The sequence below is a fragment of the Eretmochelys imbricata genome, chromosome 3 (genome assembly GCF_965152235.1).
Source record: "Eretmochelys imbricata isolate rEreImb1 chromosome 3, rEreImb1.hap1, whole genome shotgun sequence".
NCBI classification, from domain to species: Eukaryota; Metazoa; Chordata; order Testudines; family Cheloniidae; genus Eretmochelys; species Eretmochelys imbricata.
The window spans coordinates 92,216,804-92,288,892 of record NC_135574.1 but is presented as its reverse complement, the minus strand read 5'-3'; positions in this window follow the sequence as shown (position 1 = coordinate 92,288,892).

Sequence of the window (72,089 nt, the reverse complement as noted above, 5' to 3'; positions counted from 1 at the left end):
AACTCAGTGCAAAATGGAGATGATAAACTATAATAAGTTGCTCTTTTTTCCCAACCTCTTTCTTTGTTTTTAGTGTGACAATACAATTACTGTAGAACATAGGGAAATGAGAAACTTGAAAAGGTTCCAAAAGAAGGAGGAACAGATTTACAGTAAATGAAAGAACAGATTCTCCTCGCCTCCTTGCCTCCGTTAATGATGCACTAATGTTCCCATGGGTTCATGTGCTTTTAAAGTAAAAACAGAGGTCTTTTAAATCTCTCTCAGGGACTTTAAAAACAAAAACAAAAAAACAGGGAACTAGATCTTGTTTTCAAATTCCAGAATCCCACTTGCAAGTGCTGCAGTCACAAAAAGATGAACCATTTCAAACTAAACAATCAAGCCAGGAGCAACCTATCCCCCAAGCCAGACATTTCAGAAGGTTTGAAAATGGTTAATTAACTTTTAAATTTTATTTTTGAGAATGTCTGTACCTTCCTGCAAGGGGGACTGCTGAAACTATACAAGAGGGGCTGTTCTTGCGGGAATTTCAAGGCATTTCTTGAGACAGTAATACTTGAAATACCACAAGTCTCTTCTTGTGAAATTTCAAGCCCAGTTTTGGTATGCCACAAGGTTAAGATAGTGTTACCAGACTGGGTCTACAGTTTCTAGTTTCTGAGGAGAATGTATTTGCCAAGTAACTTGGGAGTGGCCTCATTTTCAGAAGTGCTGAGCACATGCAACTCTTGCTAACCCCAAATTATGAGCAACAAAAACAATGGGGTACAATGGAAACTATTATACAACCTTAACCTTAAAAGTTCTATGTGTGCCCACTAGAGTATTTCAAGTTCTATATAACAGAGCTTTGCAATACAGTCAGAATTTAGCATCTGTTTCATGTTGTTTTTTCCAGAGTTTTTCAACTTGGGTATTAAATATCAAAATTTGCTTTAGAACTCAACTTTTCAGTAAGGTTCAGAAAATAAAGAGTAAGATTTAAATAGTTGGTTTTCATCATAGCAAAAAAAAAAATTAAAAATTATCCCCAAAGTTCTCTACTAGATCTAGTGTTTAATAAATTAATTATCTGTAAAAGGGACTACTCATATACCTTACAAGATTCTAAAGTAATTGTGTCAACTCAGGAAAGGACTTCAGCATCACAGTAGGCAGTTCAATGAAGACCTCCATTCAATCTGCAGCTGCACTCCCCGCCCCGCCCAGCCCCCCCCCCCCAAAAAAAAAAAAAAAAAAGCAGCAAGAAGGCTGTTAGGTTGTGTAAAGAATGGGATGGAGAACAATTTGGAAAAAATTATGAAGTCATTAAATAAACCAGTGGTATGGCTTTATCTGGAATAGTACGGTGTAACACATTTCAAAAAGGATGTGGCATAATTAGAAGGAGTCAGAAAAGGGCAATGAGAATGACTCAAGAGCATGGGAAAATTTCCATGGGAAGAGAAATTGGAAAGATTAACAATGATTACCTTAGGATACAAATAATAGGGGACATGATAAAGTACATAAAAGTGAACTGTATAGAGAAGGTAGATTTGGAGCTTCTATTCTCGCTGTTTCATAAAACAAGAAAGGGATGTTCAATGACATTAAAAGGTGGCCAAGTTAAAACTGAGAAAAGGAAATACTTTTTTACACAGTGTGTATTTAGATGGTCAAACTCATTGCCACAGGAAGTTTTTGAAGTCAAGAACTAAGCAAGATTCAAAAGCAATTAAACATATATATGAATAATAAGAAAATCTACTGTTATAATTAATCATAAGAATTTGGAAAGAATATTAAACCTCAAGCTTCAAGGCTTAAACTAATCTCATAAGAATATCCAGACTGGGTCCATCTAGCCCAGTCTCCTGTCTTCTGATGGTGGCCAATGCCAGGTGCTTCAGAGGGAATGAATGGAACAGGCAATCATCAAGTGACCTTCTGGCAAACAGAGGCTAGGGACACTCAGACCATGGTTTTGCATCTCCATCTTTTAGAGACCAGAATAAGAGGTAATATGGGGGGGTAGATTATCCCACCTCTGCCTACTGATGGGTTCTTACACCTTCCTCTGAGGCATCTGGTGCTGGCCCCTGTAGGAGACAGGATAGTGGATTGGATGCACATTGGATCTAATCCAATATGGCAATTCCTATGTATGTAAATGAGCCTAGGAGACCATTTCCTTCCCCAGTTTTTTTTTTTTTTAATAAAGGGGCAGATGTAATTTTTTTTACAGAAAATTTTCATTTTGATTAACATTTTCTGTTCTTTTGAATAAACAATAATTCAAATCACTGTTCAAACACTAAGTGTTTAGTTTCCTTTTGCCAAACCAAAAAAAAAAAAAACAAAACAAAACCCAACAACTTGTCACAGGAAAGTTGTCTTTTTCCCAAATTTTCAACTAAAAATAATTGGCATTTTCATCAATCTACACTTTATAAGGGTGCCTCTGCTCTTCCTTACACCTACCTTTTTAATTTCCTTAATACATGTACAGGACAGAGAGAGAGACAGGGACCAAAAGAGAACAAATTATTAAAGGGAACAAACATACCGGCTGCCGCTTCCCACAGCTCCCATTGGCCTGGGGCGGCAAACCGCAGCCAGTGAGAGCCGCGATCGGCCGAACCTGCAGACGCGGCAGGCAAACAAACCGGTCTGGCCCACGAGGGGCTTTCCCTGAACAAGCTGCATCCCAAGTTTGGGAAACACTGCCCTAGAAGATATGCTCTGGTTCAAACAGGAATTAATTCAGAGAAATTCTATGGCCTTTGTTATAGATGAAGTCAAAGTAAATGACCACAATGGTCCCTTCTAGCTTTACAATCTATGAAACTACATGTCTTGCATTCTGTCTATTTCTTAACCTTTAAAAACTCTTAATATGAAGTTAAAGGTTTAAACAGCACTGAGTTATGATCTATAAATCCAATTGAGCTTTGGCACATGAATCCTGCTGACTACCCCAATTGTCATGCTGTCTGGAGTGGCTCACAAGTGAGAATACCAACCTCAGGGCAGACTGTTAAGCAGCAAAGCAGAAACCCCAAATGGGTTGTGATTTCTATAATTCTATTTCACCCAATAACAAGTGTAAACTCCTCAGACACTACACAGCTTTAACATGGAGTCACAGACAGTCCCTTTGGACATTCTGATCCATCCTGACACCCAGGCAATCTTGACTGTGTGATAGATGGTCACTTTACACCAACAATCACAAAATATTCAGATTACTCTCAGTCCCAAGGAACCAGTCACTTTACTGCATATTAATCTTACACCAAAGACAACTCTTGTAACCAATCCTCTAACAAACTAAGTAAAGGTTTATCAACTAGGAAAAAGAAATAAGAGTTATTTACAAAGGTTAAAATTTATAAACATACACACACAAATGAGTTGCAGTCTTAGGTTTCAGATGGTGACAGAGCTGTTGAAATATGCCAGCTCTGTATGTCCATTCGGGCTCACCCAAGTTAGTCCTGGGTATCTCTTGCTTATGTTTAGGAATCTTTGCCCCTTAAAGATTTTTTTATTCTGTTTGGACTCTGGTTCCTTTTGGTCAGGAATTTTTATCCTCATAGCCCTAGAGTCTTAAGCTGATGAGATCACCACTTCTGTACATAACTTCTTCATGGGTGGGTGCAGGGAGCAATCAGAGTTTCTGTTCTAGAATGGTCCATTTGGATTCAATAGTTCTTCCCAATGGGCAGGAGATAACACCTTCTGTAGGAATCCAGCATGTTGCATTAGGTGAGGTTTTTTTCCCAGTTTGGTGAGTTACAAGTTTTCAGAACAAACATTTTACATCTAGAGAACAAACACTTAAATATTACCTTATAGCATAGGATACAGATATTAAAAGTAGGATTAATACATGCAACATTCTACAAGCATTCCATCAAGTCTAAACACCAAACAAACACTAACATCTGTTTTAACTATATTAACCCACAGGTATGCCAGACTGGTTTACAGTTATGCTTTGTCAATGTTCAGTCAGGCCGAAATCCTTGGCATGAGCTGGCATCTGGTGTGCCAGCATCACAACTGGGTTAGTAATCTGTTCACTGGGATTAATTATTCTGTCTTCTTTGAAAGCCCTATTGTAACAGATGACTGAATTAAATATCTGTTTAATTCTTAGATACAATCTATTCCTTGAGGTAGTAGTTATTTCATGATAACACACTTCTAGAATCTCCATAATGCTACTGGCAAAAGTTTTAATTAATGCAAAACGCGCATTAATTGTGTAGAGATAAGAAAGGACGGCTCCTATAGATATGAGCAAAGGGTCGATGCCTTTATGTCTAATGTGTGTCTTTTTCCACTCTCTATATGGTGTGTATTTCTGTAAAACCTAGGTATCACTAGATCTGGGTGCAAATCACATGAATCTGGTTAATAAGCGGCATCAAGATTCATGTGTGTGTGGTTTTCCTCTTCCCCCCCCGCCCCCAAACACAAGTATGGATATTTCATGATATTCTGAAACAAGTACATTGATCCTATCACTGTATTCACTAGACAAATCTTGTCCAAATCACCACTAATCATATATAGGAAAGTACATAACATTAGAGCAAAACCTGGAAGTTTGGCCACTGTGTCACATTTAATTACCAAGAGTGCATTGCATCATAAGATATCAGTCAAGTACATCTTCATGCAGTCATACAAAATAAATTAAATAAATTAGTGCTTTAGTGGTGCTGATAGGTTAAAAATCTGAGCAATATATCAGCCATTCTGGAATTTTAGAAGAAATTATTTTCTTCTATCTACTCTATCTAGCTGTACTCCACTGAATCAGCCTCTAAAGGAGAAATGTCAAATTAAAATCCAATAAGGAAGAAAAACAAATTTGTGTACTGTTTTCATAGCAATATATTCAGTAGCATATTGCAAGACCTTATTACTTAAAGCAATGCTATAGAATGCAAGCAACAAAGAACTTGGAGCAGATTCCACGGGAACTCAATCATAAAGTAATCTTTGACAAGGATAATAAAAACACAGTTACAGTAAACAAACTTCATGCTCAGTAATGCAAGATAAATCAGAGGGAGAAAAACGGAAGTAATGATTGCAAGAGCACAATTCAGTCATCATTTGTACAGAATGTAGAGGAATTAGCAGACAGACAATGAGGTAATAGAAATGTCACAATGACAGAAATAGAGGTCATTAAGACCTTTCTCTCTACCACAAACATTTCTGAAACTTCTGAAACATATACAAACTTGATAGAGTTGCAGAAGGAAAGCAAAGAGTTCGTTCTTTATATTACATGGAAAACTTCTCAAGCAACTTGTACTTGACTAATGATAATGATACAGTACTCCTAGGCTTTGACAATTAAGGGCACATTGCTTTCTCTCATTACATTATGGAAGCTGTTGGCTGCAAATTCAGATTCCATGGAAGGTTCGATCTATCAGACCTTGCACATTGAAGCATTTTTAAAATGGTATTTACATCTAGGGAGTGTGACTAGGTAAATGTTAGAAAGGCAACAGAGTGACTTGTCCTTGGGCTGGAGAAACAATGGCCAAGCCAACCTTGATTACAGAATGAGCTTCACCAGAGGGGAATCAGACAATTTCTAATGAACAGTAGAAGGTGGCTGCTGTAATGGGGAAGCTCAGTAGGCTGTAGTGAGACATTTTAACCTTTTCTTACTGAAAATTTTGTCAAGATCGACATGTTCTTGTGAAACACTATGAATTCAATAAAACTGCAGTTTTAGTGGGAGACTGTTCTATTTTTGACCAGCTCTAGTTATTAACAATTGTATTTAATTCTTAATCCTATATTCACAAATTGACCTTATTCACTATTTACCATGACTTATAATGGCAGTAAAGCTACAGGATTCCCTCACTAAAGATGGCCAACGATTCACTGAAGTTTGATGTGAAAGTGGAGCTGTTTCTAGTAAAGAGAATCATCTCCTATTCTTTAGGAATGAAACAAATGAAGCCAGGCTATCCTTATGCTCTATAGTTAGAAACTACACACAAAACCTTACCACCACAAAATCTTAGTTGTGACCTCATACTTCCTGCATTTAATCTCCGTTCACATATCAATGCTGAATATTTGCTAATGTTAGTGAAATTGTCATTAAGATTTTACATTCTACTGTGAGAGAGATGGATGTGTGGTTTGTTTCCTTATCTGTTGGAGTCAGAAGGAAAATTCATGTGAAGATGTGGAGTAAGTGACTGTCAGAATACATGCTACATGGACATTAGGGTATGACTAAGGGTATGTCTACACTTACAGCAGCGTGTAGCATACATATCCTGCATGCTCCCCTAGCACAAGTATAAATAGTAGCATAGACTTAGGTGAGTAAAGACACACCAGAACCTTATGGTATGTACCCTACATGGCTCTCTACCTGTCAAGCAGTGCTTCCCCAATCTACACAGCTATTTTTAGCAGTGTACAGTCCCACTGACTCCCTGCTGTTGGAGCCTTTCCCCACCACAGTGAAAGATTTTGGTAGTGTGGAAAGACTCTGGCAGCAGGGAAAGACTCTGGTAGCTCTCTGATGCCAGAGCCTTTCTCCACTGACCCCCTCCCCACTCCCATCAGATCCTTTCCGGGTCACAGACAGCTTCACACCACAGTGTGGATGCAGCCTGTTTTTCACTGTGGTGTGTAGCTACATGTCACCATAAGTGTAGAGAAGGCCTAAGAGGGGTCCTATAATTCAGCATTTCGTTTCTTTTAAGGGTTTGCATTAGAGTGATGTCAGACTTAACTAACCTTAATTCCTTTTACAAGTAGTGTTTGTTTATAGAATATTTATTGGAATATGGAACATCTCAAGCCCTGCTACATCCTTTTCTTGAAGTTTCTTTGTTCTAATCTCATTTTATTTGTTTATTCACTTATTACGCAAAGCAAAAATGAGAGCAAGGTAAGCTTTAAAAAGCTGAGTTTGAATTTAAGTGTCTTCCACATTGTAACCAAGAGGTGTTTGAAACACCACAAAAGCATTTAAAATTGACAGTGAGGGGGGTCTGATGGCTACGTTCATTATATAATGTAAAAAGTGAAAAGCTAGTTAAGTGATGGATAAAAAGAATTGCTTACTATAAGGAAATGGTCAATAAGCTGGGAGTCTTTTCAAAGGCTATCAAGGGTCTCCCTATTAAAATAATCTTCTAATTCCATTCTGTAGATTAGTGGATATCTCATGGCACCCCTTGTGGCCTCAGGAAAGCCCTGCACGCAGCCTGTCAACTCAATTTTCCTTCTTGAATCCCCAAATAAACTCCACACAGGTTCTCTTTCCAGTTCAATCACAACAGACCTACTTAGGGTCTTATTTATTAACTTAACATTCAAAACTAAATACAAATGTCTTTCTTTCAGCCTTCAACTGTGGACATCCCAACCTTCCTTGGCCTTAGCAAGCTACCCCCAACCCTTCCTAGCTGGAGCAACTCTCCTGGTCTCAGGATCTTCTCTGCAGGAGACTTTCTCAGGCTATCAAAATTAGAGGCACCTGTGCTAAATTTGCATGGTCATAAATCACAAAGTTGCAAAGCAGGTTCTTTTTTTGGTTCTATAACAATTTCAAATCTGGGCACAAGTGAACAAAACAATCCATAAAGCATGGACATTTTGTCTTACGAGCATCAACAGTTTTCCCATCCAATACTTTTATTTTAGAAGTTATCTGCCAAGTTCCCTTCCAAATTGATCAATTTGCCACATTTTTTCAAAAATTACATTTTCTCCTGACATGATGTATTAAAAGCATGACACAGAAGTGTTGATGAAAGCCAGCTCTTTATTTTCTAGTCCATCACATGACATGGGAAGAGCTACAAAATGGTATCCCACTCATTCCAGTGAGCTATTGTAAAGTTTTAATGGCAAACATCACACAGATGAAAATTAAGTGGCTGACCCCTAGAAAATATAAGAGGCCTACAACAACTAGAAAGCGTGGGAGACAACCAGCAAACACAGACGATCTACCTTACCTGAAGTGAGAGAAGCCTCTGTTTGCGGAGCGGAAGAACTATAGAATTCTAGTCTCATGTCTGTAGCTATATAATATGTCTAGTTACTACGAGAGTAATTATTACATTGAGCAATTATGCTGTCATTCCATTACAGTATTTCTGAAAGAAAATGATAATTTACTAATTCACTGAATTAATATGAATTGTAATAGTGTACCTATCTGGTGCCATTAAATGGGCAACATTTTTCTATCTCTGTCCCCCCCACACACACACACACCACCCCTCAGTTAAGAAATCCCAAGTCCAAAGGATACATGATAGGGATGGGGAAAGTTCACTTTTGTGTACTTAGAGAAAGCACTGGTAGTTTTAAAATAGCAGAATTCACAATACAGAAAATGTATAAATAAACGTCTTGATGGCTTGGTTCATATACAGAACAATGAAACAAAGTAACAATATAGGCATCTGCCCTGCCCAGTGATTAAATGACCCTTCTCCCCTCTCCCCCAAAATTTGACCAGTATTAATCTTGGGGTTAGTGCAACATAATAGCTGCCAAGTGCAGTCACCCCATAACAACGAACAGTGGGGAAAAAAAAGAGTGGTTGAACTCCCTTCCTCACCCTAAACCAAATATTGATAAGGTGGTAAGAGGGATTCAGTGTCCTGATAACAGAGGTTTGTAAACAAATGTGAACATTTAAGACAAACGCATTGCACAATGACCATTACAACTCAGCTGCCACTCTCCACAGCATAAACCCAACCTTTGAATGTATTAACCTAGTGGAGGTGCCATGTTATAATAGTCCATAATGGGTGAATAGTCACAGGAACAAATAATTAAAGACCATCAGCTACGGGGAACAAAACAGTCACAAAGCCACAGAGCCCCACAAGTATGTACTGGTGTTCACTCATGTGCTTTTCCAGCAGCTGCACAGGATGTGAAGGTGCCCCTTGACATAGGCAGATGTCATCCTCTGCCTCCCTGCTGTTGCAAAATGTGTGTACATATTTCATCCCTGATTTCTCTTGTCCTCTGGGAACCAGGACCAGCGTGCACATTGGTGGAATCTGGCTGCCTGTAGAGTTTGCAAACCAGACTTTTCCTGTGCCCACTCTGGAGAGAAGTGTTCCCTTTTACCCTCCCAAATGTTACACAGTGTGCAGCAGGAAACGATTGTGTGGATGGCATAGGCAGCATCAATGAGATTTCAGCCCACCAAACACACACACTGACCATTCTGCAGCTACTGACTTTGTAATTGAATTCCTTTTTTCCAGGAACATTGATGTTGGGATATGGTTTCATCAGTCAAGTTAGAAGTGGGTATACAGGGTGCCTTTAAATAACAGTTGACACAGGCACACCATAGAATCACATCGTTTCTGAGGAATACAGTCTGTTCTTTCCCATTCAAGTACAATCCTGATCTCCTAAGAACCCTGGCATTATGAACCTTTCCAGTGTTTCCCACGTTGGTATTCATGAATCTGCCTTGTGGTCCATTAAGTCATGCAGAAGCAAAATGAGCAAATAGTAAACATTTCAGTTCACACACTTACTAACCCCTTTTGATGGGCACGTACTGGGATGTGGGTTTCTTCAATGGCCTCTGCACAGTTCAGTGACCCCATCCTCTGAAATCCAGCTATTACTTCTGCAACTTTGCTAATGTCAAACACCCATGGGTAGATCACTGTGTTAATTTCCTCACAAACCTGCACAGCCATGACCCCAACAGTGGACGTTCCAGCTCCAAAGTGGTTTGCAACTGATTCATAGCTGTCTGGTGTTGCCAGCTTCCATTGAGCAACAGTCACCTGCTTCTGCGTGGGTATAGAATCCTTGAATTGAGTGTTCTGATGCTGGAGGTGTGCTGCAAGGTCTTCACACAGCTTCATGAAGGTCTGTTTCCTCATTTGGAAGTTCTGAAGCCACTGCTGATCAACCCAGGTTGGTTTCCAAAATGATGTGATCCCACTCCACACCGTGCTTGTTTTCCTGCAACAGTAGGGATAGTTCACCCATGGGCACACCATGGGAATACCAGTATGTGCCATATCTGTTACATGGGACACAGACACCAACTTTCCAAAGTGCTAGGGGGTGCCTGACCCCCTGTACTCCTCCCCTTCCCCCAAAACTAATAATTTTCCCAAAAAAGTTTTGGTTTGAACATATTGACATTTTCTGATCAATATTTTGTCAAAGTTTCCCAACCAAGGCTAGTCATACAGTGCATTTTGTTCTGTAACCACTGAATTGCAAATACCACTTGTCTTTGTCTGCAGTTCTTCAGTACATTACATTCTAAGGTAGCAGTCCACTTTATGTTTATCACAGTCATATATACAGTAAAATATTTTGCTAGTGACAAATGTACCACATGAATCTTGTTAGAGTTTTAGAATAAATTATTTTCCCCCATCTATTGTATAGCTCTACAGCACTGAATCAGTTTTCTAATAGGACTTAAAATTCCACAGTTCATAAGATGAAGAGAAATATATTTGTGTGCTTGCAACTTAGCAGCATATTCAGAGCCATCTTGCAAAATATTATGATGCATTGTAATTTTACAAAAGGCAAGCTAGATCTTGCAGGATGGTTACTAAAATGCCTGACTTCATACTCACATTAAATCAATCCATCAGCCAGGGTAGAGAGGAAGAATAAACTGTGAAAACATTGCAGAGGTAATAAATCCATTTATAGAACATATTCAGCCCTTATTCATGGTGGTCATGCTTCACCACTCTTGTCGTGAATCTTTGAGCCCTTTGTAAACTTTCTTCTGTGATGCTTTTATCTACGTGGTCACTTGCTGAAATGTGTCTAAATTTTACAGATGAAGATACCAAGCCTGATTCTCCACAGCCTGGCACCTTGTGAAGTCATTTTTATTTGTGCAAAGTGAGTGGAAGAAAAAAAAATGATATTTTACACCTATTTTGGACAAATGTAAATCATTATATATGGTTGGGATTTTCAATGAAGCCAGTGGATTTGGGTACCTGTGGAAATCCCTGGCTATATTTATAATAGGCATGTAAAGGTCTACTTCGTGTGTACATTTGCTGCACTCTTGCAAAGGGACTGGAAGCCCTGAGAAAAATAATCATGATTGAGCAAATATGCCAGAAGATTCTTGGATAACTGCTACATTGCTGGTCCCTAAGGTTTTATCCAGATGGTCCTGGAAATAAACATATAGTTAAAACTCTCAAAACTGACAAAAAGAGCAAAGAAAACTATTGGGGGTTTGCTGCACAAGTTAGGGTGGTTCATGGAGCACATGCTTAAAACTTCTAAGAACTCTCCTTGGGCTTGTATATTTTGTAGAGTTAACTCAATATATAACTCAAGTGTTGCTCCTAACTTGATTCCCATCAACACACAAAAACCTTTAACTTGAATGTTATAATGCTTTTATCTCAAGTCGGTTGGACTGTCAGGAGGTATAGATGACAGGCTGAGCTAACAAACTCATCAGCTACTAACACAACCACTCTGTGTAGCTTGAGTGTTATTTCATAGTGAGCCTAACTACAGTGAAAGTGGCCAAACTCAAGAGCTATTAACTTTAGTGTCGATAATTTAACTCTACAGTGAGGAGAAACCCTCTGCATCTGCAGAGATTTCAGCTATTTGCCTGAGTTGCTGCAGACTGTTAGGAGACACACACATACACTGTGCTCTCAGGAAAAAATATGTTTTGTTCTTTTCTTGTTTTACTTATTCTAAAATACAGCCAAATGAAGACTGGACGTGTTAGAAAGTCCATTTTGCATTTTTTAGGCATGGAAATTTCATAATATGGAGAAACAACAACAGAGAGGCTAGTTCTGATGTTTAAGAAGGTCTGTAAAAAAGTACTAAATGATCGTCACCTTTAGGTTTCTGTTAGGACTGTCGATTAATCGCAGTTAACTGATGTGATTAACTCAAAAATTAATCACGATTAATCGCAGTTTTAATTACACTGTTAAACAAGAGAATACCAATTGAAATTTATGAAATATTTTGGATGTTTTTCTACATTTTCATATACATCTTGTATTCTGTGTTGTAATTGAAATCAAAGTGTATATTTTGGTTACAAATATTTGCACTGTAAAAATGATAAACAGACGAAATAGTATTTTTCAATTCACCTCATACAAGTACTGTAGTGCAATCTTTGTCCTGAAAGTGCAACTTACAAATGTAGATTTTTTTTGTTACACAGCTACACTAAAAAACAAAACAATGTAAAACGTCAGAGTCTACAAGTCCACTCAGTCCTACTTCTTGTTCAGCCAATCGCTAAGACAAACAAGTTTATTTACATTTACAGGAGATAATGCTGTCCTCTTTTTATTTACAATGTCACCAGAAAGTGAGAACAGGCATTTGCATGGCACTTTTGTAGGCAGCGTTGTAAGGTATTTACATGCCAGATACGCTAAACATTCGTATGCCCCTTCATGCTTCAACCACCATTCCAGAGGACATGCTTCCATGCGGATGATGTTCATTAAAAAAATGTGTTAATTAAATTTGTGACTGAACTCCAAGGGGGAGATGTACGTCCCCTGCTCTATTTTACCTGCATTCTGCCATATATTTCATGTTATGGCCATCTCGGATGATGACCCAGCACATGACGTTGTTTGTTTTAAGAGCACTTTCACTGCAGATTTGACAAAACACAAAGAAGGTACCAATGTGAGAATTGTAAAGATAGCTACAGCACTTGACCCAAGATTTAAGAATCCGAAGTGCCTTCCAAAATCTGAGAGGGACGTGGTATGGATCATGCTTTCAGAAGTCTTAAAAAAGCAACACTTTGATGCAAAAACTACAGAACCCGAACCACCAAAAAAGAAAAATCAAACCTTCTGCTGGTTGGCATCTGACTCAGAATATGAAAATGAACATGCGTTGGTCTACATTGCTTAGGATTGTTTTCGAGCAGCAGCAGCAGCATGGACGCATGTCCCCTGGAATAGTGGTTGAAGCATGAAAGGACATGAATCTTTAGCACACCTGGCACATAAATATCTTTTGACGCCAGCTACAACAGTCCCATTAGAACACCTGTTCTCAATTTCAGGTGACACTAAACAAGAAGCGGGCAGCATTGTCGCCTACAAATGTAAACAAACTTGTTTGTCTGAGCAATTGGCTGAATAAGAAGTAGAACTGAGTGGACTTGCAAGCTCTAAAATTTTACACTGTTCTATTTTTGAATGCATTTTTTGTACATAATTCTATATTTGTAAGTTCAACTTTCATGATAAAGAGACTGCACTACAGTACTTGAATTAGGTAAATTGAAAAATACTATTTCTTTTGTCTTTTTACAGTGCAAACATTTGTAATCAAAAATATGACGTGAGTACTGTACACTTTTTATTCTGTGTTGTAATTGAAATCTATATATTTTAAAATGTAGAAAAGATCAAAAAATATTTAAATAAATGGCATTCTACTGTTGCTTAACTGTGCGATTAATTTTTTTTAGTCACGCGATTAATTGTGATTAATTTTTTTTAGTCACTTGACAGTCCTAGTTTCTATATATGGAAAAAATGCTCCAACCTTATAAGTGGCATGGTATTGAAAAGAACGTAGACAGCAATTACTTGAATATGAATTGGTCGGTGCAAAAACTTATTAGCCATGATAGTTTCTGTTGAAACTCTGGTTAACTTTTAGCAAGTCTTGGAATTATTTTTGGATGCTCTGAACAGATCCAGATTTACACTTTCATTCAATTACAGGTTCTGTATACAATATGCTACAGACAGTTATCTGGCTTCTGCTCAACTTTCATTGCCTTTCCTGTGGAAACCAAAAACAAAACCAGCTAAACCAGATGATCATTAGCTAAAGAGCAATTCCACTTGGGGTCAGGAGATTGCCTGCTCACTTCTGACCTTATCTACCAAAAATATTTATGTCTACTGGAAGGAGTAGAATACATAGGGAAGGTAGAAAACATTGCTACAAAGAGAACTTCACCTATTGTTTGTTCTGCCATGAGGAGGAAGATCTTAAGAGGTCCTGCTCCTGAAGGAAGACCCAATAGTAAATCTGAACAGATAAAACATGAAAAGGGATCATATTGTTCACTGAGATTAAAGGCAGTAACAGGGACTGCCAGGATTTACAGAGAGTGTCAACTACAAATCAGTCCCTGGCAGGCCACTAATGGAAAGGGTACCTCAGAGAGACACTGTCATCACAGAGTAGGAGGGTTTCCAAGATTAAGTTGGAATCTGGCATTTAGCTAAAGGCCTCCCACAGGAGGATGGCGTTATTGCACATATTCTTCTGACCCCATAGACACAGACAGAAAAAAAATAACGGGTGCTTAGCACCCACTGGAAGCCAGTTCCCCTCCTCCCCACAGTGCCTCCCATCCACCGGCAGCCCCATTGATCAACTCCTCCTCCTCCCTCCCAGCACCTCCCGCCCACCGTGATCAGCTGTTCCATGGCATGCAGGAGGCGCTAGTGGAGGGAGAGGAGTGGAGATGGGGCACACTTGGGGAAGGGGGCAGAACTGGGCAGGAAGAGGCAGGGCAGGGGGTGGGGCCTTGGGAGAAGGGGCCAGGTGGGGGCAGGGCCTGGGGCGGAGCGGAGGGGTTGAGCTCAGAGGAAGCCGGTGCCTGTGCCTAACCCAGAGATTTGCATAGATTATTTCAGTCAAACTCTGGTTTATAATTTTTACTTCATGCCCTGAAGGTTTCAACCTGAATCAAATACACAAATGGTATCCAACCCACATATGTGCGAGGTTCTCCCCCCTTCCTCCAGATGTGGATTCTCCTCTACTAGTGTCAGTGAAAGGGGCTTGTGATACTAAGCACCCCTGTATTCATACCTCATGCACTTCTGTAATAATCTGTGCAGAATAAGTCTTGTGAGGCATCATTTGAAAATTAACTCACTGGTCACTGATATTATTGTGCGATATATGTACATGTTGGGTAATAAGAGTATGACTATGTGCTGGAATTATAACTAAATTGTGTTCAAACCAGGTATGTTGGAGGAGTTGTTAAACAGGTATATCTTAAACAAAGGCATGTGTGTTTACCTCTATTTACATATAAGCAGTAAACAGACCCATCAAGGAGTGGAGGCAAACCTCACACTAATAAGTTGGGGAGAAGACAGCATGGCAGCTACACCCAGCAGGGGAGAAAAGCTTGGACTGGGTTTTACTTTTCAGAAGAATTAATTTAAAAGGTTTACTGCTCTATAAAGACAGTGGGGGCTGAACCGCCAGTGATAAGCAACTGAATCAACTGATTGTATACAGTATTACTGCTTTATAAAAGCATATAGAGTGAGGCCTTTTCTGAAAGCTAATGACACACTGATGATTATATCATTGTGAGATGTATGTATCAACACCACATAAGGAATTATGGATGCTCATTGATATTAGGCTGTACAGTCTGCCCAATCAGGAGGGAATGTTACAGCCATCTACCTGTTTCCTATGTAATTAAGCATGGTGTAAAACAAACAATGGGGACCCCATTTACCTAGAACTCATGCTAGGAAATGGGAAGCCCACAGGAAGTGAAGAACAGCATCCTACCTCTTGAAACACAGTCATTGAAATTTGGGAGATTTGGGAGTCATTGAAATTTGGAAGCAAGGACAGAAGCCATCTTTGGCATCCATCACTAGACAGACAAGTGAACAGAGGCCTTGAGATCTGAGAAAGATGGGTCCTTCAACCAAGGAGAGGGGTTTGAAGTCCCTGGAACTGAATATAGATGAGAAACCTGCTTAGGTAAAAGATCTTTCACCTAAGACAACAAGGAAAGCCTTGTACCTTGTACTTTTGTGGAAGGCCCTGACTGAGGGAAAGTCAGCCATGGCTGGGAAAAGGAATGAGTGGTGAGAGAAACCATCTTCTTCAAAGCCTGTATCTTGTTAGATTATGCGTTAGACTATTAGATGTGCATTTTCACTTCTATATACTTGTAACCCTTTCTAACTTTATTCCTTTTACATCACCTAACCTATGTCCTATTGTTAATACATTTGTTTTATTTTACTATAAATCAACTTAGTGTGGGTGTTTAAAGGGAAGGGTGTATTCACCCTCAGTTAGGTTAATAAGATGTGATGTGGTTCTGTGTCATTAAAAGGAAGAAACAAACATTGTTATTTCTCTGAGCTGTCCAAGACAGGCTGGCCGCTTCAGGGCACACAGTTCTGGGGAAATTCAGAACTAGGAGTGTGTTGGGGTCACCCTGCAAGTAGTAACCCAGGCTAGTGGAAGCCAGTGATAATGTAGACAGGGTGCTGGGGTCAGAGCTGCTGAACCAGGCTGTCTAGCACACAGACACTGAAGGTGTAACCTGCACAGGGATGCTGGAACTAGGGAGCAGCAGCACCCCCTGGCTTTTAGTAGTTTCCATAATATACAGAGTTTACAGTTTTGTTCAATGGCTTTCAGCACCCCCACTATAAAAATTGTTCCAACACCACTGAACCTGCATGCTGGTACCAAGGTTATGAGCAGCCCAGGTTGGGACCTACAACAGCAAAGCTTTGTGAGGCACCCACAGTTACAGACCAGGCGGTGACACAACCTGGATTTGCCCCCTTGAAGCATGACATCTTGTCACCTGCTAGGAGCCCTCTTAGACTGCTCTCCCCTGGATTGCTACCTCAATTAGCTCTCCCTTCCTGCATTGTAATAGGAAGTAAGGGGCACTGTTGCCAAGAGAGTTGGGAAGGAGGAGGTGACTATACTGCACTTGCTCTGAAACTCTGCCAAACAAAGAAGGCACAGAACACACAGAGGGTCTCTATTAGGCAAAGGGGGAACTTCAGGCAGTTCAGGTGAAATTCCCAAGCAGCCTGTGGCTGCTCATGAGCTTATGTTCAGCCACCAAAATCAGCATCCACTTATTATAGTCACATTAACTTTGAGAATATTGGAAATTCTCCTATAGTTTATTTTTAGTACACGATACCAAGCAGCATCACCTGCTGCAGCCCAGAGAGCGCAGCCACACTGAGCCCACTTCTTTAAAATCTCACCTAGGAATTTAAATAAAAAGAGGATTGTTGATCCTCTTCTGACTAGAGCTGGGTGAATAACTGATTTTTCAGTTTGCAGATGGAAGATTTGAGTCCTCATCTCCCACGTCCCAGATGAGTACCTTAATCACTTTAAATCATCCTTTTGTCCAGGAAGAGAGTCTTTTGTCAAGGGAAATCATGCCTCACCAATCTATCAGAATTCTTTGAGGGTGTCAACAAACATGGACAAGGCTGATTCAGTAGATACAGTGTATTTGGACTTTCAGAAAGCACTCAACGGTTTTTAGCAAAGTAAGCGGCCATGGGATAAGAGGGAAAGTTCTCTCATGGATCAGTAACTGGTTAAAGATAGAAAACAACAGTCAGTTTTCAGAATGGAGAAAGGTAAATAGTGGTGTCCTCCCAGGGAGCTGTACTGGGGACCACTGCTGTTCAACATATTCATAAATAATCTGGAAATAATAAATAAATATTCATAATAATAATAAACAAACATATTCATAAATAATCTGGAGTGAGGTAACAACATTTGCAGATGATACAAAATTACTCAAGAAAATTATGTCCAAAGCAGACCGCAAGGAGTTACAAAGGGATCTCACTAAACTGAGTGACTGGGCAACAAAATGGCACATGTAATTAAATGTTGATAAATGCAAAGTAATGCACATTAGAAAACATAATCCCAACTATATATGCAAAATAATGGGGTCTAAATAGCTGGTACCACTCAAGATATCTTGGGGTCATCATGGATAGTTCTCTCAGAATATCCGCTCAGTGTGTTCCCATTAGAAAAGGGATAGATCAATGGTTCTCAAACTTTTTTTTTTTGGTGGACCACTTGAAAATTGCTGAGGGTCTCGGCAGACCACTTAATGATCTTTCCAAATGTTGTTTGTACCATTAGCTAACTATTGTAAAGCACTTTGAATAAAAACACTATATAAAAAAACCTTAATTAACTTTTTTGTTCTACAAATGAAAGCACACAACTCATGTTTTAATATCAGTACACTTACCTTTCTAATGCGATGGGTGTGCCCTCTCCCCCTCACTGCAGCAGCCCCAAGCTGGGCCTGGGAAGGAGCAGGATTTCTCCCCCACCATGGCAGCCCCCAAGCTGGGGCTGGGAAAAGTCATCTCTTTCTCTGGCCGCCACAGCCCTCCATGTTCCAAATTCCCCCTCCCACTTTTTTCACCCCACGGCCCCCTCCCACCTATCCCTTATTCCCCCCCAAGGCCACCACCTCACCTTACATGTGCGTCTTCTCCAGGGTCCAGGCACCTAATTAGTGGAGCCACGCTTGCACAGCTCTACTAAATAGGTGGGTGGCCCTTCATTCTTTTGTGCACAGCCGCTGAGGCGCATGCCTTAGAGGGAACTATCCATGGACCACCTGAATGGAGCTTGCAGACCACCAGTGGTCTGCAGACCAGTTTGAGAACCTCTGGGATAGATAATAAGACAGAAAATATCATAATGCTACTATATAAATCCATGGTATGCTAAAACCTTGAATGCTGTATGCTGTTCTGGTCATCCCATCTAAAAAAAGAAATTGGAATTCAAAAAGGTAAAGAGAAGGTCAACAAACATAATAAGGGATATGGAACAGCTTCCATATTAGGAGAGATTAAAAAGATTGGGATTTCTCAGCTTGGAAAAGAGACAACTAAGAGGAGATATGATCGAGGTCTATCAAATCATTCACTTTCTCCATACTATAAGGAAATCTTATTTACCCCCCTTCACATAACACAAGAACCAGGGGTCACCCAAGGAAATTAATAAGCAGCAGGTTTAAAACAAAAGGAAGTATTTCTTCACACCTTGTGGAACTTGTTGCCTGGGGATGTTGCGAAGGCCAAAACTATAAGTGAGTTCAAAAAAGAATTAGCTAAGTTCATGGAGGATAGGTCCATCAATGGCTATGTTACCTGTGATTTCTCAGAACCCAAAGCAGTGGAACTTAACTGTTTCTCTCCAGGTGCTGTCAGGAATAAATCAACAGGGACATAACTTGAACCATCTGATAAATAATTGTCACAAGCAGGAGTGCTTTCACCTAAAACTACTTTTTGTTATTAGACCTCAAGCACATGCACACACATATATTGTTGTAGTAGGATTTAGAGCATTTCAAAACAAGTATATTTTCCTAGAGTTAAGAAATGGTTTTGAGGACTCATCAACCAGCCTTCCGTGGGGGGAGGAGGGGCATGCCTTTCAGCTGGCTGCTAGGGAACTTAGCTGTCAGATCCTTGCTGAAAAGGAAGCTTCCTGGGACTGCTCCAAAGCATATTATTTTGCCTAATCTTTTATAGCTAGCTTCAAAGAAAGAACATAACCTATAGTGGGTCACCAATTCTCCTAATTTCAGCAGAAACTACTCATCTCATAAAAACATATCTAGTCATGACAATGTGTCGGGGCACTTAAAACCAAGGTCACTATTCTCTCATTCTCTTCCATACTAGTTAATTTTCTGCCCCATCCTCCCATTCTGATTAATAAATTGCAAGTATGCAGCTGTCCGACCTTGCCTCACAAAGGTCTAAGATTCTCCTAGCTATGTGATGTTTGGTTTTCAGCTCGCAGTGGCTGAACATACAAAATTGCTGACTGCAGTATTATCAAATTCTGGGGTACATGCAGGAATGTCAGATTCTGGGGTAACAACTATTATCCAAGATGATCAGGGATGCAACCCCACGCTCTGGGTGTCCTAAGCCTCTTACTGCCAGAAGATGGGAGTGGACAACAGGGGAGGGAATCACACCATGATTGCCTGTTCTGTTCATTCCCTCTGAAGTATCTGGCATTGGCCACTTTTGGAAGACAGGATAGTGGGTTAGATGAACTATGGATCTGACCCAGTGTGGCCATTTTTGGACTTATGTTCTTGTGTACTCTCTCTCTCTGGCCCAATGAATATTGAACTATTTTATACAAAGTGGAACAGTTTCAATAGGAGAAACGGAGAGACCCACTCCAGAATAGCATATTGCCTATTGGTTAGGATGTTCACATGCGAGGGGGTAGATCTAAGTTCAAGTCCCTGCTGCACAGTGGGGATTGAAACTTGGTCTCCCACATCTCAAGCAAGTGTTATAACCACTGCAATAAAGAGCTACAAAGTGGGACAGAAACACACACACAGTTTGTTAGCCTGGAAGAAGTTTTTCCCAGCCAAAACTAATCAGGTCAAATATGTGAATAGTTTCAGGTCAACAAACTGTATTTTTCAGCAAATAAACTAGTCATTCAAACAAATGTAATGCACTCTACCTCCATTTCCTTATATTTTTACATCTTTTCTAATTCTGAAAGAAAAATATGGAGATAAATCAACATACCTTCACAAAGGTATTCCTTAAACTAACATGCCTATTAAAAAAATACAACGACGACCATGCAGTCTGGTTTCACAGTCTGAATCAGGCAATCAGTGATGCACTTCCATTTACAGTTCATTGCAAAGGCTTTTAATTGATTTGGTGTTTTTATTAGTATACCCGATCCTGTTCTTACTGGCTTGTTTGTTTCTAGTTCAATAGGTATTGCAACATCAAATTCTTCTTACTTGAAGGTTGGTTTTCCCTGTGCTGTTTCTGTCCTGCTGTACTTAAAAAATAAAAAAAAGTGAATGGGTGGTATTTCCTTTCACTTCCAATTCCTGTATTCCAACATTCCCTTCCTGGGATATTTGAAATTGATGGCCATGTAATACACTTTACTATTCTTGGTGGGCTGTAAATGTCACTGGTTTCTCCATATAATTTGTCAATCTTAGTTTGTATTTCATCTGAGTGGTATTTTAGAGGTTGGAGAATTAACTTTTTCTATGTTCACCTACTGGTGGCATTCTTATGCTGTCATTTTAACTGAGTAGTGGGAACCCCTTGGCAAATCTAGTGCAGTTAAAAGTTTTGTCTGCTTTGATTCTTTCATATCTTTTTTTGGAAATTAGTGAATGGACCGAGTGTTAAAAGCTTGCTATGAACAGTAACAATGTTTTTGACTTTCTGCTCATCAGTATGTTGAATCCTTATGATGGTCTATTTTTAGGTATGGATCAACACCTGTGATTAAGGTGTTCTTCTCCAGTGAAAATTAAGTGGTATCTCTCCACCTTTGCTCATGGCTTCTTTCTCTGGTATCTCCTTTGTCTGGGATGATTTATTCTATATGTTTTCCCATACATGGACAGATGTCACACTGCTCTAGGTAGTGCCACAACTATGTGCTTTCTTACTACTTCATTCTCCAATAATGAGTGTCATCTGATACCAGGTAGTGCCTCAAGAATATGGCTTAACTTCTGTTGAAACCCCTCTGCAACTTGATGCATTTCCATAGGCATTCACATTACTGATTTATGGAACAACCATACCAGTTATTCCCTCTATTGGCAGAGGCTGCACCAAATACATTAAAAAACTCACAGATGCTCCTCCTTCCTCATGTTTTTTAAGATGATGCTGATACTCCTTAAACCAACAGCAGCCTTGTGTCTTATTCAGGGAGCATTTGCTGCTTTAGATATTTCTACTGCTCATGGTCCCACCCCTGCTTTTGACATCAGCAAATTCCTAAGTATCAGGTGGGTGCTGTACTGGCCACCATGAAAAACTCAAAATTTACAAAAAATTACTTACCATCCTATGGTATATGAGTTACAGTACTAGAGATTTTCACTATACTCAGAACAGTAATTAAATATCTGGCTTCTACTGCCAAATATATTCTTAATGGTAACCGCTCAACCTGTAAAAAGCAAAGTAGTAGAGAGGAGCAGCCAGGGCCTAAAAACACAAAAATAATTACACATATACTCTCTCTCCCTGGAATTGGCTGATTAGTCATTTTGTCCCACAGTTTTAGAAAAAAGCAACAACGAGTATAACACCAAAAACGTGAATATTAAGCAGGAGGAACTAGTTGTCACAGTAACAAAAGATACCTTTTGTGAATAATACTTTTGTGGTATTTTTGGTACTTGTAAAAATACATATACATGGATTATGATAAGCCTCTTACGTGAGCATCTCTCTCTCTCTCTCTACATAGGAGTTTTTGTGAGTTTCTATTTAGAAGGTAGAACAATGTAAACTCACTTTTACTATCTTAGAATTTTGCTATTCACATTATCTGTTATCCAAACATCCCCAGATTTTAACTCTCTCAATTCTGAGGGATTGGGGAGGTTGTTGTAGCTATTTTGCTTATCATCAACATTACTAAAACTCTTCAAAAATGAAATGATGAATGATTCCTGTTTAATTCTATCATGCAAGATTAATGGGCAACTGGTCAATAATCCATTCTTTCATTTTACTCTGCGTATTTTTAAGTGGAGGCAGCTGTGCTGGGGTTGGTTACAATGTGTTCCAACTTCAGTGAATCACTGATAATCTTTGCATAACCAGGGCCAAACTATTAATATATCTAATTAGAAATTCAGTCTGAACTAAGTCCCTTTGTAGAGAACATGGATTTTGAGCAGGAAAGCTACAGCCCTAACCTCAGTCTCAAAAATGAACAGGAAATAAGGAAATAAATCATTCCTGAAATGTTTACAGGGGTGATTTTAATCTAGAAAGTGTGACCACTAGATTTGCTCCATAATGCGGAGGTTAAAAAAACAAACAAACAAACAAAAAACACCAAGTTGTTTTTAAACTGATAATGTATGGAAATTCCAAATACATCGTTGGAGGATGATGAATAAATAACTATTTCACAAGATAAAGAGGTGGGAGATTGGTAATATGTATTCCAATACACCAGGCACGTTTCTTTTTTTAGGATTTTCTGCAGTACAGCATCTGATTCGTTTCACTTTTTTGGTTCATGATTACATGGTATGTGCTTTTCTTTTTAACAGGTTCATGACAACAATTCTGCTGTTTATTATGAATGAAGAGAGTTTCAGCACACAGATGACGATGTGAGAACAGTGAAAATGTGAAAATACTGTAGTTATGTAGGAAGCTGAATATTGTAGCAGAAATGACAATGGCCACCATAGGTAAGGTTTCATAACAGTTTCCATTGTAAATCCCTATTTTCTTTAAGAGTTACTTTTCAAAAACTTTTGCTTTCAAGGGTGAAATTTTCCAGGCTTGTCTCCCACTGTAGGTGCTTTTGTTTGGAAAGGCTGAGCAAATCAATTAAGCTGCTTTTGAAAAGGGGAAGAGTGAAAAATATTCTTGTGACCTTCTCTGAACAGCTTGAGTAGAAACTAGATTTCAGTGGACCTATGCTGGTTTACATCAGCTTTCCCTGGACAAACAGAAAGAAGTTGTAAAGAAATAAATTCAAAAAAGGTTGTTTCCAGACTTGTAAATTCCTCCAAATTCGAAGAAATGAAACAAGACATAAAAGAAAGATAAAGAGCCCTTTAAAACTGAGATTGTATACCCCAAGAATGCTAATATGCCACATTTAGTAGAAAAACTGGACTATAGTTCCTAGGCACAACAATAATACAAATAATAAGTATGATCACCTATCTCACTATGCTTGTATTTATAACTGAAAAATATTCAATATTCCAGTTCAAAATTGCCCTTCATTTTAAAAAGTCTCCAGGAATTTTCTCCAACAATCTCTCTCTAACTTCTGTTGGTGAAAGAATCTTCTCCATTACCAATCCGGCCATTCAAATAACTTTCCTGTATTTTTCTGCCTCATGCATCATTGATTATTTTCAAATCTTATTTGGAAAACCACCTCTCTCTCTTAGTCTATGTATTTACATAATTCCACCATCCCTCTACTTCATATTTTACAGATAACTCTGCAATTGTATTATTTAATCCTGTAGCATGTCATGACAAACAGCCTGAACCTACTGCTCTTAATTAAATAAGCACTTCCTGTTGACTTCAATAAACTATTCAATAAAACTATTAATGTCAGGGCTGCAGAAGTTTAGGATGCCAGAGCTTCTGTGAAAGACAATATGGAAAATGAAGCTGCATTGTATTGCTTAAACTGATTCCTTCAATAATATCACTTCCATCTTGAGGTACAGGGTCCAGTGTCCATTTTTCCTGTCACTTCTTTTAGGTTGAATCCCTACCCTGTTCTCAACAAAGCACACATTACTACCCCTCCTAAGAGTTTAGTGTATAGACTCACTCTCTGTCTGGGGTTTGATTTAACTGACAATTCATTAACACAACATAAACTTCAACCTAAAATTCCTCAGAGACTTTGGCTGTCTTTGTGATTTCCACTGAGTTCTTCTCTCACTTGGATCCCTAGTTCCATTTCCTGGGAGACCCACTCTCAGCTCCCTGAAATCCTGAATTAACAAGCTGCGCATGCCACAATTAGTCAACACAACTGCAGCACCATTAGACAAGGTTCTAACACTTGGCCTTCTCTACACGCAAAAGTTGCTCTCATTTATTTACGTCATTCTAGAACCTCTCAAATCAATGACTGTCCATACAAAGTCTTTACACTAGTTTAACTACAACAGCTTTTAAATCAATTGAGCTAAATCAGTACATCTTGTGTGGACAGACTGGGCCTTAATGACAGGTTAGTGCAAGAGTCCTGCCACTCTGTTACAGAATCCCTTCCTGTTATTTCCTTGTATAGCAGTTTGTACTTCCTTTGAGTAACCATTAATAATTTTCCCTGTGTGTGTTGAATTTTTTCCACAAAATATTTCAATAAAAATAAATGTAAAAAGGATTGGAGGTTGATTGATTAAGAAGCAGAATTTTCAGTGCCTCAGCATTGGGGACTTATTTCCATTTTTGGCCTCCTTTATACTTTTGTTGGTTATAGAAACAGATGGTCATGTTTTATGCCCAAAAGGTGGAAAAATCCTATTTCACTGATTGACTCAATTAAACTGTGTTAGTCACTGTCCAAAAGGGTACCACTGCTTTTTCATTGGCCACTTTCAGAAGGTCTAGGTACTTAAGGAGTAAGACTGGGATCCAGTGGATAGGAACAGATGGAAGAAACGAAACCTGGGGTCTAGACCAAGCTGAGACCTTGAAGCACAAGGAGATTAAAAGATGTATGCAGTTACCCAATCTGTAAAACAGAAATAATGCTTGCCATCTTTGAAAAATGCTTGGAAATCTATGTGTGAAAAGCACTATATCATGATTATATACTATTACTGCTTTAGAGGCCAGACAGCTGTTTCTTTCCAGTGCTATGATATATGCATTTTTCTCAGAAATACTTTAACAACCGTCAGGGTTCTAAAGCCATTTTGGACAAGAAAATGGAATCAATTCATGAGTCTGAAAGTGGTTGGTGCCCTCTCAAAAATATATATATATACTGTGTTGATTTAATTGCTCACATATTTACTGGATCATGATCATTTCCAATATTGTTGGTCTGTATTCAGAGCCTTCCCCATTGAAATCTGCTTCTCATCAGACCTCCCATAATGTATTTGGTTTAGTTGGTGTACAAACCCATATTGTTAAGAAACCACATTTTTTAACATCTAGAGTGCTTAATGTTCTAGAGTTCTAAAGACTGACTGTGCAGTGCCACAAGTCAATTGACATGTGAAGTCTTCAACACCAAAGGTGTGCATATGTTCACTGACAAACATGTCTGTATCATTGCCTTCACAGAAATCTCAGAGTAAATGAGAAATTATTAAATTTCATTAAACAAAAAAAATGGCCAGCTCTGCTTTGCAAAACATACACAATGCTAATTTAAATGAGCTCAACCAACAATGCTCAACCATGTAGTGCTCCATGCTGGTTATAGACTCCCCTGTGCCACAGAAATACTTAGGAGAGGAGTTTCATCTCCCTTCATATCACTGAAAGTATAAGAGGCAGTAAAGTGCGTGAGAATCTCGGTCTTAACATACACAATTATGTATACCGAGGTATGCATGCAATTGTTCACCTAATTTATATGCAGTTATGATCACAAAAGCAAATGTGGCAACTGCACACGCAGAAATCTAGATAGACATGGAATTGGACATTTTGCAAGCAGCTATCCAATTTTGTGTAGCTCTCATGGTAACTGTACATGCAAATTGGGTGGGCGATTACACATTTCCTCAGTTTTTTCCCCCTAGTCTTCTAAAACAGTCACAAAAGTCTACAGCCTCATACACATTCACAAGTATGGCCTCTTTGGCTTTCTTCAAGAGCATCCCATGATGAGTTTGATGACACAATTGTTTTAGATTCCTTCACAATCCATGGCCATTCTATTTCAAGGTGCTTTTTGGGGGTCGGAGGGAGGAGAAGGGGATAAAGGAATATTGAACATTCAGCGAATTCTAAAGCCAATGTTTTTCTCTTTAGAGCTTGTAAAAATACCCAAGAGAGGAGACATATGATACAACAGTTCCAAATAGACATGACTAAGGTGAAATATTGCCAGCTTTTCAGTGTTTTGCTTTAATTTGGGCAGTATATAATCCTTATCACTCCCTTTGAGTCACCAAAGCATATCTAGTTCTCAACATGACAGAGCACTGGGATTCAGCTAAGAAGAAAGAAAAGGAAAACAATAAAAACTTTTCCTGTCCATCTGAAGATAATGTTGGCAGAAAAGTGGCACTACTTTAGCAGATGAGATTCCCAGAAGATGCCATCTAGCAGAAAATGCTGAAGGAAACTGCCAAAAGAAATAAAGCACTGGACTATAAATTTAAAGTATCAACCAGACAGAAGAATCAAAAGGAATTGGAGAATTTATTAAGATTAACAAATATAAATGGAGAGACAGGAAGAGAACACCGTTTGCCTTCGATGGGAGAATGCCAACAACTCTTAAAAAAATAAGAGAACCTGCTTTTCCAACAATGTGATGATCCCGGGATTCAGAGTCAATGTAATAAGAGAAGAAAATGCTGGATCTTAGGGATACAACAAATCACTTAAAAGGGATGATTATATCACTGCTCTCACAAACCTGCAATATACATAGCAAGTTTTATAAAAGAAACCAAGAGTCAGGCATTGACTAGATCTATTACTGCAGTCTATATTGTTTTTCATCAACATACTCCAGAGAACAAAGATTTATCTACAAAGAAAGGTTGTAAGATACTCCTCTTTTGAAATCTCAGTCAAACTTTTGAAGGTGAAAACATAATCCAATTTTAAAAAGTTAATTCCACACTGCAGGAATCTAGGTTGGAAACTGCTAACTAGCAAAAATTTGGTAAAAAGGGAAGTCATTCAGTTTTTGTTGTGGTAGATAACTAGCTCAAATTCTCTCTAAACAGAAATACTCCAGAAAACAGCAGCCTGAGGATCCCTAGTACTTATTTTTCAGAATCCAAAGAGTTTTAATTTTTTTATGAGTACATATCTTTTGATGTTTAATATCAAGGCATTCATTCACTAGCGAAGAAGATAACCAAATATCTCCACCCAAATCCAAGATAAATATTTGGAAGATCTTAGACTATAACAATCACCTTGAATTCTGAAGGCCAACTGCACTGCCTCTAGGATGTCTCTGTTCATCACTGGTTCAGAGAGGCAAGTGACTCAAGACAATTTAAGAAATTAGATATCTAGTAGATTAGAAACCAATGATTTTATATCTTTTTCATACATCACACAGCACTTTCTAAATTATCAAATTCAATGGCTATGTATGCAAAGATCATAGCTCTTACATTCATCAAAATGGCACACAAGCAGTCCTGTTTTATTGAAAGAAGGAACACTGGCCAAGACAGCAGGTGTCTCCTTTGCTTTTTTCATAACGTTCCAGCGGCCAGATCCTCAACCTGTGTAAATAGAAACTTGCCTGTAATTACCTGAAAAGTTATTTTCTTCAAGTAATGAAGTCCACAGATCCATTACAATGGGTTCTTCAGCCTGCTTTCAGCTTGAGGGCAGAATCAGACCTGCCAGTCATTGGCAGCTGAGGAATGCCCTACCTCCTGCAATTATGTCCAGTCAAGACAACTTCCACAGCTAACATAATTCAATTCTACTTTCTTAAATTACAGTATTGTGTTAATATATTTTGAGGCAAAGCCACAACAATTTCTCCAACCTTAGAGCATGTGAAATTCTCCCTAATGAAAACAAACCCAATTCTTCAGATGTCCATTTCCATCTTTATTCTTGATGATCCACAGGGGCTGAATCTCTGAACCTTATTACACAAAAAAGGAATTTTTCAGGTAAGCAGACACATTTTTCTATTCTTCATCATGCTAAGGTCCATAGATCCATTACCGTGGGGATTTCATGGCTGTCTCTTTCCAAGGTGGAAAGCAGAATAACCATTTAAATATGGTAATTCAAAATGAAGCATATTGTGTATCTTCCCCTGGGCACTAAGGCATGGAGAATATTTCTGGAAGAAAAAAGATTGACTAAACATTAAATAAGCTTAATATAGAATTAGGTTAACATGTACTGATGGCCTTGGAACCTCTGAGCTGATTTCAATGTGGAAGACATGATTTCTCTAACCTATGATAGTCAGTGCTCCTAATGACTGACCTTTGATACTTAACAGAAGGAACAATATTTGTTGAATTTACTTTGGGAATGAATGCTATAATTATTGTGAGGACTATTTGTCTGAAGTAAACTTTCTATACTGGGTCTCAAAGAAAGCTCCCAACTTCAAAAACTTGTCTTAATGGAGATAGTAGCTATTGGAAGATCTACTTTAATAGACAAAGTAAAATAATACTTCCTTCTGGGGTTGTACCTTCATAGTTCTATATGGAATAGAATGGAGGTCATGCTGTATGACTTTGTTGGGCTGAAATAAGGGATGTTATCTTATACACCAACATCAAGGCCCTCCTGGTTCACTTGTCTAAAGCGGATTTTGCACCAGCCATAATTCTACTTGTTGACTTCTTTCTAGGGTCCATGACACTTCATCCAAGTATCCATTTTCAATCTGTCTAATCCTAGGGGAAAGTTTAGAGGGTTTTTTTTTTTTTGCTTTGCTTTGCAATATCAGACCCCTCTGTGCAGCATCAGTAGGTCTCATATGAACTCTGGTTCTTTGGAGCAAGTTTGTGTAGATCAGCATTCCGAATCAACAAGAATTGGATTTTTGTTTCTGTGACACCACTTGTTTTCCTTCATGTCCATATTCACCTTCTGTTAACATTCTTCTGAGATGAGACCTTGCACTTGATAGTATTCTTATGCTCACCCCAGATCTATGATGAACTTCCTTGGCACCATGTGTCTATGTTGATCATTAATCCAAGATACTCCAGGAACCATATCACTGTGTACTCTTTCAACTTTCTCTTTGTACAGACCCCAATCAGAAACACTGTCCAGGAAGAGATAAAAATGAATAAACAAGATAAAGTCAGAATTAATACCACCATGATCCTGGAAAAGACCCTGGTAGTAACCGTCAGATCAAACAGTAATGAACAAAGTTTAGAAAAGAAAAAAGTTGCCACCCATAAAAAGACAGAAGAATTGTCTATGGGGTAGTAAATGGAGATGTGAAGATAAGCCTCCTTTAGGAGCTAAATGTTTCTGACAGAGCCCTGCACTGTTTGTTTCCAGTTCTCTGAGGCTAGAAGTTGGATAGGGAGCAGTTGGTATTGCTCCTATCTGAAGTGAAATTATGGATGACTGAATTCATGTCCTGGTACTTCCATGGATTACTAGAGACTGAGAATGGGACAAAGCTCTTTCCTGTTTCTCTTGCACATCTTCACAGAGTACCCCCTGGACAATGTCCAATGACCTCAGATTGACCAGAGCTAGAGGTAGCCATTTACTTCCAAATTGAAAGAACCTAGCACTACTCAGGGTTCTAACTCCAGACTGGGCTGGTGGGGGTCTCCTGAATTTGTTCTAACTACCCCCTGCAAAGTGGTATTTTCTTCTGCTGTACTCCACAGACTGCTTCAACTTGCCATATATAACCTTTATTACTTTATATATTTCTGACAGGCCAAATTCCCTGACCACCAGTGAATTTCAACTAAGCATTTCAGCCATTTCCAAGAACCAGGCTAGGGAAAGATACATTATTTTGCCTATTGTTATTGGGTACCCCCATGCTTTGGAGCAGGGACTTGAAATTTAGTAGGAGATGGCCAATTAAAATCCACTCATATCTGGCCAAGTGTAAGTCTGAAAAACTGCAGTTTACACATGCTCAGAAGAGACTTAATAGAGCTTTACAGCTAAAATCTCTGAAGATTCTGTCCACACTGAGCATGCTCAGGCTTCTCAACTGCTTGTGCTGACTAAACTGTACATGTGCCGCCCCCACAGAACAGCTGAGCTGAATTTTCACTGTAGTTGCTTCTCCATGAAAGAGTGAGGCTGGGCACTGGAAATGAGAGCAGGGAGACTGTCTTTACTGTGCTCTCAATTACCCCACTTCTGGCATTCATGCACTGTGGAGGAGAAAGCTGTCTGATTTCAGTGCAGAGGGGACTAAGACATGACCAGGGGATTGGGCTGCCAACTTTCTAATGGCACAAACCAAAACACCCCTTCCCCAAGGCCCTGCCCCCACCCCTTCACCCCCCCTCCCTCCATCTATCACTCTCCCCCACCCTCACTCACTTTCACCGGGCTGGGGCAGGAGGCTGCGGTGTGGGAGGGGGTTTAGGGCCCAGCTGGGGGTGCAGGCTCCAGTTTGGGGCTGTGGATGAGGGGTTTGGGGTGCTGAGAAGGGTTCTGGGCTGGGACAGAGTGTGGGGGGAGGCCCTCTGGCTGGGGGTGCAGATGAGGGGTTTGGAGTATGGAGAAGGGCTCAGGGCTGGGGCAGAGTGTGGGGTGTGGGAGGGGCCTCTGGCTGGGGGTGCAGATGAGGGGTTTGGGGTGCAGGAGGGGGCTCAGGGCTGGGGCAGAGTGTGGGGTGTGGGAGGGGCCTCTGGCTGGGGATGCGGATGAGGGGTTTGGGGTGCAGGAGGGGGCTCAGGGCTGGGGCAGGGAGTTGGAGTAGGTGTGGGGTGCAGGCTCCAGGAGGGAGTTTGGATGTGGGAGGAGACTCTGGGCTGGGGCATGGAGTTGGGGTGCAGGGATACTAGTGGTGACTGCAGCTCCCAGGAAGTGGCTGCCCGGTCTCTGCAGCCCCTAGGCGCATAGGCGGCCAGGGAGGCTCCGCACACTGCCTTCACGCCTGCAGGCACCGACCCCACAGCTCCCATTGGTCATGGTTCCCGGCCAACACGAGCTGTGGAACCAGCACTTGGGGCAAGGGCAGTGCATGGAGCCTTCCTGGCCGCTCATGGGCCTAGGGGCCACAGGGACCTGGTGGCCACTTCCAGGAGCTGCATGGAGCCAGGGAGCCTGTCCTAGCCCCTGGTCCTCCACTGCACCACCAATCCCAGCTATTTGGACTGGAAGGTAATATGAAAAGTGACTGTAATGAAATAAATCAAGAAAAACATATTATGTAATGGCTCATAGCCTTTCTGGAAACACTGACCATGAAATATACTTGATTTTAAAATAATTGGCCTTAAGAATCTAGGACAGCCAATCTGTGTCTTTAGTGATACAACAATCACATATTCAGACTAAAATTCTGTATTTACTCAAGTACCTTTCTTTCTTAATTATTGTATGAAGCGGGGAAAGCACTAACAATTGTTATTAAATCAAAACAAATTACAAAGTACATATGACAAAGCCATATTTATAAAAAAATAAATGTGCACACTGTGTTTATTCTTGATATATCAAGAAAACTCAGATAAGCAACCTGAGCTAAGAAGAGAAACAAGCCATAGGAAATGGGACAAAAATTACATACTCGTTATATCATGAGACTGAAGAAGTACCATGTAAAGCCAGGCCATATCACATAAATAGTAATATTGGACTGTACCTATCCCCAGCACTGCTTCTCTATACCCTTTAATAGAGTACCATTACACCGTGCTAGTCCACATTATCTGTCAATTGAACTCTAAAAATAAAGAGCAAGTAACTCAGTCCTCGGCCCTGGACTGGCCCCTTTCCTCTGATGGACAAAGAGGGCAGAAAGCTGGCAACTCCTACCTTTGGATTCCCCTTGCATAATAGGATTCACTGGGCAATTAAACTGCCCAACACCACTCTCTCAGAACATGCCTGAGCAAGAAAGGATCAAAGCAGACTTCACTCTGACTATCCCCAGCTAGCCACTTGGGAGCCAAAGGAAGCAGGCTGACCCTAAACTACACTGAAATGGCCCCTAGCCATCCTCAAGGTCAGGAAGCCACAAATAGCTTCTCTTCAGATTCCTCCCCACATAATCATCAACTGCACCATGCAATTATGGGTACAACAGACAGTAATGAACTTGGGGTGTTTTTTCCCTCTCTCTTTCAAGAGCTACTATGTCTCATAACCCACTGTTCCAGTTCTCTAACCAGCACTGTAATATCAGACATCTTGCAGCAGTGAGGCTCACAGGAGCCAGTGCTCTTGTGAATCAGTAAGTGTAAGCTTTAATTTGATGAGTCATAAACATTTCTGGTTAGAATTGTTGGAACAAAAAAATAATTTCCTATTAAGTTAATTCTCTATGAAATAATAATATTCCACATACTGTAGCCAGTTTTCATATTAGTTTCCTCCTCTTCTGTACAACATATCTATAAAACATGAAGTATAATTATACTACATGCTGAAAACTGACTCACTGGCTACAAAAATGGCTTCTTGAATTCCCATGTTTTATTATCTCTCATGAGACTCCATATCCAATCCGCCCAGTTTAAGTATAGATTCCCCCCGTAACTGCCAGCCCTGCAAAATCATCTTGGGATCAGCAAGTCAAGCTTCATTTCTTTCTGGCTCAGATATCACCTGTAAAACATTTGTTTGTTTGAGCTGAAACTTCATAAAAAATCCTCAAACCAAAAAAAAAACCTAAATTATGTTAAATTGGAGTTAAGGCTCAGAGCACATGTCAGTATACAACATTACAAGAATCTTGTATTTATCCCCAAAATATGCATTACAAACCTAGAAATACAAAGGTTAGCTTAAACGTAAAAGAAACCCAAACGTATTAAGGTATGGAAATGTAGAGTTAGATGGCACCCAAAAAAACCTTAAATCTGCCTCTCAGGGACACGGTGAGAGAAAAATGTTAAAACCACCACTAATGCTTCTTCAAAAAAATCAGTTTAATATAGTTTGGGACCACAAACACTAGTTGCCTTAATCGCAATCATCCAGTTATTGCACCCTGCAGTACATTATTGGCCTTGCATGAACAATGAAAGAAATCAGAAGTAAGGGAACAGAGGTTAACAGACAAAGACAATAGACAAAGCATGAATTCACAAGTGGCCTTGTAAAGAATATGTAGCTAGCAGATAAAGAAATAGTACGAAGAAGAGTAATGTGTGATAAGCGTGCAGCTGCAGCTTTGCATACTAGCACAATTGGTAGTGCATAGTTAGCTCGTGATCTATACAGGGATTGATTCACAAAATTAGTAAGCCAATCAAAGTGTGTGATACAATTTACAGTGCAATGTACATGTGTTAGTCTGCTTTACAATATGTATATAATCGGATTTATAATTATGTACTTTGGAGTTTGTGGACAAAACCCACGCCCCCTACACATGAGCCCAATCACCCCATGTGTAGTTTTATGAAATGCCGATAAAGAAACCGCACTGATGAGACCAGATTCAAACTGAGTTTTTGGATTCCAGAGAATTGGATATGGTGTTCTCCCAGAGCTGGATGAGGTGTTCTGGATAAACTGAGTGGAGAAAGTCTTGGAGGGAATCTCAGTATACATCAGCCAAACTACAGAGCGATAACATCACTGAAAAAGATTAGCCCCATGTGCGCCTGCTGTTGTAAGACCCATTTCTTTTCACAGACCTTCCTTCAATTCTGAAGTCTGAAAGTAGTCAAATGTCATTTCTCTTGGAAGACATTCACACAGGCTTATTTACTTCAGGAAGGAGGCTAAAATGAGGGATGGGAGATGCAATTTGATCTCTTATTGAGATCAATTCTATTTTCTTATTATATAGAGTACCTAGATACCACAGTAATGCATGTGCTAAAAATGCTTAGACAGACAGAAATACAAGTGGCTTCATGTTGCAAATGAGTTATGCATACAAACTTCATATTGCTTTTTTAAAAGACCATACATTTCAAGCCAAGAAATAGAAATCTTATCTAAAATCCAGAAGATAAGGGTATCTGTGGACAAAATGGATAAAAGAAAAACTAGAAAACTAAAACTATTTCTTTCTGAGTTCCCAGGCCAACAGTCACTGAGTTCTGTGGAAATGCACTGCTTTTCTCCTAGCAGAAAGAGCATTACCCTGCAGTGACTGAGTGATCTAGGAGTGGCCTCCAAAGAAAATTCAGTTCAATTCTCCACAACATTTTAATATCAAGGATATTAATATACAAGATAAGAATATTAATACACCGGACACCTGGCATATTTTTGCTAAGCAGCAGTGTATGCAGCACCAGACAAACATAACAGAAGAGACAGATGAAGTCACCTTGGTCAACAAAATCAGAACAGGTAAACCTTGTATCAGATAGACCGAATGTAAATCCTTCAGAAAAGTATTTTTCCCTCCTTTGACTTATGGTGCCGTATTAGTAAATGAAGAATGTCAGATTGGTCTAAAACCTATTATCCACTATATTATATTTTACCACATTATTAAAACAAATGCATCATAAAGGTGATATATTTCTGCTAAATCTACAAGGGCAGACAAAAATAAAGTTCTTCAGCCCAAAGTATTCACGGAAATAGCATCAACAAAACTCCATTTGTAGATATATCCATCTTTATTTTAGCAGCTAATCTCCCTCTTGGACATAACCACCCCTTCTTAAGTTAAAATAAAACAGCAGCAGCACTGAGTGAAGATTTACCAAGGTTTCTTTTCAAAGGGTTGCTTTTTTTTATTATAATCATAGCAGACTACTTTGCATTTCATTGTAGGTTATTATGCCATGGGAGTGAAACTAGTCAGTTGTCACCCTCACAATGTCAGCAGAGTCTGGAAATGTTCAGGCTGTTATCTAGCAATTTTTCACATCATTGTTAGAGCTCAGTGAGCACAGACATTTTTGTGAAGGCTTCAGAACTCCAATTTAAATTTCTGGTGCAAGGCACTCATGACAAACTAGAAATCATGGTCTTCACTGATTTTTCAAACGTATGTGATTCATTCTCCTAAATATTACATATTGTGGGAGATTTCCGTTCATTTTACTATAGCCCCGGTCAAGGAACTTGGGGATGTGTTGATTTAGTTGGGATCCTGCTAGCATCTCTGAGACACCAGATGGTAAACTTGGCCAACACTGAAGCAAAATGTAGTTTTGAGAAAAGAAGAAAATATTGTGCACTGTACCAGTGCTCAGAAAGACTATTACTTTTATAAAATATTTATATGTCAGACCCTTTGTTACTAATAACTATTTACCATTTAACTCAACTAAAACTAAAATTGCCAAGGGTTGTTTTCTCCCAAGGAACATGCCTCACAGGTGAAGATTACTTTTTTTTAATAAGTTTTCAAATATATTGGGAGAAACAGATTCTAAACTATCACATGGTGGCATAAAACTGCAAGAGCTTTGCTGTCATATACCATATTTGTACACTTCCATATACATATTTGTACACTTACTACTTCTATATTCTGTAACAAATCTTTTTTATATTGCTCCTTTATTAGGCATCCCTTTCCTCTCCCCCCGCCCCAATAGCTGACTGATAAAAACCATTGAGTGGTTGGGACATCACCATTGTTTAGCTGACTGAAAATGCTGTAACAAAATACACATCTACTTTCACGTATTTTTAGATCAGTGTCATGGGGTTTCTATGGTAGCATGCAAAATTATGTGACGTTAAATAAACAGTATTCTTTATAAGAGAATAAATTTGTTGCAGTTCATGCAATTGTTATTTATTTTAAGAAAGCATATTATACACATACAATACACATTTTTAAAGGATATAATTTTTTTCTTCCCCCAAAATGCTAAAAAATCGTAAATATTTTGACTTAGTCACCATGCCCCTATAGTTCCAGGCATTTTACATATCTAAGCGACTTCTCCCCCAATATAGGCCGTTCCTCCTAAAAATGGACTACACAAAGCATTTGAAATTATACTACAGGAGACAGTCCATTATATTACTCTCTCTCTAATTTCTGATTGTATTCTTTCTTCCACCTCTGGAAGCTCATGGGAGGCTGACCAACAGAGGTTTACACTTCGTTGACCTGTTCATCACAATCTCAGGTAGATTAGAGGAACATTATTATTTCAGAAAATCTGCAGTACACAAAGATTTGTGGAGGCTACTAACCTTAAATCGGTTTCAGAGTAACAGCCATGTTAGTCTGTATTCGCAAAAAGAAAAGGAGTACTTGTGGCACCTTAGAGACTAACCAATTTATTTGACAGGTTTCAGTTGATTATCATACACATTGTAAGGAGAGTGATCACTTTAGATAAGCTATTACCAGCAGGAGAGTGGGGTGGGAGGAGGTATTGTTTCATGGTCTCTGTGTATATAATGTCTTCTGCAGTTTCCACAGTATGCATCCGATGAAGTGATCTGTAGCTCACGAAAGCTTATGCTCAAATAAATTGGTTAGTCTCTAAGGTGCCACAAGTACTCCTTTTCTTTTAACCTTAAACCGCTAATGTTCAGAGCAGCATAATACACTATAATCTCAGCTCCAGAACAATACACTATAATATCCAGATCAAGCCAGCAATTCAGTTTATACTGCTGCAATTGCACTGTTTTAAACATTAATTCAAATTCAAATTGTACTTGACAATGGCATATTATACTGGAGAAGCGTCGCTATAGTTAAAGTTGCATCATGACTTGTGCTTAAAAGTCAACCCTGCTAAATCCTCTAAAATCAAAATGCTTAATTAAATTGCTTTGAAATTTGGCGTGCCTCAGGATAGTACAGGACAGGGTTAGTGACCCGAATTTGGGGCCATTTGAGCTGGGGTTGTGGAAATATAAGCCCTGAAAAAGTATCTATTTTGCAAAAAGTTTCTAGGTATTTTTTGTTTTGTTTTTTCTCAGAGCTAGAGATTACACTATTCATGTGATACAGGTCAAAAAAATAACTGTTAACACAAAGTTAAAGTTGCATGGTGGTATGTCATCCCCTGGCAGAATGTGGAGTTGAACAAAATTTCTGAAAACCAGGAAATGCAGTTAAGATTGTCCATGCAACATTAACTCTGCCTTCTTTCAGACATGCCCCGATGCATCCCTTTACAGTGCCATCCCAAAGATGCTGAAATATTATGCTGAAATAATATGCTGAAAACCTTAACCGTGTGTTTCCTGGTTCTAAGAAGTTGGAATTTTGCTCAGCTCAGTATTCTGCAAGAGGACAACATACCACCAAACATCCTTAATTGCACATTGGCATTTTTTTCCACCATTTAATCTTCACAGGCATGTCAGACTTGGACAGAATCATTTGCACATTCTTGGCCGAGAATCCTGTCTTTAATATTCACGATTTAGAAACGTATGGGCTCCCTTGGCACCTTACACCCAGGCCCATCTGTTCAGATAGCATGAAGTCTGCTCACAAGTTGGTCAGATGGTTGCTCTAGGGCAGTATTTCTCAATGATCGGTCCATGGACCGGCACCAGTACCTGAGAGCTCCCTGACAGAGTTTAGGAAGGAAGCTGCTGGTCCCCGGTATCAAAAAAGTTGAGAAACTCTGTGTTAGAGTATGCGTGGCATGCAGTGCTAGGTTTAGATGAGCAGCCTGCATAATACTGCAAGTGCCTTATTTGCAGCAGGAAGCCTTCCATCTGTACCAGCACCGAAGCATTAGCACCACAAGCCTCCTTATTCTTGATAGAAGCTGCCTGCATGTAGGTGCCATAAAAAAAGGAACATTAGATGCCTCTTCTTGAAGATGGGAGGAAAGGGGGCAACCAAGAAATGGAGAAGAGTTTGACAAAACACAGAATCTCAGTTCCATAAAATATCCATTCCTTGGCTGCCTGGGTAAATCTCAGGGTATAAAGCAGGGGTCGGCAACTGACGGCACACGAGCCGATTTTTAATGGCACTCTGCTGCCTGCTGGGTCCCAGTCGCCGGCCCTGCTCAGTCCACTGCCGAACCTAGGCCAGGACCCCGGCAGGCAGGAGCGTGCCATTAAAAATCCTGCCTGCCCTGGCCCGCTTTTCTCTGCACGCCCCCCGGGGCAGGGTGAAGAAGCTTGGTCCTGCTGGAGGCTGCTGCAGGGCAGGCAAGGTCCCCCCTCCCCCGCCTCTTCCCCCAGCATGCTGGGTGCTGCCCCTCCTCCTCTCCCTCCCTGCTGCCGATCAGCTGATGGCCCTTGCGAGAGAGGGGGAGAAGCAGAGCCGCAGCGCACTCGCTGCTCCGGGCAAAAGACGGAGAAGAGGTGGGGACGGGGGGTGGAATCAGGGCATATCCCCTCCAGCCCCATGCCGTGAGCTGCTCAGCGCACCCCCACAACTCCAGCCCACGCCCCCAGGCCCCTGCCCTGACTCCTGCACCCTCCTCACACGCCCCCAGCCCCCCCACACACACCCCACGTCCTGACTCTTGCACCCCCCACATTCCCACCCCCACCCTGAGCAGGAAACGGGAGCTCCTGCACCCCCCCCCCACCCACACATTCCCACCTGCACCCCTCGTACCAAATGGGAGCTGTCCAGGTAAGCACTCCACCCCAAAACCTCCTGCCCCAACCTTGAGCCCCCTCCCTCATTCTAGCTCCTAGCCAGACCCTACACTGCAACTCCCAGCCTGCTCCTTCACCCCTAGCCCTGTGCTCAGTGCACTCCCACCCCCAGCTCAGTGCAGAGAGAGAGGAAGAGATTGGGCTAGAACCAGGGAGAAGGTAGGTACCCACTCTCTGTGGGCAGGGCCGGGATCCCAGACTGGCAGCGGGCTGAGCAGGGACAGCAGCCGGAACCCTGGCTGGCAGGAGCCGGCGGACTGAACCCCAGACCGACACCGGGCTGAGTGGCAGCGGGCTGAGCCGCTCAACCCACTGCCAGTCTGGGGTCCCAGGCCTGCTCAGCCCACTGCCAGTCTGGGGTTCTGGCTGCCAGCCCCTTGCCAGCCAGGGTCCCGGCCACAGGCCCTGCTCAGCCTGCTCCGGCCTAGGTGAACGGAACCCCAGGCTGGCAGCGGGCTGAGCGGGCTGGCGGCGTAAGATCAGCATTTTAATTTAATTTTAAATGAAGCTTCTTAAACGTTTTGAAAACCTTGTTTACTTTCCATACGACAATAGTTTAGTTATAGAATATATAGACTTATAGAGAGAGACCTTCTAAAAAACGTTAAAATGTATTACTGGCACGCAAAACCTTAAATTAAAGTGAATAAATGAAGACTCGGCACACCACTTCTGAAAGGTTGCCGACCCCTAGTATAAAGTGACACAAAGGAAGGTTCAGAACCACGACTCAGTTAATTTAAACAAAGCTCATGGCCAAAACACTGTAATACCTAGAAAGGTCGAGTTAAGTTAATACAATGGAAGGCAATGCCCTTTCATATTGGCCAAAGGAAATTGAGATTTTACTTCTGGTCACTGTAGCTAGGAAGTTGCATGGAGGGGAGTCTAAGGGTATATTCACACGGCAATCAGTTTGCAATTCTGGTAGACATACATGCAATAATGTTACCTATGCTACAATGTCTAAAAATAGCATTGTAGGTGCAGCAGTGTAGGCTTCAGCAATGTAAGTAGGTACCCAGGGTCTCCATCATGCTTGTATAGCCACGTGGCCATCCCATGCCACCACCACATCCACACACTGCTATTTTTAGCCATGCTATCACTGGTAAAAATCACGTATGTAATCTACCCAAGCTGCAATCAGGCCTCAAACTGCAGCATAGACATATGCTAAGTGACAGTAACAGCTCAGAAGAGAGATCATCTTTCTTGTAGCTACAGTCAGTCCCTGGACAGAGGTAGAGCAACATAGCAGTGCACTACAACATTCAGAGTTTAGATATTTAAACGCTTTTTAACACTGTCTGGTTCATAGAACAGGATGAACTATCCACAAGAGTTACTCCCTGGAAGCACCCTTCAAGCATATTAGCTGAATGACAGGGTCACATAGTGAGGTTAGCTCAGACGATTTAGATTCTCTAGAAAAAAGACTTATGTCCTCCAATGTATTGTATGCACAATTGGATAAGGTCAGATTTCAACATCCCCATAATAGTGCCATGCTGAAGAAAGGGTTTATTCTCTCCTCAGTCTGATCAGGTGCTTTGGCAGACAGATAGGTAAGACTGGTGAAGGGACAATTTGTTTTTCTATCTGTCTCGGTTTAGCATCCCTTCTGATGCTACCAGAAAAGTTGTATAGGAAAGACTACTATCTGTATGCATTAAGACAGCATGCATCTCTGATTGGTCCTAGCCTGTGAACAGGAGTAAGAGACACTTGTTAGCTTTTACTGTTGCCGTTACTTTTCTATTGATTGAAATATGATGGCTGAGGAGTATCAGACTATTCATACCACCCTGTTCTTTATTTTTTTAAGAATCTAATCCACTAATATTTTCACAAAGAAAGACAACAAGTTCAGATACTGTGATTCATTGCACCATATTATTCATTTCTCACAAGTATTTAGACACCCACCCCCAGTCATGAAAATGTTTGTTAATCCCAGAAGAATGCACTAATTTCACCACCGATGATTATTAGTCCAATAATACCTAAATGGAGATAACTAACCATACAAAATAAGCCCTTAGTAGCAAATAAGTGGAAGCAGACACTTGACAGATTTTCTTTAGTTTGAAGATTATTCATCCTAACTATTTGGGGAATAAAAATAAACAAACAACAACAACGTTTTGGGGGTTCACAGACAATTTGCTAACCAAAAATGTGCTAAATGTAAAGGTAATATAATTTGGAATGAATACTTTGACATTCTCGAATATACAGCTTTTTTATATATACAAATTAGCTACTCAATTATATTTTAGAAGGCATAAAATTAGGAGACAAGGTTTTATAATGAAAGTCAACTAACAGGCCCAGCCAAAATTATAATGGGTCCAAGGAAGGTCAGTTCTTAGTGAAACCTGGTGATCTGTCAAAGTCTGATAGAACGACTGCTGCTCGCATAATAGAAAATATTTCCTACAATAATTTGTTTAAATTCTTTAAGTCCGTGGTCCCCAAACTGAGGGGCACAGAGATAGGTTCAGGAAGCCCCAACGGGACCCAACCCAGCCCCCAAGAGAGGGCAGGGAGGGAGTGTCATCCAGCCCCGCTCTGCCCCCAGCTCTGCTCCAGCCCCAGCTCCCAGCCAAGGCTCCACTCCCAGCCCCGACCCCAGCCTTAGCCCTTTGCTCCTGGCTTGGCTGCAGTTCTGCTTCCGGTCCTGTCCCTGCCCAGCTGTGACTCCGGCCCCAGCCTTGACCCGATCCCTGACTTTGGCCCTGCTCCCAACCATGGCTGGGGGAGAGGGTACACACAGATGGTAAGGGAGAGGCATAAATTAAAAAGTTTGAGGACCACTGCTTTAAGTAGTTCATGTTTGCAGGGTGTTTGTAGCCATGTTGGTCCCAGGACAATAGAGAGACAAGGTGGCGGAGATATCATCTTTTATTGGACCAACTTCTGTTGGTGAAAGAAGCAAGCTTCTTACTCAGAGCTCTTCTTCAGGCCTGGGAAAGATACTCAGTGCCACAGCTAAATAAAGGTGGGAAGATAACATACGTTGCAAGAGAGAATTAAAGTGAAGTGAGTAGTGAACAGCTGTAGTCATAGGACAAAGGAGGATTAGTAGGTTACAGATTGTTATAATGATCCATAAATCCAGTATCTTTATTAAGTCCATGATTTTTGGTGTTTATCAAAGTTATGAATTTAAGCTCCCAGGCTCATCTTTTGAAGATGTTGTGCTGGTGTGAGTGTGTTCTAGAGAGAGTCTGATGGATGGGTGGTGATGGATGAAGTTGTGTTGGAAATCTCTGAGGTAGTTTAGGTTGTCTTTCCAGAGGATAAAAATATCACTGATGTATCTCAGGAATCCACTTATTTCATCGTGCATTTGTCCAGAAATTCTTCCCCAAGGTGGGCCATGAAGTGGTTGCCATATTGGGGAGCTATCCTAATATGCCCCTAATGTCCAGTTATCTGTAGGGTTCCATTGCTAAAGATATATACAAGAAACCCACGTATCACCATACTTACCTTCACAGATACAGACCACCCCATACGCACCCCCAGATCATATTATTCATTGTTCACAAGTACTTGGACACAAAATAAATGAGTCTTTATCCCAGCTAGGCTAAGCTCTCAGTCCCTCAGAGGTTATTCGCCCACCTGCCCTCTAGGTTCAGCACTCAGACTCTACCTTCCACTCAGGTGTGGGAGACACCCTGCCATGGCCTGGCTTAAGCATTAGCTGGTCTCCAATGAACCCAAATAGTCCAGTGTTGGGCCTGCCTTCTATCCAGGGAGGGCCCAACTGGTCACAGTCCTACTCATTTGCTGGCTCCAGCCAGGCATGTCTCCCCAAATAACATCTAGTAGTTTGCCTTCCTTCCTGGCCAGCCTCAGCTGAGCCAGCTCTCCCCTTTTCAGCCGTTCAGGCAGATGGCTATCACTACAGTTCATTAATCCTTTCCAGATTAGTGTGGGATTGATATGCCCCTATAAGAGAAGTTTTTGAAAGAACATCCAGTCTGAGAATTGAAACAAGGCTATGATTTATCTGTAGGGTTGCCAACTTTCTAGTTGCACAAAACCAGATACCCTAGCCCCAGCCTTGCCCCAAGGCTCTTCCCCACCTACTACATTGCCCCTCCCTTGGTGGCTCGCTCTCCCACACCCTCACTCACTTTCACTGGGCTGGAGCAGGGGTTTGGGATGTGGGCTCTCACTGGGGGCGTGGGCTCCAGGTGGGGCCAGAAATGAGGGGTTAAGGGTGCAGCAGGGGACTCCTGGCTGGGGCGTGAGGGGGTGAGGACTATGGTTGGGGGTGCAGGTTCTGTGGTTGGAGATGTAGGAGGGGGCTCCAGGCTGGGGCCAAGGGATTTACAGTTTTGAAGGGGCTGCAGGTTGAGGCAGGGCGTTGGGGTGTGGGAGAGGGTGAGGACTCTAACTAGGGGTGTGGGCTCCAGGGTGGGGCCAGAAATGAGGGGTTCAGGATGCAGAAGGGGGTTCTGGGCTGGGGCAGGGAGTTGGGGTGCCAGAGGCAGTGAGGCTGGGGGTGCAGGGTTTGGGGTGCAGGAGGAGGCTCCAGGCTGTGGGGTGGGTCTGAGGGATTTGGAGTGCAGGAGGGGGCTGCAGGTTGAGGCAGGGGGTTGGAGTGCAGGAGGGGGTGAGGGCTCTGAGGCGGGGTGCTGGCTCTGAAGTGGGGCCGGAGGGGGCTCCAGACTGGGGGGGTGGGGCCTAGGGATTTGGAGTGCAGGAGGGGGCTATGGGTTGAGACAGGAGGTTGGGGTGCAGGAGGGGGTGAGGGCTCTGGGTGGGGCCGGAGATGAGGCGTTTGGGGTGCAGGAGGGTGCTCTGGGTTTGTGGGGGCTCAGGGCTGGGGCAGGGGGTGGGGACTCGGGTTTACCTCGGGCAGCTCGCAGTCAGTGGTGCAGCAGGGAGACTAAGGTCAGCTGCCTGCCTATCCTAGCAGCATGCTGAATGCACCCCGGAAGCAGCCAGCAGGTCCGGGTCCTAGTGGGGGGGGGCCAGGAGTCTCCATGCACCGCTCTTGCCCACAGGTACGCCCCCCACCCCCCGTCCCCCAGCTCCCATTGGCTGGTTCCTGCACGTAATATTACTTATTTACTAAGTATGGTGTGTTCAGTACTATAAAATAGAGAAATACTGTCCCTGCTGCAAAGAACTGACTTTCTAAATTGGGCAAACAGTTAATTGCAGACACACAAGATACAGTTTGCAACATTAAGATGTCAGCATGTACCTACACTCCAGATAGCAATATCTGAAACACCATAATTTTTCACATTATTTAAAAATACAAATTAACTGCATCATGGCAGATGTGGAGCAGCTGTGTAATAACGTTATGAATAGTACATATAACCTCATTATTGAGATAGACTATCTAACTATATTGTGTTAGTAGAATGTTTGTTATATGCCTGTGTTGTTTTAATTCAGTGGGAGCTGTTGCCAGGAAGAAACAATAAGAACACGTCAGCAAAGACCTGAAAAACATTCAGAAAGCACTTAGCATCTGAGGTTTCCATATCTTATTTCCAACAAAGGTGCAAGACTTGTTTTCCAAGTGCTGAGAGCCAACAGATCAAAAGGCTATAAACAGTTAAGAAGTGGCTTGGTCCTCGGGTAACCAGATAGCAAGTGTGAAAAAATCGGGGCCATTTTTTTTTTTGGGGGGGGGGGGAAGAGAAGGGTGAGATGAATATAGTTGTGTATATAAGATAAAGCCCCTAATATCAGGACGTGTCTGGTCACCCTTCTTCGTCCCTTTGATGGGTCTGATCAAAAGACTGAGCAGGATTTAAAGATATACTCCCTGAAGTAGAGTATGAGAACTAGTTAATGAGTTAAGGGAAAAGAAGACCATGTAGACCCTGGAGGCTTTGAAGTGTCTGTAGGAAGGGCTTGTCTGCACAGTAGGATAATGTGCTTTTTAGGGCATGATTTCGAAAGCACATGAGCACATTGTGAATTAATTAGTCCATGCAGGTCCTGCTGGTGTGCTCTAACAGTTCCCTAGTACACTTAGTATCGTTTCAAACAGCACAACATTAAAGTGCATCAGTAGAGTCTCTATGGAACAATTAATACACAAAGTTAGTAGGCTTTAGAAAGCACACCCCCACAGAGCTCATTACCCCCTAGTGTAGACAACCCCTAAGACCTGCCAGGATCCCCTTGGGGAAGATAGACACCTTGTAAGACATGATTGATAGACATGTGGCAAGGTGGGACTCACCCCTGCGGCGCCTCCTGCTGGTCATCCAGGGAATTAGCATTTCCTGCCTCCGGAGTGCCCTCTGCAGGCTGGTGTCCCGCTTGCCACTGGGCCCCGAGTCCCTCCCAGACCCCAGTGCCCCTTTCACGCTGGGGTGCTTCTCCCTGGCAGTACCCCCACAGATCTGGGTCTCCCCCCTCCCGGGGAACCCCACCCTCTATCCCCACCTCGCCTCAGTCTTTGGCTACTGCCAGTCACCATCTAGGCCCCACTCCCTGGGGCGGACCGCAGTATAATTGCCACTCACCATCGGCAAGGAGGTTCTGGACCTCCTACTTCTGCCTACCCTTGGGCTGCCCTCTGCAACCCCAGTACCCCTTTCCTAGGCCTTCATCAAGGCCTGCAGCCTGGGGGTTTCTCAGGCCAGACCTCCCCAGGTCCTCTGGCGTTTCCCCAGCCCTGCTCTACTTTAGGTACCCTGCTCAGCTCCCAGCAGTCAGGTCCCACCCTCTCAACATCTAGAGAGAGAAACACTGTGTCCTCCTGGTCCACTGCCCTCTTATAAAGGCCAGCTGGGCCCTTATTGGGGCATGGCCACAGCTATGGTGGTTTCCCCAATCAGCCAAGGCTTGCTGCTTTCCCTAGCAGCAGCCCTCTTGCAGCCTCAGCCCTCTCCCAGGGCTGATTTCAAGCCCTTCAGGGCAGGAGCAGGGGACCACCCCGCTACAACATTCTTACAGTTTATTTATTGTTTTAAAAATCTTTCTCTGAAAGGCTTTGGCTCTAAGTAAGCAATCCTTTGTTTTAAGAAGGCTGGTGAGTGGATACTACTGGTCACAGCTCCGGGGGGCAGGGGAGAGATAATTGTGGGTACTGGACTTAAGTGAGGCTAGGAAGTACACCAGGGAACTACAGCCCAAGGCACAGCCTGAGAGTGGGAGAATCATGTGATTCCACTCAAAAAAAAAAAAAAAAAAAAGAGGTGACAGCTTGAAGCCTGACACCGGAAAGGGGCCAAGGAGGGGTTAGAAGTGCTGTTAGCCTGGTAACTCTGACAGCCATAACCTTCTGTTCTATTTAGAGTCGTATATTGTGTCCGTCACTGTAATATTTGACTGCCAGCAATTAAATGTGACTTTTAAAAAGGCAATTACTGTACCTGAAGAACAGATACTGGAAAGTGGAAGGGTTTTGTTTTTTTCAGAGGAGAATTATTCTTCAAAGGCTTTGCTGAAGAAAAGAAGATCTGCTTGAGACATTTCAGTGAAGACAGGGTTGTCCATTAAGTATACACTCAGAAGGGAGTGTTCCCAGAATAGGAACCACATGGGAAAAAGCATGAAGATGAATATGGAAGAGTGACAGGGCCATGCTCTGTCCCTGTCCTCCGATTCCCCAGAAACTGCTCTGACCCACTTTCTTCTTGCGTGCAGGCTGTATTTTATTCTAAACCCATCTATCAACAGCAGTACAGTGCAACATCACAGTTTTAATTTCTACTTCTTTCAGCCTTTCTTTACTAGGGCCCTAAGAGGAAAGGAGGTCTCTTCTCTCTAGGGAGCTTCTTGACTCCCAGCTCAGCTAACCCTGTCCTTCTCTTCTGTAACACTTCCTTCCTGGCATTGTCTCAGGTTGGTCAGCTGAGGGCTAACTAATTCCTTACCTACCCTTCTGACTCACTATTTACTCAATCAGCCGTTACTGGGGGAACTAAATGAGGCTACAGTAATCAGAGTGCTGACCCACCTATCAGATCTCAACACAGGGTGATAGCCATAAAAGGAGCAATTGTGTGTTGTGGGAGTTTGTGGGGTGTGTTTAGAAGGGAGGACAAACCCAACTAAGTTGGCTCTAGCCCCAGCGTTGACACAATTCTGCCATGAACCCTGATGACACTGAAATCCCAGTACAAGAGAGCCCAAATTGCTGGTAGCCAAAGAAATCTGGCCGATACAAAAGCTGCTGGTCCCCATATTCTCTGCATGATCTAGAGATGGATTTTTTATTTGGCTAGATATTTTCTCCAGGTTTCTCCTGCTATCCACATGTGAGGGACCATGAGCAAAGAACAGTGCACATGAAACAGCAGCAAACAAAAGTGAGTAAAAAAATCCAGTTGCTCAAAACATTACTTGCTTAAACATAGTGGGCCTCATTCTCCGCTCTGCTATACTAATTTTGCACTAGAGTGACTATACTGACTTAAGTGGAGTCACACTGGCATAAAATCGGCGTAAGAGAGTTGCAAACCAGGGCCCATGTCTACAGCACTTCTTGACTCCACATCTCTGCTCCAGGCTACACTGGATTGTCTGTTTGTCCTGCATTCTCAGGGGAATAGGGAGGGCCTGTCCCAATCATATAGAAGCTGAGAATCAGAGAAGTAAAAAAGCATTCAGTACACATATTGCAGAAAAAGTCACGCACTATCAAATGGGTGGTTAGACCACATGAAACAACTTCATCAAACAATGAATCTTATCAACCTTTGCAGCATGTTCATTGTCAATAAGTGCCATTTCACACTACCAGATAAAGCATAAGGGAGGAAAAGTCTAACTCAAAGCATGTCTATTTTGACTGAAAAGGAGGTTCTCTAAAATAAGCATGGTGACACATTGATCTTTCAGTAGAGTGCAGTTTCAGCTTCAAAGCATGTCACATTCCCAAAGCTCAGAATGCACAGCCAGCTGGCACTGCACCTGTGAAATGAGATGTGCATAAAATCCTACCTATCTACATATAAAGAATTAAATGTAATAAGGAGCAGAGAATAAAAGATTTGTAGTAAATCTACCTTTAAAACTGGAGCCTAATCAAAATATTTTAGCCACTGCTCTGGATCCAAACTGTCAAGCATTTTAAAGACTCTAGCTCTACCAGATGTAATCTATAAGAAAAGTAGACAAGCGCTATACTATAATAGGTCATTGTTCTGAGATAGGACCAATAGTGCCTGCCCAATCTAAAACGAAACAACCATCATCTCCACTCATCCCTTCAAAGACAAAGCAGATGATGCCCAACTGCTGTTTTAGAATCACACTTTCATTAGAATATTCTCAACAGGCTCTATCTAAATATACTAGCAAAGAAACAGAAAAGCATATAATGAGATGCAATTCAGGAATGTAAAATTTGGGCTGAATTATTTGGGAAGAACTTCCTTAGTGCAAGTTTTATTAGGCTGTGGAACAGCATCCAAAGGGAAGTGGCAGAAGCCCCATTGTTTAGGTCAGCTAGATCTGGACAGAATAAAATGCTAGAAGCGTACCATAACAACAATTCTATATTGGCTGGTGCTGCAGGTGTGTGGAGCTACACTGAATGACATGATATTAACTTCTATGATGCCCACAGATTGCACCAGTATGCTGAATGCTGCTCTACACAGATTAAATAAAACTTGCTTCTATAGACCTCAGGACTCAGCCCCACAGCCAAAGTCTTCCCAGCGCTTTGTCCCTCATTTGAAGCACCACGAAGAAAAACAGGGCCCAACTGTCCAAAGTAACAATGAAGTACTACCGGCATAGAGCCCTTCAACAGTAAAGAGGGAAGGTGCTTCATGAGAGAAAGTCAGATTGTCACAACACCAACCGAAACAAAACAAACATTTCTTCAAGTTGGTCACCAGGGCTGATTGCCTAATGCATGGTGCTTTTGAGTCAATCCTGTTACACAGGAGTCTGCTAAACTGGGCCAGGGTAACCTGCCACGGAAAGGAAATCACTAATGCTTCTGTGGATGAGGTATTTCAAAATTGAATAACTATGTAATAATAGGTTTCAGAGTGGTAGCCGTGTTAGTATGTATCAGCAAAAACAACGAGGAGTCCTTGTGGCGCTTTAGAGACTAACAAATTTATTTGGGCATAAGCTTTCGTGGGCTAGAACCCACTTCATCAGATGCATGGAGTGAAAAATACAGGAGCAGGTATAGATACATGAAAAGTCATGTGTTGCCTTCCCAAGTGTGAGGTCAGTCTAACGAGACAATTCAATTGACAATTCAAATGATGCACTGGAGAGGTTTTAGTTGGGGGCTGTAGGTGACAGCTAATGGTGTTCTGTTACTTTCTTTATTGAGCCTGTGGTATAGGGTGGTGTTTATGTGACCATCGCTTATTACCGCTGTAGTGTCTAGGAAGTGGACCTCTTGTGTGGACTGGTCCAGGCTGAGGTTGATGGTGGGATGGAAATTGTTGAAATCTTGGTGGAATTCCTCAAGAGCCTCCTTCCCATAGGTCCAGATGATGAAGATGTCATCAGTGTAGAGCAAGTAGAGTAGGGGCATAAGGGAACAAGAGCTGAGGAAGCATTGTTCCAAGTCAGCCATAAAAATGTTGGCATACTGTGGGGCCATGTGGGTACCCATAGCAATCCCACTGACTTGAAGGTATAAATTGTCTCTAAATCTGAAATAGTTGTGGGTGAGGACAAAGTCACAAAATTCAGCCACCAGGTTTGCCGTGATGGTATTGGGGATGCTATTCCTGATGGCTTGTAGTCCATCTTTGTCCACTTCCTAGACACTACAGTGCTAATAAACGATGGTCACATAAACACCACCCTATACCAGAAACCTACTGACTGCTATATTTACCCACATGCCTCCAGCTTCATCCAGACCACATGACACGATCCATTGTCTGCAGCCAAGCTCTACATGTACAACCACATGTTCTCCTATCCCTCAGACAGAGACAAACACCTAAAGGATCTCTATCAAGCATTCTTAAAACTACAATACCCACCTGGTGAAGTGAAGAAACAGATTAACAGAGCCAGAAGGCTATCCAGAAATCACCTACTACAAGACAGGCCCAATAAAGAAAATAACAGAATGCCACTAGCTGTCACCTTCAGCCCCCAACTAAAATCTCTCCAGTGCATTATCAAGGATCTTCAACCTATCCTGAAGGACGATCCCTCACTCTCACAGACCTTGGGGAACAGGCCAATCCTTACTTACAGACAACCTCCCAACCTGAAGCAAATACTCACCAGCAACCAAACCCTACAACAAACCCCGTTGCCAACTCTGTCCACATATCTATTCAAGGGACACCATCATAGGACCTAACCACATCAGCCACATCATCAGGGGCTCATTCACCTGCTTATCTACCAATTTCATATATGCCATCATGTGCCAGCAATGCCCCTCTGCCATGTACATTGGCCAAACTGGATAGTCTCTATGCAAAAGAATAAATGGACACAAATCTGACTTCAGAAATCATAACATTCAAAAACCAGTAGGAGAACACTTCAATTTCCCTGGTCACTCAACAACAGACCTAAAAGTGGCAATTCTTCAACAAAAAAACTTCAAAAACAGACTCCAAAGTGAAACTGCAGAACTGGAATTAATTTGCAAACGGGACACCATCAGATTAGGCCTGAATAAAGACTGGGAGTGGTTGGGTCATTACAAAACCTAACCCTAATTTTCCCAATACTAATTTCCCCCTACTGTTACTCACACCTTCTTGTCAACTGTCTGAAATGGGCCACTCTCATTATCACTTCAAAAATGTTATTCTTCCTCCCTTGGTATCCTGCTGTCAATTGAATTGTCTCGTTAGACTGACCTCACACCTGGTAAAGCAACTCACCTCTTTTCATGTATCTATACCTGCTCCTGTATTTTTCACTCCATGCATCTGGTGAAGTGGGTTCTAGCCCACGAAAGCTTATGCCCAAATACATTTGTTAGTCTCTAAAGTGCCACAAGGACTCCTCATTGTTTATGTAGTAATAATCCACAGAGGGAGGACCTGGGACCTTATTAAGATAAGTCCTCCTCTTCCCAGGGCCTATCAGCATTGTGTGGCAATGGAAACAAATATATTTATAAGAAGAATTTCTGCTAGGTGGACAATTTTTTTGATGAACAGCACATTTGGATATGGAGACCTGACCAGCATATATACTCATCAGGAAGCTGCATAATTCTCTCAATAATATCTGATGAATAGAGTTTTGTGTCAAAGATATATGATTAGTATCCTAGTAGGGACTGAGTTGATCATTCAATTTATGAGAGGAACCTACTTATACATGGATTTATAAATCTGAAACCATGCAGAAAGTTTCTTATATGCCACAGCAACATCCATTCCCTAATAAACTCAGTACATGGTGTTAGATTATTTATCCTCAAACAAACAAGGAGAAAAAGAGTTTTGATAAAACAGAGCTAATAGATAAGAGAAGCCTTTCTACCATACTCAAGTTTTAAAGCATTTGTCTTCGAATAAGGCTTGGGACTGGACTACTTTAAGTTGAATGGAATTGTGTGCAAATGCCCACATCAATAAAAAATGGTTTGTGCAATGTTAAACACAGTTCTTGGAGGTAAGCTAATTAGTAAACCTGAGAGTTTTAAACCTCTCAAATGTCTGTCTTGGTTCAAAGACGGCATCTACTAATGAAGTCCCCAGTGGGTTAAGAGTCTAGATTTGGCAGCATGCATACTGCTATAGCTGAATTTCAACGATGTAGATACACAGGCAGCAATATGGAAAGTTGTGTTTAAGGGGGGAAAGGGGTCAGAGCATTTATAATATTTGGGGCAACTAGTATTTCTCTTCTCATTTATTAGTTACAGTTCAAGGTGTATGGTGAAGTAGTACAATCTAAATGTCCTATTAACTGTGAGGAAAACAACAAGACAGACACATTTATGAATGACTGGTTTTAGGCCATATTTGAAAAATGTTTTAGCTATACAAAATGTAACAAGATTTAGACCAATGAAAGCAGTATAACTGAATACATATGCAGTATTGGAAGCGGAAAAAATCCCTCTTTTGACAATACTTTCTGTAAAACAAAGTATGTGCATTTACTCTTTGCTGAAACTGTTTAGCATAAAGTACCTGGGTTTATGATTAAACTCAGATTAGAATTTCAAATGTAATAAAAATCATAACTGGAGTAAATATTTAATTTAGAGCTCTGTACAGATTTCATAATGGTCTTAATCTTGACAATGGGAGAAGGATTGTATCTGAAACGGTGTTACTCACGGCTTATTAAGAAAACATGATTTATTACAATGCAACCAGAGAAGCTGGCTATATGAGACACATTATCTAATAAGCATCATACTTTCATATGTAACTATGATTTCTCCTCTCTCTCTAACTATGCAACCTGCAGATTAAACTGAGTTGGCTTCAGGGGATAATTGACACAAATCACAGCTACTAAAAGATACTGGCTCCTTAGAACTTGTCACAGCGCAAAGGGACAGAAAGAGCATGTGTGTAAAGCAGGCCTGGAAAACAAAATAGCAGAAGATATCATTTCAGAGGATAAGAAAAATCAGGATTTTTAAAGCAGCCACCTAGGACAATAAGACAGTTGGGAGGAAGGAAAAAGGCACAATGGAGAGTGCATCTCCCAAAAATGGGCAGACAAACAGCAAGATCAATAAGATCAGGTACATATGTGAAAAGAGTATTATGTTATTTTCTTCCCTAGAAAGAATACTTTAAGTGCACTTAATTCAGACTATATTCCTCTTCTGAGTCAAAGCCTTACGCCCTTTTTTGACATGTGGCTTTGTAGAAAGGGAGGAAGTAAAGCACTCCCAGGCTACTTCAGAGAGAATCACAGGGCTACAGATGACAGAAAATACATCAAAGGTGTGATGACATTCTCTCCCACCTTCCTTTACCATTCCTGCTTCTTAGATAAAGCACAGCTGAGATTTTGTTGTGATAGCAGTACACTTTTTTTCCTGTTGAACTCTAACTTAAGCCTGCCTTGCTGACACATCTATTCTTTTATTTGCCAGATGGGACTAGCTTCAAAGGAACACTTATGTTTATTCAATCTGCAGCTTCATGCAGTTTTATTGGTATTTAGTGAATAGTTTAATCTAGGGGTGGCAGGAAAACACTTAGAAAAAAGTGTTGAAGTCATCTGGGAGAGGGGAAAAAAGCAGGGATATTAAATTTCTTTTAGAAATGCAGGAGCAAGGGGAGGGAGCTTAAATGATAAATCACATTTTCTTTCCCTAATCAGGCAATATTGGAAGAAGGAAAGGGAAGAAGGATAAGCGCCAGGATAGGTAGTTGTTTGAGCAGCACTGTGGGTTTCAATTAGATATGTACGTGAAATGAGAGGCAAGTGTGGGAAGAGGAGAGCCTGCAACAGCGAAAGATGACCAGCTGCCTGTGAGGAAAGGAGACTCTGAACAGAAAAAGTTTTGGCAATAGAAAAAGGATTCATGACAGGAAAAGAGAAGGAGTTGGAAAGAAAAACATACACACAGTGGTACAGGGACAGAGAGAGACTGATAGAAGACAGACAACTTTTTGGCTACATTATCTTTCAATTAAAAAAGATTATAGGATAAAAAGAAATACTCCAGAGGAAAGCACGAAGGTAGTTTATTGTCCCAGCAAATATAGGTCAAATTATGGATCAAATATAGGTCAAATTATGTGAATCTCTGATTCACATTTCAGAGTAACAGCCGTGTTAGTCTGTATTCGCAAAAAGAAAAGGAGTACTTGTGGCACCTTAGGGACTAACCAATTTATTTGAGCATAAACTTTCGTGAGCTACAGCTAAGGTGCCACAAGTACTCCTTTTCTTTTTGATTCACATTTGTGAGCAGCTACTCATACAAAGTAGCAACCAGTGGGTGTGGGTTAGCTCAAAAAGAAAGCTCCAAATGAGGTAAAGGTAATATTTATCGAAGTTCAGCAAGAATTCCATACTAAACAAGGGTCAACACATGAACACTGGTGACATGAAACTGCTCTGTCCCCCAGGAATAGCAACCCATAGGGCCAGCACAAATTAGCATATTCTCACATACAGAGGAGATACAGAACACATCAAAGCTTTATTGGACAGCTTTGCATTTCTTACTCCTATATTCATTTTTGTTGTTGTTGTGGATCCTGTTCCTTTCAAAAAAGGAAAGATATGGTGCACAAGATTGATCCCCATCCTTTCCACAAGCCATATTTCTATTTCTAACAGAAAGACTGTCACAGGGCATCCCTCCACCTATCCTGTGAGTATTTCAACCTACTGCTAATGATCTGCTAGCCACAAACACATACAGACTGTTTCCCTTTCACTACATCTGTACTCAATCTTCAGTTTCAAAGTATAACAATGTACCACAGGTATACAGCAGCTCTCTCTCCTATCTCAAACTCACCCTCTGATCTCTCTCTATTTCCTGTTCCTTTCAAAGATACATCCTCCCATTTACTGAGCCAATTGCCTTATTATCCCAGTAATTGCCCCTCAAGTGTCAGTGATCCCCATCAGAAACTGGTTAATTGACTTCAATTAAACCCACAGTCTTCCTAGTGCTGCAACAACCTCAGTGTCCAGGATGCTACAAGTTTCCCTGTCTCAAAGACACAAATGTGAGCACAACTTCTGTGCACCACTTACTTGACCCTTTTACTCAAGACGGAAGCCTGGGAAGGGAGGGGAAACTTTTATCATGGATCTTGCATATTTTCCACCCATTTGAGTGTCATCTGATCATTTTCTTTCCAGGACATTTTAGAACAACATTCTGCAGCCCATTTTTGGACATACAAAGCCTCAACGTCTGCATGCAAAATTCACAGTTGCAATAGGGATCTAATGACCTCACTTAGATTTGCTAATACAATTTGCATGCAGAAGACTGAGGTTTTGCATGCATAAAAATGTGGCTGCAAAATTTACACTTGAAGCATTAGAGGCTATTTAGAAAATATGGCCCCAAATTCCAGCAGCGAGATTAGACCAGGGATCTCAAACACAAAAAATCACCACGAGGGCCATATGAGGACTAGTACATTGGCCCGAGGACCGCATCACTGACACCTTTTCATACAAAGATCCAACCCACCCCCCATCTGCCCCCACTCCACCCCTTCCATGAGGCCCCACTCTGCCCCGCCTCTTCCCACCCCTTCCTCAAAGTCCCCACCCCAACTCTGCCCCCTCCCTGGTCCTATTCCAACCCCTTCCCCAAATCCCGGCCCCGCCTCTTCTCCGCCTCCTCCCCTGAGCGCGCCACATTGTTGCTCCTCCCCGTTCCCTCCTGGAAAGTCCTAAGCGCCGCCAAACAGCTGTTTGGCAGCAGGAAGCGCTGGGAGGTAGGCAGAGGAGTGGGGACATGGCACACTTTGGGGGGCGGGGGGAGCTATGGCAGGCCGCAGGAAATAACTCTGCGGGCTGCATGCGTGTTTGAAACCCCTAGATTAGACAGACAGACCCTGCCCACTCATTGATGCTGGCTTTTCACCATTTTAATTCCATCTACTTCTGTGTTATTTCTGATTTAAAGCAGTATAAATGAGAGGGAAAACAGGTTATGAATGCCCTGAGGCAGGGACAGAGTAATGGAGGAAGAGAGACAGATGTTAAATATTGGTATTTTAGTGCACTGTGAAAATCCCCTTAAAAATATAGAGTACTAATAGTCCTCCTAAATATGTCTCTCCCTATAGAGAAATTCTTAGTAAAGTTTGTTGTTTACCTGCAGTTGGTGTGACTTATTTGAGAATCTATTTGAGTTGCAAATATAACACTAGGGAGAGAAAGTAACATACAAAAACAGTGAGGTCACAAGAACAGAGAAAAGCAAAGATCATCTTCATATCATTCAATATTCATTGATTCATCCAATCTACATGGTCATACATTTGAGGGTCAAATAAATCCCTTTTGTAACTCCACTGATCAGTGATCTAGGAATGAATAATTTTTAACACTGTCCTCATTTTATTGAATCCCAAGAACATTTCCTGTTTTTTAAAAAATATATGTTTCTTTAAAACAGGTTTACTTTTGAACTGTAAACATCTACAGATTCTCCAGGCCTTATTTTATTTTGAACTTTTGCATAGCACTCATTAGATTACAGCTAGTCTGAAATCAGTTTTCAACTATACTAACACATTTCTGTTTCCCTGCCAAAGCACCCTCAGAAATTCAAAGCCTTATTAGAACCTTCTGACTAGTTAATCATCAAAGCTTGGCATCATTATTATTATCATCTAAGTAAAATATCTAATTTAGAGTTTTACTGCACACCATAAAGTTTCTTCTGTTACAAGTTTATACAAAAATCACTATCCAGACTTCATCTAATTGCACATCTCAAAGTATAGCTCTGTTATTAATTAGCATAAACAAAAACTATGTTGAAGTAATATCAGTGACCTCACCGAAGAGTTTGCCCACAAAAAGAACACTGTAGTTATAGAAACAGCTTTCAAAGAAATAGCTCTCAGCCTGTGCTTTTTAATAGCAATCTTTCTGCTAACACCCTGAAACACCTGCATGTTTTCTTGCAAACATACCCTGAAGATTTTACACACACTCACACACACACACACCATTTAAATATTATAACTATAATTTGTTTCAAGAAGAGAAAAGAACAGTGTATCTCACAGAAACTGAAGCTGAGCCAAACAGGAACTTTAATAAAAATTCCAGGACTGGAAGACATGTGAGCAGGAGAAAAACCATGCTGTCCACATGCATATCTCTTTTCAATGTGACACAACCCTTTCTGGATAATGGTAAATGTCTTCATGAGCTTCACTGACAGTGTTGGGGTTCCAACACAATAGAAGTAAATACAGTTAAGACCGCCATAATGAATTGAGCTACTCAGCAGTATTTATCATAGATACCGATGCACAATATATACAATCGCCATTCCATTATTCAGAGACTCAGGTCAGAGGAGTGGACTGACTGGCTACTCACTGAAGATCTTGGAGAAGAGAAGGCATCAGTTGGCTGCCCCTGAAGACATTAAAAAGTTCTTAGAAGGTCGCCAGGCTTCCTTCTCCAGAAAGATAGCTCTACAGTTTTTGCCGCCCCAAGCAGTGAAAAAAACTGCCGCAGCGGACGGCAAAAGGAAGAAGCTGCTGCTGATTTGCCGCCATGGCGGGCGGAACAGAGAAGCTGCCGCCAATTTGCCGCCACGGCCACAGCAACTGCTGCCCCTTTCTAACTGCCGCCCCAAGCACTTGCTTGGAACGCTGGTGCCTGGAGCCGGCCCTGTATAGAAGGGGGAAAGGCCCAAGCCAATTTGGGAGGAAGGGACTTGTAGAGAGGTAACTATGCCTAGACCCGATCCATACTAGGTTAATGCGAACCTCACCTATGTTCACTTTCATATAAATTATAAATGATGGAACTTTTCTAGACAAAAACACACGTGGTAACCTCCCAACACTGTGATGTTACAATGAAACATGAAGAAAACATGTTTCATTGCAGAGGCGCTTGGCACCATAACATGACAACACTATTAATGTAATTAATGTAAACATGGACTGTAACGATGTAACGGGAAAACACCGCAGTACCCTGAAATTAGTTTTTGGAATGGTTCCTCAAAACACAAGACACATGGCAATCCGAACAAGTACTTCACATCACAAAAAGGAACAAGACAAACATAAAAAAGACAAGGCCTCTTCCCTGAGGAGGTTGTAACCTAAAGTCAGAATTAAACGGAGAGAGGAAGACTATCATAAAAATAAAGGGAAGGGTAACCACCTTTCTATATACAGAACTATAAAATCCCTCCTGGCCAGAGGCAAAACCCTTTCACCTGTAAAGGGTTAAGCAGCTAAGATAACCTCGCTGGCACCTGACCAAAATGATCAATGAGGAGACAAGATACTTTCAAAGCTGGAGGGGGGGAACAAAGGGTTGGTCTGTCTGTGTGATGCTTTTGCCGGGAACAGATCAGAAATGCAGTCTCAGAAACTCTGTTAAGTTAGTAAGTAATCTAGCTAGAAATGCATTAAATTTCTTTTTGTTTAATGGCTGGTAAAATACACTGTGCTGAATGGAATGTATCTTCCTGTTTTTGTGTCTTTTTGTAACTTAAGGTTTTGCCTAGAGGCATTCTCTGTGTTTTGAATCTGATTACCCTGTAAGGTATTTACCATCCTGATTTTACAGAGGTGATCCTTTTACCTTTTCTTTAATTAAAATTCTTCTTTTAAGAACCTGATTGATTTTTCATTGTTCTTAAGATCCAAGAGTTTGGGTCTGTGTTCACCTGTACAAATTGGTGAGAATTCTTATCAAGCCTTCTGCAGGAAAGGGGGTGTAGGGCTTGGGGGGATATTTTGGGGGAATATGTCTCCAAGTGAGCTCTTTCCCTGTTCTTTGTTTAACACACTTGGTGGTGGCAGCATAGGGTTCAAGGACAAGGCAAAGTTTGTACCTTGGGGAAGTTTTTAACCTAAGCTGGTAAGAATAAGCTTAGGGGGTCTTTCATGCAGGTACCCACATCTGTACCCTAGAGTTCAGAGTGGGGAAGGAACCTTGACAAAGACAAAATAAACAAAGTGTTGATCATGGGAGTGTGCCCATTTCCTATGGTGGGAGGTTCCTATTGTGACTTTCTAGTTATGTGTTTAATTTTCTTTTTAACAAAATTTATAAAGGAATGAGCTCTGTTGTGATGGAAGGGTCAAAACAACGATAGCCTGGGCCCAGCATACCTAAAAGATCTAAAACTCCAGGATGACGACCGTGGTCAACCATTCTCTTCTTCATCCAGAACAGAACTTTCTATCAACAGGGTAAAGCTTGTCTGTGTAGGGGACAAAGTTTTCCCATGGGCCAGCCCAAGATTGTGGAATGAATTCCCACAAGAACTGAAGACCCTCACAAACCTCCAAGTGCAAGAGGCATTTCTTTGACCCTGATCTTCTCTAACACACACACAGCAGTATGTATATTTTAAAAAAAAGTTCTACCAAACATAACACTATACAGAGCAACTCTGAGGAGATGAGACACAGAACAAACCACATGTCAGATGTTGGAAATGTCATTTGATGATGGACGATCACCCGTTACCAAGTATGATCATCTTCTATGGGAGTTATGGGTCCTCAGGTGGCTAAAAAGGCAAATCCTTGAACCACAAGTTCTATTACAATAAGGGCAGATGTTTTCAAGCTCAGAAGGAGGCTGTTGATCATGACTGGGAGCCAGTCTCTCCTTCCTCCTGCACCTCTTGTCCTCTTCAGCTTGTCGGCGAGCAAGTTCAAAATGCAGGGGACCATCACATAGGACTTCACTCCATTTTAAGTGATCCTGGGCAAGTGTCTCCCAAGGGTTAATGTCAATATTACACTTTTTTAGTTTGTCCTTCAGCAAGTCCTTATAACACTTCCATTGTCTACCCATGTAATGGTACCCTTCTTTCAGCTGAGAGAAAAGGACCTGTTTTGGGGGGCGATGGTCTGGCATCCAGACAACATGACCAGTCCAGCGGAATTGTTGACAGATATTCGTTCCCTCGATGCTGGTGGTCTTTGCCTCTTCTAGAACACAAGTATTGGTGCACCTGTCTTTCCATTTGATCTTCAGAATCTTACGAAGGCAGCGTTGATGATGCCTCTCAAGGACTTTCAAGTGGTGTCTATAGGTTGTCCAAGTTTCAGACCCATACAACAGTGTTGGGAGAATAACGGCTTGATAAACAAGAAGCTTGGTGTCTGTTCAAATGTCATGATCTTCAAAAAACCTGTGTTGTACATGAGAAAAAGCTACACTGGCACAGCTCAGGCAATGTTGAATTTCTGCCTTGGATGAAAGATGACTTTCAAGGTAGAGGAAGCGATTGACATTCTCCAGTGCTACTCCATTGATTTTGATAGATGGGGCATGTAATACCTCATTTGGAGAGGGCTGATAGAGCACTTTAGTCTTCTTGATATAAAGAGTGAAACCAAGACATTAGTAAGCATTGGCAAATACATTCAAGATAGTTTGAAGATCTTTCTCAGAGTGGGCAAAGATTGCATTGTCATCAGCATCGTGAAGTTCCACGATAGATGTTGTGGAAGTCTTACTCTTGGCTTTCAGCCTGCTAACCCTGAACAGCTTTCCATCCATTCTGTAAATGATTTCAATGCCAGCTGTAAATTTCCCAGCAATTAGGTAAAGAAGGACAGCAATAAAAAATGCAAACAAGGTTAGAGCGATGATACAGCCCTGTTTGACTCCTGTTTGTACTTTGAAAGGTTCACTCTGGGAGCCAGTGCTGCTCAGAACAGTCGCTTTCATGTTATCATGAAGCAATTTTAGGACATTAATGTATTTATCAGGACATCCAATCTTAGGAAGTACAGTCCAGAGGGCACGGAGATTCACTGAATCAAAGGCTTTAGTTAGATCAACAAAAGCCATTTATGGTAGTCAGTTTTGCTCCCGACACTTTTCTTGCAGCTGCCATGCCGTGAAGATCATATCCACCGTTCCGCAACATGGTCGGAAACACTCTGACTCAGGTAAAGTTTCTTCAGACAGGTGCAGGTGGTGGGTTTCAAAGATCCATGCCAGAACTTTGCCTGCAATAGCTAGGAAGGAGATACCACAATAATTTCCACAATCCACTTTATCCCCTTTCTTGAAGAGGGTGACAATCAGGTCATCCCTCATTTCACTGGGTATCTCCTCCTTTATCCAGATTTTAAGGATAAGCATGTAAAGCTGCTGAATTAGCTCTGGTCCACTGTCTTCAAAGATTTCAGTGGGGATCCCATCTAGACTTGCTGCCTTGTTGTTCTTCATCTGCTTGGTGGCATTGTGTATCTCATACAAATTGGGCGGGTCTCCGAGCTCATCCCTAAATGGTCGTTGAGGGATTTGCTCAAGGACTTCATCTGCAACCACAGAATTATGGTTAAGGAGATCTTCAAAATGTTCTTTCCAGCGAGAATTGATGGCTTCACTGTCCTTCAGAAGTGTGATTCCATCCTTAGAGCAAAGAGGATTCATGCCATGACGAATTGGCCCATAAATAGCCTTGGTGGCACTAAAGAAACCACATGTATTGTGGATGTCCACGAGATGTTGGAGTTCTTGCGCTTCCTCAGTCCACCATTTGTTCTTGAGTTCTCTGGTTTTACTTTGTACTTCTGCCCTCGCCTTGGCATGGGCTTCTCTCTTTATATTACAATTTATGTTGTTCTGCCAAGCACAAAATGCCACTCTCTTCTCATTGATGAGTGGCTCAATTTCAGCATCATTCTCACCAAACCAGTCCTGATGTTTTCTGGTTTGGTAGCCTATGGTTTCCTCACAGGCATTGATGATTACTGTGTTCAACTGGCTCCAATGTTCCTCAATTTCTTCCAGAAACAGTGGTTGGAGCTTTTCTTCTAAGACTGCTTGGAAGTGGTCATGCCTAATAGAGTCCTTCAAATCTTGAACCTTCAACTTGCGCCTGACCTGCTTCTTTTTCAGCCTCCATTTGGGAGTGATCTTAATTTTCATTGTGGATCGAATAAGGCAATGATCAGTCCAACAGTCATCAACACTTGTCATTGCTTTTTGTGAGAAGTACGTCACTACAATATTGGGCACGGACTATGACTTATTTGAGGAGATGCCAGTGCTTTGACTGTGGATGTCTCCAAGATGTTTTGAACTTTTCCTTTTTGTCAGAAAAGAGTGCTCATAATAATAAGTTCACTTGAATTGCTTTTGCCAACTCCTTCTTTCCCAATGGTTCCTTTCCACAGGTCCAAGTCTTGTCCAACACGTGCATTGAAATCTCCCAGAAGGATGACCTTGTCTTCTGTGGGGGTCTCCAATAAAATGGTTTCCAACCAAGAATAAAAATGTTCCTTTACTTTCTCATCGGCATCCAGTGTTGTTGCATAGGCACTCACAATATTTCCCAATTGATTTTTGGTGAGCCTCAAACTGGACTGTCAAACCTCTCATTGACGCCAACTGCTACCTCAGAGAGCCACCTTAGGAGCTTGTTCTTTATAGCACAGCCCACTCCATGCAATCAGGGTTCATCTGTAGATTTTCCCTTCCAGAAGTAGGTGTATCCTCTTTTCTCCTCCCTCACCTGTCCTTCATCAGCTCTCCTAGTTTCGGACAAAGCAGCACTATTGATTTTAAACTGACTCAATTCATGAGCAATAATGGCTGTACATCGCTCTGGTCAGTCACTGTTTGAGTTGTCTGTCAGAGTCCATATGTTCCAAGTTCCAAAGTTGAAAATTTCTTACATTTTCGACCGCTGAGGTGGTGATCCTGCTGGATGTGGCTATCCAGCCAGGAAAAAAACAGAAGCAAGACTATTTTACGGTACCTTTTCTAAACCCCCCTCCCCACCATGTGGGGTGAGCAGAGTGGATCGTAAAAAGGACTGCTCAATCGTGCATGAAGCTGCCAAGATGCTCGACCCATCTTAATCCTTGAGCAAGACAACTGTATCACACCCCCACCGCCTGTGTGTCGGTCTGTGATTAGGAATTTCCGGATTTCACTGTCCTGTTCCCATCACCACTCGCCGATCACCACCAGACTTTTGACTTGTGCAAATGTTATTTTTCCAAAAACTGGAGGTGCCTGTGTGGAACTTCTTTTAAAGTGGGGAGACTCGTGCACAACAGTCACCACACTATCCTTGACACATAAAGGACTTGAAACCAATAGCATAGACACCATGACAATTGGAGATCCTCTATCTGCTGCAGGCTTCATCCACCTTCACAGTCATTGTAACATTACACAACAGTTTCACCTCCATTGTGCAGTTATCCTCCATCTGCTCTGCCGTTAGGGACTTCTTGGATCACGCTTTGTCTGGAACCTCGCCCTTGACCGCTCTGCCACAGGTGGCCCTAAGGGAGTACATGACTCCAGGCAGCATCAGTCTTGGGGTCATTGAGACATGCAACCCTCTTCACCACTACAAGGTGTAATTTAATGCACTACTGGAAGGTGCTTGGATACTATGGTGCTGAGGATAGGGAAAGGTAAGGTCTGCTCTTGTCTAGGTCCAGTACCAATGGGCTCAGAAGAGGGAAGTCCTCCTGGGTCCCATCAGCCAGACATAGTGGTGGTTGGAATACGAGGCTCCTGGTCAGAGAGAGAAAAGCAACGGAAAGAAGGCAGCTCTTGAGTCCTGAATATTTCTGAAAGGCCTTCTAGTTTCCTCTGCATATATTTTTGTATTGGTTTATATCTGCTTAAAGCATTTTCCCACTGTAGTAGGAATGCCCTCCTCAGGTAAATTAGACCCACATAGTGAGGTCCTTACTGGGCTTCAAAGAATCTTTTGCTCTTCTTCCCTTGGGCTTATGTTATCTATAAAAAAATTTCTTTTTACATCCTTCTGGTAATGGCAGGAAAGCTTTATCAAAGCTGGTCTTACAGCGTAGCTTAAAGTTGTTAAAACTCTGGATTTATCTAATTTCATTCCAAAACTGGCCAAGAACACTATCTCCAGCTCATAGGCATTTTTTCTTTGGTATCATACATTGCATTGTACCAGAAGAATACAACTAGGTCACAGAGGATGATGTGGTTGCTGGTAGAGGGATCCTGACTCACCAATGGACTTTAACAATTTCCTTGAACAATTTAAAGAACTCAAGCAGATTATTCTGGAAGTTTACAAATAAAATTCATTTTACACCAATCTCTTATGTGCCAAGTTCTCGTGAGCGAAATAAAAATCCTAGGAAACACTATTTATCGTCAGCTCAAACCTATTTTTTCATAACTCCATTTGTCCTCATCTTCCTGTAGGAGGTATTCATATTTTCTGCCCCAAGATGGATACTACAATATAGGATGGATTCCATTCCAACACACAGTAGATTGTTTTTGTATGCCTCACACTGTAAATATAGTATTCTCCCTTCCTTTCACCTTTTCAGTTTATTTCATTTATTAATTTTCTTTTATCTTTATTCTCCTTGCTCCAGTTTTGTGGTGCTCATTATAAACATTTATGAAGGTTTAGTTCTGGGAAATGTGCATATCCATCTGTTATTAGATTATGTAAACTCAGATCAATCAGTGTATGCCATTAAAATCTTCACATAGCTGTTAGCACAAAATGACTAGGGAAGTTTTTCATTACTACTCACTGCTCCATTATCTCTATGCAGATTTTATCTTTCTGCATAGTAACATTTATTTTCACAAAAATTAACAAGTAGACAAACCAGAAAATGGAAACAATGACATCACCACTTTCTGATGTGGCTTTGGTGTAAGAATGCATTATTCTGCAGTAAGAGTACTATCATAAAGCAACACAATAAAGTACCTTTCTTCACTCCATGCAAAACTGCAGACTAAAGGTCCTTTGGCGGTTTCATTTTATGGAGCAGTAAATAAACCTAATTAAAGGAAATCTCTTGTTCAGATTACCCAGCCTTTTAGAAATGACAAGCCCTAAAACTGTCAAACCATATAAGTCATGGTTTCTCTGTTAATTTAAAAATTATGTATAATGTTCTTGTCAAAACATGTCCCTCTACAACCTGAATTATTATTATGGGCTTAGAAAGCAACATGATGTTTAACATGTACAAAGAAAATGGAGGGAAAATTTGACTGTCTTTTTAGTGGTAAACAACATTAAAAGAGGGACCATAAAGAGGTTAAACTATTGGGAAACAGAATTCAATTAGGTGGCACAGTGGATTAGTTCACTACCCTTTCATACCTGCAGAGCTAAGTTCAAACTTTAGTTTACGCTATAAATAAAAATAAGAACTACCACCACATCTTTATCCATCACATAAACATTCCAACACACAACAGTTAACCATGCTCTGAATTGGAGAAAACTACAAAGAGGGTAAAGAATGTTGTACAGTAGTTGCCAATTAAAAGTCAGAACTTGGCAACAATTGCCACATGAACTGAGATACCAGTGTTTTTCCATGCAAGTGTAAGACTAGGAAATAGCAGTAGCAACTTTGTGGTATCTACAAACAAATATTCTCTTTTTAATGGCTACTTCCGTGCACAGCTGCATGGGAAGCGCTTGCAATCATCTCACACTATGCCTACCTGTTGCTAGTCTTATCAGTCATCCTCTTTCATGAGCATAAAATTCAACAACTAACATTTAATAAAACCTATTCAGCTTGGAATCTGTTTGACACAGCAACACAAGATCTATCACAGACAGTTACATTGAGTCATAAAAATAGAAGATAGGAACAATCTACGTCTACCAGTACCTGCTCCCTTGTATGGCATATGCCCACCTGAACTTGCTGAAGAAGTTAAACTCCCCACACCAGCAGCCAGACCCTCCAGGTACGGTCTCAGACAGGGAGACGTGGACACCTTATATCAAACCTCATTTGTGAATCTTTTTATGGAAACAAAGTCTGCACCAGCATTTTCTTACCATATTTGTTTTTTCTAATATAGTGTTAGAAATCCAATATAAATCAGATATGCACCAGCTGTTTTCCCACTGTATCGTGATAACCTCATACTTTGCACTACCCCCGTTTTAGTGAAAAAGGACTGATGCAGGATTTGTGTCCCTTTTCTGAGTGTTGCATACAAAGAAATCTGTTAAAACCAGTCCTTAATATTTGATACAAATATTTTAAAAATCTATTTTCCAGACCAGAAATCCTAGATTTTGCTGAGTTTCTAATTAATTATTTGAAAGCACTAATAATTATATTATTCTTAAATGATAAGCAGAATAGCCTAGCAAAATTCAAACACCTTCCACTTATTGTGTCGCTGAGCCGCATTAGATGAGGTAATTCTTATCTCTTACTCTCTACATACCCGCACATTGCAGACAGTAGCAATTCTATTCTGATGTTGTTCTTTGTCAATTCCTTTTAAGTAAGATTTTTTTTCCGGGAACCACAAATTATCATTATTTTTAGTTAGTTTTGAAACTGATACAGGATTTTGTTCCCATTCATTTTCAGAGTGAGTCACACCTAATGACCCAGAAGTTAAAAGGAAACCTCTGAAACAGACTCATGCTTCGAGAGAGCTACCAGGGTTAGAAATGGTTAGGAGGACTGAAGAGATACACATGCTGAGCAAAGTTCTAATAAAAAGGCTCAAGGAGATCACAATTTATAGCATTAGTCATATACCTGCTATTGGATAATATAAAATTACACAAGTAGAAAAGCTGTTTTGATTAATTATCTGAACAATTTCCAAATAGATGCCAAAGCTCAAGCATTCACCAAGCAAAAACAAAAACCCTATAGATTCAGGGTCTATTTTCAAAATTAGGAGTGTGCAATTTTTACACTTTCCCATGCATGTCAGGTAACTGATATGACAAAGCTTTGAGCCTGTATTGGTGGGTCCCGCGCTTCCAGGCAGATTCAGTGGTTTCAGAAGCTCGCTAAGACCCTCAATATGAACTCCCTTTTCCAGTATAGCGGCAAAGGTCACAGCTTATTGAGCTACTTTCATCACAGGCCAGTATGGGAGGTGGGAAGGTGGAATACCCACAGTCTCTGTTGCTCCTTAGACCTCAGTAGGCACAGTTTGGCCTCCCGCCTGGACCAAAGTCTGCTTCCCCTCTAAAGGGGATCTCTGTAGAGCATGGGGGGGGGGACCCGGGCCCACCCTCTACTCCGGATTCCAGCCCAGGGACCCTAATGGTAGCAGCTGTTGGCAGTTTTCCCTTCACCACTGATGCTGCTTTGATTCCCTGGGCCACTTTCCCGTGGTCTCTTTTTTCCAAGCTTCACCCTTACCTCAGGATTCAGCAATGCTTCCTCTCCTCCAGCTCCTTTCACCAGGGCTTCTCTCAAGAGAGCTGGAAAGGAGAGCTTTTAAGCAGTATGAGTGGGACCTTAACTGGTTCCAGCTGTCTCCATTAGCCTAACTGCCTTAACTAACCCTTTGCCAGTTAATTGAGGTCAGGTGCCAGCATTAGCCTAACGACCTTAACTGGTTAAATTGTCATCGGGGTCTTGACTGGCGTGGAGTAGCCTTTGTTTGGCTATCCAGGGAACAGGGACCTGCTCATTCTGAGGCTGATATACCTGCCTTCCACTCCTCTCTTATATCCTTCTGGTCTGAGTCTGTCACACTGACTATACATCTAGACACTTGCCTGAACATCTGTATGTATAATTACTTGATCTGATGCACCATTGCAGTAGTTTCACACAGAGTAAATGCACAGTTGTACACGGCTAATTTTGAACTTCAGGATGACTGTCTCCTTTCAAGCATTGACCGATTTCACAAGAATTACCATGGCAGCCTGCTTCTCCATTTCTGAAAGGTCTCTAGCAATGAGATGCTCTATAGTTGTTCCACTACTTTGCTCCTTTTGCTTTTGTTCTTCTGTGCAAGAGGGGAGCTGCAAAGTAGCAAGAAAAGAAAAGAAGCAAAGCAGTTGATTATGTTTACCAGACTATGAACTAAGAGGAAAACTCTTCAATTTTTTGACCCCATTAGGCTCAACTTTTCCATCTCCTATTAGATTTTATAATCTGATTACTTCACTTTAAAAAAGCTGTCAAGTTGTGTTCACCTTATTCCATTTTTGCCCAGCAGGGCATATTAGCAGAGCAATATAACAATGGCCCTTTCCCTTTAGTAGTAGGGCTTAACTTTCTCACCCCAGCCTTGCCAACCCAAGGAGAAAGAGGACAAATTTAAGAACTTAGCTCTAGCCTCTGCATGGCAGCACAGACCACCACCACTACCAGGGCCATTGTGTTTGCACAGGGAACATTTTATACATATTATATATGATAAAAATAGAACAGATTTAGGAAAGAGAAAATATTTGCTGGGATAGTGGGAGGAAGGATACCTCTTCTCCAGATACGTGTTCCTACAGGAACAAACAAATGAAAGGCCTGCCCCTCCCTGACAATTATACAATCCTCAGATCTTTCTAACCCCATCACAGTGGGCTTCCAATGACATTTTATGGCCTGTATGTCTCTAAGGAAAAGAAAGTTAAATGCCTCACCTTCATTAGGTGTCATCGTCACCATCAACATCTCTCAGAGATTTAAAATGTGTCTAGATTCCTCAAGTTAAGAGCTGTTTAAAAAGAAAGAGTGTGAGAAATGAGGCAGGACAACATCCCATAGCAGCAATTTAAGTTTTTTCTAAATGCACAGAAAGCAATTCAAACTAATTTCTTAGATGTTTTACATGATAAGGATGATTTACTTCTTCCCAGATAGATCACTTGAGATGTCTGTTCTTGGGAGAAGTATGGAATATTTTAATTCTTGATTAGGATGTTCCTCCCATGAGGTTCTAAAGACCTTAGTATAGGAAGAAATCATGCTCCTTTGGGGTCTTTTTATTACGTGTTCTGTTGCAATAATGCATCCTGCATTCTTATTTCCTCAGCACTGCATGTCCATCTGTATTCTAGTGCTTCCGTATATGGGACAATAGTGCTGTTCTTAACATCGCTTGCATTATCAACAAAGCAATCCGATAGTCCCCTTCTCTTATTTCTGGGATTCCTTCCCAATAAAGTTTGCACCACAATATTATCTCTCTTTTACAAGGCATATGTTCAGAAATATTAATTTTGCAGCTTATTTTAGAATCATAGAATCATAGAATATCAGGGTTGGAAGGGACCCCTGAAGGTCATCTAGTCCAACCCCCTGCTCGAAGCAGGACCAATTCCCAGTTAAATCATCCCAGCCAGGGCTTTGTCAAGCCTGACCTTAAAAACTTCCAAGGAAGGAGATTCCACCACCTCCCTAGGCAACGCATTCCAGTGTTTCACCACCCTCTTAGTGAAAAAGTTTTTCCTAATATCCAATCTAAACCTCCCCCACTGCAACTTGAGGCCATTACTCCTCGTTCTGTCATCTGCTACCATTGAGAACAGTCTAGAGCCATCCTCTTTGGAACCCCCTTTCAGGTAGTTGAAAGCAGCTATCAAATCCCCCCTCATTCTTCTCTTCTGCAGGCTAAACAATCCCAGCTCCCTCAGCCTCTCCTCATAAGTCATGTGTTCTAGACCCCTAATCATTTTTGTTGCCCTTCGCTGGACTCTCTCCAATTTATCCACATCCTTCTTGTAGTGTGGGGCCCAAAACTGGACACAGTACTCCAGATGAGGCCTCACCAATGTCGAATAGAGGGGGACGATCACGTCCCTCGATCTGCTCGCTATGCCCCTACGTATACATCCCAAAATGCCATTGGCCTTCTTGGCAACAAGGGCACACTGCTGACTCATATCCAGCTTCTCGTCCACTGTCACCCCTAGGTCCTTTTCCGCAGAACTGCTGCCTAGCCATTCGGTCCCTAGTCTGTAGCGGTGCATTGGATTCTTCCGTCCTAAGTGCAGGACCCTGCACTTATCCTTATTGAACCTCATCAGATTTCTTTTGGCCCAATCCTCCAATTTGTCTAGGTCCTTCTGTATCCTATCCCTCCCCTCCAGCGTATCTACCACTCCTCCCAGTTTAGTATCGTCCGCAAATTTGCTGAGAGTGCAATCCACACCATCCTCCAGATCATTTATGAAGATATTGAACAAAACCAGCCCCAGGACTGACCCCTGGGGCACTCCACTTGACACCGGCTGCCAACTAGACATGGAGCCATTGATCACTACCCGTTGAGCCCGACAATCTAGCCAGCTTTCTACCCACCCTATAGTGCATTCATCCAGCCCATACTTCCTTAACTTGCTGACAAGAATACTGTGGGAGACCGTGTCAAAAGCTTTGCTAAAGTCAAGAAACAATACATCCACTGCTTTCCCTTCATCCACAGAACCAGTAATCTCATGATAAAAGGCGATTAGATTAGTCAGGCATGACCTTCCCTTGGTGAATCCATGCTGGCTCTTCCTGATCACTTTCCTCTCATGCAAGTACTTCAAGATTGATTCTTTGAGGACCTGCTCCATGATTTTTCCAGGGACTGAGGTGTAAAGGTATTTTTCCCTTTATTATTGCAGTACTCCATGTAAATTTGGAAATGTCTTAAAACTCTATAACTCAAAACCAAGCCCATTAAAAGAAAACAAATCAACAACAAAGTCATGAAGTTATATTTAATGTGAGTTAGGGTAAGCAGCTTTTTTCTTTGTATTATTTCTTTTAGCAACACATTCAATATTTCTGGTTAGAGTAGCAAAATGTAGCTAAAATACAATGCCCATATGTATTAGGAGAAGGAATGTTAAGAACAGATCACCTTCAAAATAGCCCAGATAACTATATTCAAGATCCTGGGACATAAATGAAATAAATGTGTTCATTGTTATGTAACAGTAGTTTCAGGAACAATCTTGAAAGTGCAGCAGCATGTCCAATTATAATACTAGGGCAGCTTCCAGTTTAATAATCTTTATCTTAGAAGTCTGTCAAAATACTTACTGCAAGTGTATTACACTACATATTCCCAAACAATCAATCAAAATTAATTAATTTATGGGGCCTAACACAATCAGGCCCCAACCTGATTGAATCCGGCAGGTGCTATTGCAATAATAATGTGGTCCAAATGCATTTCTTGGCAATGCAATCAGTATAAATCCAAGTAATCACCAGTTAAATCAACAGTATAATCCATTCTAGCCTCCATTCACAAGTTTTACCACCTCCACATAATCCCAAAACATACTCTGTCTCCTTTGGGTCAGTGTCCCATGGCTTTATACTAAAATCCAGTAAAAAATCCCATTTAATTCTAGCACTTAATTTAAAAATAAAGGCAGTAATTCTAACATTTAATAATTTTCTTCTTCTGATCACCCATAAAATCTTATATTATTCATTCTTAGTCTGTTTTGTAAATTATCACATTTTGTGCACAATTGTCTCTCTTGCTTCAATAAAAACGATCAATACTTTTTCCACTCTTTCCCTCTCCCTCCCCATTTGCTGCTCCAGTTATTCTGCCCCCTCATCTGTTTTTATTAAGCTTTGTTTTATTTCAGAGATTGCATTCTCAAGATTAGCAAATGATGAGGCTGGCTCTTGTCTCATTTCTCATCTAAATGAGGTGACAGCTTGGGTGAATGCTGGTGTGGACCACTGTGCGCGCTCTCTGGCATTTTTCAGGTGCTCTGTCTTGTCACTATCTGGGATTTAACAGTATGTCCATTAATGGTGGTGTTTTCTTAATCATATTCAAATCTTGGCTTTCCTCCAAGTCTAGATGACAACATGTCCTTAAAGGAAATGTAAAGCTTTGCTGGGTAAAATTCACCATTGCAATCAATCAGTTATATAGGAGTGAGATAATTTCAAAAAGGGATACAACTTTTCCCAAATGACCATCTTTCACATTACAAACACCAGAAGGCCCTCTTTCCTGCACTTAACCAGTGCATTACAGCCCTCTAGATTCAAAACTGATAGAGCTAAATCCTGACCAAGGACAGTGGTGCAAAGTTGCCACATGATCTATCCTAACCAAGCAACAGAGTTTCCCCTGGTTTGGGGAACCCCTAGGCAGCACAGAGTTGTCATAGCCATGCCACCATCGCCCTGCCTGGCACACTGCATCATAGGCAGTATTTCAGGGACACAGCAGGAATGCTTCTGTGCTCCTCACTTACATAACGGCCCTGTGACTACTCTAACTTGTGTTGGTGTGTGAATAAGCCCTCAGCAGCCCCAAGTATTGGGGAAGCATGAAGGTGATAGACTCTTTTCCAACCTGTTTAAAAAATAAGGGAGGGAGAGCATGAGAGCAAATATCACCAGCCCTGATTTCTCAGTGTCATCTAAAGACTTGAGATTTCAAGTTTTAGCTTTCTTAATTTCTCATTTCTGTATTGCATGGGTTTGTTTTCAGTCTCTGTTTGTTCTCTTTATAGGAACTTTTTGCAAAGAAGTCATTGGGCCAAAGTCTTTTAGTGAGGTTGTACCAGTCTAACTTAGGGCAGAATTGGGCCTGCTGGTTCCTGATCATTCATTATTTTCCTCTTGCATTGTTGGTTCAATCTTTACTCTGAAACAAGAAGGGAAACAGTGCAATGTATCTAATCTTCTGTGGAACAGTTCCAGATTTCTAGCAATCATTTCTTTGAAGTCTGTTTCCTGATCCATGCTCAATTTATAAACAGTAGGATGCGGATGTGCACTGGGTGATAGCAGTAGAAAGGGGTGCAAGAGGTTTCTTTAGATGCAGCTGAAGAGCTGTTAGGCATGGCTTCCCAAAGCTTCAAGTTAAAAATGACAGAAGAGAAAAAAGTTTCACCGGGTACAACACATAACGTTCATATGGTCTGAAGCAGCAGGGGAAAATATTCCCTCACCATAAGTTCTTAAAAAACAAAACAAAACAAAAACACCTGTATGAAAAGAGAAAGCAGGC